The 65,675-nt window shown below is 47.5% G+C and overlaps 1 protein-coding gene across 2 annotated transcripts; it reads right to left on the bottom strand.

The window, feature by feature from the left end:
- Nucleotides 1-5,788: 5,788 nt before the first annotated feature.
- VASP (vasodilator stimulated phosphoprotein) lies at nucleotides 5,789-51,282 on the bottom strand. Of its 2 annotated transcripts, XM_029619392.1 has the most exons (14): nucleotides 50,846-51,282; nucleotides 32,598-32,769; nucleotides 31,417-31,585; nucleotides 30,701-30,764; nucleotides 29,483-29,565; nucleotides 26,548-26,771; nucleotides 25,910-26,052; nucleotides 25,545-25,605; nucleotides 24,657-24,702; nucleotides 24,086-24,131; nucleotides 18,970-19,026; nucleotides 16,044-16,116; nucleotides 15,745-15,802; nucleotides 5,789-9,845 (listed from the first exon to the last, which is right to left on the bottom strand). In XM_029619392.1, the coding sequence occupies exons 1-14, from the start codon at nucleotides 50,848-50,850 to the stop codon at nucleotides 9,808-9,810; spliced, it is 1,239 nt and encodes a 412-aa protein (XP_029475252.1). In that variant the 5' UTR covers nucleotides 50,851-51,282; the 3' UTR covers nucleotides 5,789-9,807. The 2 variants fall into 2 exon arrangements, with proteins under 2 accessions (XP_029475252.1, XP_029475253.1); XM_029619393.1 differs by lacking the exon at nucleotides 18,970-19,026.
- Between the last annotated feature and the right edge of the window lie 14,393 nt (nucleotides 51,283-65,675).

Genomic DNA, 65,675 nt, shown 5'->3' with positions numbered 1-65,675 from the left:
GGAGATCTAGTATCGCCCTCAATTGCGCCACACAAAAGTACCAGTATAAATTAGGCACGGCCATACCCCCCTGATTCTTAGGCAAATATAATATGGATCTGGCTATTCTGGCAGATTTTCTTCTCCAGATAAAGTCAGACTCTCTTCTGCCAATTTCAAAGGATAGTAGATGGAATAAATACCGGCAGAGACGAGAAAAAATAAAAAAGATTTTGGTAAAATGGTCATTTTTGTGATGGCGATCCTCCAAGCCAAGAGAAGGCAGATTTATTCCATCTACTAAGGTCTGTGGTAAATTTAGTAACCAATGGTTTATAATTAAGGGAGAACAATTCAGGTAATTTGGCCGAAATTAAGATACCTAGATATTTTATGTGAGCTTTAGCCCATTGGAAAGGGAACTGAAATTTAATGGATTGCGGTTCCTGTAGGGTTACGTTAAGGTTTAACAATTCTGATTTTTCTAAATTGTCTCGGAGTCCCGCCACTTGACTGAAATTGGTTAGTTCTCTCATCACTCCTTGTAGAGAACGCACTGGTTCAGTAAGGATCATAAGAACATCATCTGCAAATAGAGTTTATAATACCTGTCCCCCAGTGTGACTCTGGTAATATCAGTAGCTGTACGAATACGAGTGGTGAGAGGTTCAAGATATAGTGCAAATAGTAAGGGGGGATAGGGGCATCCCTGCCGGGTTCCCCTGCCTATATCAAAGGGATTTCCCTAGCCATTGTTCACTTTTACTCTAGCTTGAAGGTGGTCATAAAGGCGTTGTATCTAAGGAATTGGGGACCAAAATTCAGTTTTTTCAAGGTGTGAAAGAGAAAAGGCCAGTGAATTAGATTGAAAGCTTTTTCAGCATCGATGGATAACAAGACTGCTGGATCTCCCGCCTCTTGCACCCATCACATTAGATCTATAACTTTCCTGATGTTATCCTCAGCCATTCTCTATGGTACAAAGCCAACCTGATCTGAATGCATTAAATTGGGAAGAACTTTGTTAAGCCTAAGGGCAAGCAGTCATGCAAGTATCTTCAGGTCCACATTAATTAAGGATATGGGCCTATAGGAGCTACATTGTGTAGGGTTCTTGTCCAGTTTGGCAAGCACTGTTATTCCCGCTACATTAGCTTGTTGGGCTATGGTCCTGTCTTCCCGAAGACTTAAAGTAATTAGTTAAAGGCTCCACAACCGTGTTGATACATCTTTTTATAGTATCCCCCAGAGAGGCCGTCCAAACCAGGGGACTTGCCTAGTTTCAGAGATTTAATTACCTCCTCTACTTCAAGAGCAGTGAAAGGTGCATCCAACATCTATTGTGAGGCATGGAAGCTCCACTGTTTCTAAATAGGCTTCTATTTCAGTAGTTTATCGCCTTTATCGCTCCTCCCTGTCCTCCCCCGCCCCTTCCCACCACCCCTCCTGCCCACTTCCCTTGCAACCCCTCCCTGAAAGTACCCGTGCTTTAATGTACCCCTTTTTCACTCTACCCCACTCGCCCCTCTTTCCCCTTGTTCTCTCCCTCCTTACTCCCCCTCACTAGCATTTAACTATACATATGTACACTTGCCTCCTCATACTGTAAATAAGCCCTCATATGCTAATTCCTCAAGTGTACATGCCTCGTTTACTTTGTTTATAAGTTCTTTTGCATATTTAACCCTAACTTGAATGCAAAAAGTTGTAATTCTGCTCGTTGACTCTCCTCCTTTGTATTTCGCATATTACCCAGTTGGCCCTTCCCTTGTTCATTGTAATTTCCTTTCTCAGTTACTTGTAAACCGACATGATGTGTCCTACGAATGCCGGTATAAAAAAAGTGTTAAATAAATAAATAAATAGTAGGGATAGATTCCTCTGGGCTGTAGAGCTTTTTATAGAAGCAGGAAAAGGCTTCTCTAATCCCTGTGGAATCTGTTAATACTGAACCAGAGGAGTCTGTAATTTTGGATATATTGTTTTGAAATACTTTAGCTTTTAATTGTTGAGCTAGGAGCTTCCCCGCTTTGTCCCCTCCTTCATAGTAAATCTGTTTAGTGATATCCAGTGCATGAAGCAGTTATTTGTTATCCAGTTGATGAAGTTTTGATTTGAGGGCCAATAGTTTTTGATAACAGTTCTGGGATTGGGATTGCATGTGAACCCTGGTTCGTTGACAGATTTGTGCCAAGAGATCCTCCCTAGCTTGTAGCCTCTGTCTTTTTATATGCAGTGGATCTGGCTATAAAGATACCTCTGACTACCGCTTTGGAGTAGTCCCACAGAATACCAGGGGATGTGTCTGGGCGAGCATTGTTGGAGAAATACTCCTGCAGTTGGGAGTCCAGTGTCTGTGTAAATTTGTCATGTAACTGATTCATTCAACTTCCAGAATCGTGCCCCAGCATCCCTCTGACCCAGATTGACCTCTATACTGATGGGTGCATGGTCGGACCAGGTGATCGGTTCGATGTCCGTTCAGCGAACTTGATTACATAATAATTTATCAACCAGAAAATAATCAATTCGGGAGTAGCTGTCGTGAGGGGATGAATTAAAAAGTATATGAATGAGAGTGTGAGTGCCTGTTCCTCCATAAGTCATCCATAAGGCCCCTAAGCTGGTTCCTAAGAGCTTGTTGTGTGGCTACTTGCTTTGTAGAATTATCTAGGTCACGGCTTAAGGTTAGATTGAAATCCCCGCCTATGACAAGTGATGGAATTTAATAATGACGTCTCGGTGTTGATTTTCTTTCCTAAGGCCCAATGCCTTGTGAGCCCTCTCGAAATCGAGTGAGGGAACTCCGTTTTTACTTTCAAGTGAGTTGTTGGCAGTTAATATATGCTGACAAAGAGCTTTGGCGGTGGCCATGCAGTCCTGGAATGGTTCCGTTTCTGGGATCCCTCTAATGCGTAAGTTCGCTCGCCGCAAGCGGTTTTCCAGGTCTTCGACCTTTTCAGATAGCAATTCCATTTCTTTTGTCAGCTTAGAGTTTGGTTGGAGAGAGTGTCGGTGATGGTGCCCTGGCCCTTCACGTGGACATCCAAGTCGTCCACCCGGTGCTCTAGCGCATCTAGATCATCTCTCATATTAGTAATTGACGCCAGGATTTCAGCCTTATGAGATTTTAGATCTGCTCTCAATTCAATGAACCAATTTCTCATTTCCAATCGAGTCGGAAAATCTAAATGAGATGCTGCGAGGGATTGTTCATCTAGATTTGCAGGACCCATGCTGAGTACAACTGTTACATCCTCAGACCTCGCCGCCTTCTCGGCCTGTTCGTCGCTATCGATTAGCAGCTCCCCGTGAGAAAAAGCCTGCCACTCACTGAAGCAAAAACTAATAACTTTTTCAAGTACTGTCGAAGCACAAAGCCTGTGAAGGAGTCAGTTGGAACGCCAGATGACTGAGGGCCAAAATGAGAGGAAAAGGAAATAGCAGAACCACTGGATGAAGTCTTTACCTCTGTCTTTTTATGGAGGAATTTGTTAAGAACCTATCCACACCTAAAACATTCTTTAATGGTGGAGAATCTGAGCAACTCAACCAAATCTGTAACAATGGAGAATGCAATAGTTCAGGCTGGCAAGCTAAAGAGTAACATCAGCAGGACTGGATGGCATCCATCTTAGACTTCTAAAAGAATTAAAACATGAAATCTCTAATTAGTTACTATTAATCTGTAACCTATCATTTAAAACACCCATTGTTTCTGAAGCCTGGAAAATAGCCAATGTGATGCTGATTTTATTTTAAAAAATGGCTCCAGGGGTGATCTAGGAAACTATATCGGTGCTGATTAAAAAAAAAAAAAAAAGCAGAAGCCATTCTTAAAAACAAAATCACTAGCCATATTAACATAGTTTGGTAAGGCAAGACTTTCCCTTGCCTGATCTTTTAGAATTTTTTTGAAGGTGTAAATTAATATATGGATAAAGGTGAGCTGGGTGATGGGATGTATTTGGATTTTCAGAAGGCATTTGAAAAAACACCCATGAGTCTCCTCAGGAAAGTATAAAGTCATGGAATAATGGACTGATAATTAATTAAAAGGCTGGAAACAGAGGAGTAAATAGTTTTCCCAAACGGAAAAAGTTCATTAGCAGAGTATCATAGGCAGCAGTAGTGGGACCTGTGCTGTTTAATATATTCATAAGTAATCTGGAAAAGGGAATATTTGCAGATGACACAAAATTATTCATCAAAGTTCTTAAACAGCAGCAACCTGTGAGGAACTGCAGAAGGACCTTGTGAGACTAGGAAACTAAGCAATGGAATGGCAAATTTAATTTAGTGTGGAAAAATGCAAAGCAATGTACATAGGAAACCCCCCCCCCCCCCTCACAGGTACACAATGTTGTGTTCTATATTGAGTCACTACCCAGGGAAAAGATCTTGCAGTCCTTGATGACAATTCGTTGAAAGGCTGTGCTCAGTGCACTATGGTGGTGAAAAAAGCAAATAGAATATTAGTAATGATCTGGAAAGGAATGGAGAATAAAACAGAAAATCTCATATTGCTTCTAGATCGAGCCATGGTGTGACCGTTCTTTTAATTACTGTGTGTGCAGTCCTAGTCACCCCATCTCAAAAAAGCTAAAACTGAACTAGAAAAGGTGCAGAGGAGAGCAACAAAAAGGATAAAGAGGATAGAACGACTCCTATAATGAGAGGCTGAGCGGCAAGGGCTCTTCAGCTTGGAGAAGAGACGTCTGAGAGGGGATATGAGAAAAGTTCATAAAATTGAATGAGGTGGAACCGGTAAACAAAGGGCGCTTATTTACTCTTTCAAATAATACTAAAACAAGGGGACACTCCATGAAAGTAACAACCACCAGATTCAAAATAAGTAGTGCACAGAGTGTAAAAAGTACTATCAAACTGTGGACGCTGTTGCCAGAGGCCATGGTTAAGCCAACTAGCATAGCGGGGTTTAAGAGATTTGAGCAAGTTCCTGGAGGAAAAGTCCAGAACATGTTATGAGCCAAGCAGACTGAAAAAACCTAGTGCTGTTTCTGGGAGTGAGTAACAGGAATTGGATCTCCTTGTGCCTTGGATTGGCCACTGTTAGATATAGGATGCTGAACTCGATGGACCATTGGTCTGACCCAGCATGACAATTCTTCTATCTCTACAATTTTTAACCTCATGGTTAACTGCTAGACAGAGAATACACGTTAGGGTAGACAATGATATTTTTCGGTTGTTAGGTACAGCCCTATTTGAACTCCTTGGCTTTCTTGACAGCCATCATGGGGGGGTAAAATGGTTGCAAAATTAAATTAAAAAATGTTGGAAGTAATGAGGAAAAGGACCTCAACCCTCCCTGTGCTTTTCTAGCTCTAGCTAGTATATGTTCCGTCTGTGGTGCCAGTGGATCTTAACCACGCTGGCCTAATTTAGCCCTGCTTGTCCATGGAGAAGTGTTGTAATAACAAACTGCCTCAAGACTAGACTGTGATGGCAAAGCCGTTCTCAAGTGCCACAAACAGGCCAGGTTTTCAGGATATCCACACTGAATATGCATGAGATTTGCATACAGTGGAGGCAGTGCACACAAATTTTTCTCATATATATTCAGTGTAGATATCCTCAAAAACCAGCCTGTTTGTGGCACTTGAGGACTGCAGTTTGCCATCACTGGCATAGGTTAGGGAGGAGAGGCTGCAAGGGCCATCAGCCTGGAGAGTACTAGGTCTATTGATGGCAATTGGGAAAGGGTGATTAAGTGTGAAGAGGGCAGAGTAATCTAGTCATATCTATAGACATGGAGCACTCACAATAAGAACCACATAACACGTGCTTTAATTTAAAAAAGGAGCAAAAATGTTTATTTCTGAAAGGAAAAAGTGTGCATGGGCTGGATTACCTGTGTGTAACAGAATCTACTCATGGTTTATTGCAACTGATCCCTTCCACACGCTTCCAGCTGTGAAATGGACAAATGACATACCACAGTGTACTTTTAAATTTTAATTTAAAAAGTTACAGCTTTTTAATCCTATTATAAAAAAAAACCAAAACAAAAAAACCACCCCTCCAGAAAAAAAAATTATATAAACCAAGCAGCTTGTGCTGAAAAATTGATAATATTCCCTCCAGTGTAAGCTCTCCTCTCTTCTCAGAGGAGAGGAAGTCTGTGTATTGGCTCCCAAATCACTTTTATTTCCAATTAAGGGGAGGTCTCACAAACTACAACATAAGTAAATAAAATACTGTTAAGTATTTTGGTGGATTTTGCGATGATTTGTTTTAGTGAATTGGGAAATCAACTAAAGTTACAGAATAAGGCCAGCTTGGTCTGCAAGGGTCTCAGCCACGTATTGATGATGTCAGTGCACAGCAAAGCTGAGAAACACTGAGTTAAATTTTTATATCTATTTATTTATCTATAGAGAGAGGTATAAGTAAACAATTCCTTTCTGCTGCTGTTGCTGACAACAGCTGCTCTTCCTCCTGGTCTGGACCAATGAAATCTCCCTTGGTCCCATGACATCATCAAAGGCAGCCAATTGGCATTAGAGCACCCCAGACAACCTGAAACGGAGGCAAGCAGGAAATCAGGAATTTATCACAGTGAAGCAGCCAAATGGGGAACTTTCTGATAAAAATCCGGACTAATATTACACAGGGGGTGTAGAAAGGAACATGGAAGTGTAGCTTTGTGATACCTTCCCTTTAACAACCATGAAGCCTGACTTCTTACAAGTTAGATTGTCCTATAATCCCTTCACCAGATATTATAAAACTTACTTTAAAAATAAAAAAACTGGAAAAAAAAAGCAAAAAATTGTATCCCTTAAAATGTTTGAATTAAAAAAAACAATTAGAACAGGTAGAAATAAAGTGACTAGCATGTAAGAAAAATACAATATGGGAACACAATCAAATACAATTAAAAAAAAGTTTAGAGCCGTTGATTTTAATGTGCTGTAATGCAAGTTTAAAATGTCCCTCTAGAGCTGCCATATGGAAATAAAACATTGGCAAGTTTCTCTGCTCTCTCCCATTTCAGACCTGCTCGGTTTACTGGCTCAGACACCCTGTTTCTTAGGGATTCCCTGAAAGGAAGAACATGTCAAGGGCATATACTCAGCCTGTGTTCCTCCCTGAGGAAAACTGCTTGCTTTCTTTAGGGTTTTATACTCTGTCGTAAGGTCACTGTTGCCTCCCTATTAAGGACACTTTTCTATTATGGCTGGTCTATGCAAAGTCTTATTTGATTGTTTCTATAAAAGGGCCTGGCTGTTAAACTCTTGTGGATAAACTCTGCCACCTTGTGGTTTCTTGATAGACTGCAATGCTGTTTTGATCGAAATTTCGTTGGGAATTTTTATTTCTAGGCTTGCTTATAAAAAACCCCCAACTAACTAAAAAAAAAAAAAAAGAGGGGGGGGGGGGGGGCAAACACAGCCAACCCTAATTCAGCATCAAAGATGAAATGTCTGGCCTCAACTGTACTTACTGTAAACAGCAGAACTTGAATCACTGTAGCTAGTAAAGAGTGTTTCAGTAAAATTCCATTTGCTATGGGGGTTGTTGTTTTTTTGGTAATTGTATTCGGAAATCATTATAAAATAAGCATGTGGAAAAATGTGACTTCAAATTTTTTTATTCCTTTTTTAAAAATTGGGATATTTTCCACACATGGAAAAAAAAAAAAAGTAGCTGAAACCCTGTTGGCATCGTACGAGGGTTCTGAAATTGTGAATCAGCTCTTCATCAATTTTGTAAAAACTTTGTTTTGGAAACTTTGACTCTTATGATTCACTTACCATTCCAGATATAAGCACAAATTTTGCAACAACATTCACCCAACAGGGAACATTTACCACATGGCTTCTACTCCCAGGGCACTAGACAGAGCCAGTTCTGGTTTTGTCCCATGCCCCATTAGGATTTACAAGTCTACATGAGATGAGTCAAAACCAAGACTGGATCATTTTGTCCAATAGGGCCTGGTGTTATAACCCTAGCCGCACCTAGCTGTGGCGCATGGTCAGACCCCCCCCCCCCCCCCCCCCCGCATGAACAGTACCTAGTGACCTAGGGCACAAAGGCTGACCTACCCCATTTTAATGTGGGTCTCTGATGACCAGCATGCAGTGTGGTGGGCATCAGAAAACAAGGAATGGCCAAAAATCTATGGTCAGACTGACAGTGTGGTTGATTTGACTGGCACTGATGAGAATGAATTTTGAGGATGGGCAGTGACAACCTGCAGTAATCACCACTGTAAAACCGGTACAGAGTCAGTACATGGGATATCTATAAGCAGTGGCACTAGCTTATAACTAGATTTATCCCACCCTAGATCTTAAGCAGTACTTCTCTGGGCCATGTCAGCACTCAAGGCCCACTGCAAGCAGAAATCACAGAAGAAACATCAGGTTGTTCCCCAGTGTGTATTATGGGATTGGTTCTTTGTGGTCTAACAGGTGACATACCTGCTCCCTCACCTCCATTTTGCTTACCCCACCCCCAGCCTCTCGCCATCTCTCCCCCTTTGTTTATGTCTGGGGTAAAAAGGACTTTTTTTTCCCTTTCTGTCCTGCAAAGTAAGTTGAGCCAGGGTACAGAACTGGAGCTTCAGGACATGCCCTCTTCTTATACTTGTCCTAACTGACCCCTTAAAACAGTACTCCAAAGTTGGCTGTTCTTGTGACCTACTCCCCCACCCAGTCCCAAACCCACCCACTCTCTGGCCTGGTACAGGGCTCTATAAGTTAACAGGTGTGGTACAAAGGGGTCTCTTATGGCACTGCGTTCCAAACCTGGCCTAGTGACCCCACAGCTGCTCCCATTTTCAGGATAACCTCCATGAATCTGCATGAAATTTGTATCCATTGCAAACCCATCATAGGCAAGTTCCTTTTTGGTATGGCTATACTGAAGACCTGAGCTGCTGTGGAGGCACCAGAACAGGTGTGGTCAATGTGTGCCATTCCAGAAAGAGAAGCAAAAAGCTGGGCACTAACTCATGCTAACTCTCTCTTATGTTGTGCTTTAGGAAGAGGATTTGTTTGCCATGAAAGAAGGCAGGCACTGACTGCTGCTTTCTCCAGAGGGTGGGGAAATGTCTTACCCCATTCTCCTCCCTAAACATTTACACTGGAAGTCACCTCCAGCTCTCTCTTCCGAAGGCTCGGCTGAATAACCTCAGTGCCCATAGGCCATGGCATGTGCAGCCAAACCAAGCAATGGGATTGGCTGAAAGCTCCCACTCCTAGCCAGCCTGGACTTGGGCCCATGACTTGAGATCTCCCAATTGCTCAACAGCTAGAATTATATGTAGTTATTTCACTTTGGTTTCTGCAGTTCCCAGGAAAGCACAAAGCAAGATCCATGAAAACCCTAAGACTGCACCTATGTACGAAATTTAAGAACCAAATCATGTTTCCGAGCCTGCTGAGGAGTGCAGAAGGACCCAAGCCTGCGTGATTTCCTATTCTAGATCTATGTGCCTCTGTCTGTCTTTTTTGGATAGGGGAGGGGTGATTTTTACCAGCCAATCAGAAAGGGTTGTCAGTCAACCTGAGGTAAGAGTGCATATGACCCAAAAAGAAAATGTCTCCGCCCACCACAAACCAAACAGCTCTAAACTCTGCATCAGGAAAAAGAAAAATACAGAAGGGTTCGCCGCCTCCTTGTTTCCATCTCCCTTTGTTTCCTGCATTCAAACCTCATAGTCATAAAAATATTATTTTAGAGAGCATTTTAAAAAGTTCAGAGATTTTCCAGAGGGCAGTGGTCCTCTCTCCAACCCGTACAAGGACAGCAAGGAACGGGGAGCACTGGGATGGTGGCGTTGACTGGCCTCGATTAGGGAGATCCCCGCTTCCTCAGTTCCTGGACAAAGGCTGCAGAAATGAGAGAACAAAAGCATCAGGTTTGGGTCTCACATGAGAGTGTGTGTCATGTTGGTGTAGCGCTCTCCTCTTGTGTGAGACCTGCAGCTTCAGCAACCAGGCTGCTGTGGCCTATAAGAGAGACTCACTCTCCAACCAGTAACCGGGGGGTGCCCATGTAATAAGCCATGTGTTAAAGATGTTGTGTACCTATTTTCAGGGCATGGCTTCTTAATGTTAGTGCTAAAAACTAATTTAACTCCCAACACAGTAAGCTAAAGCATCAGAAGTTAAAAAACCAAAAAAAAAAACAAACAAACCCCCAAAACACACCAACCCAAAAACGTGTACAGAAAACATGCTTTTAATGCACAAAAAATGGAGAAATTACTTACCTGAATTTCATTTTCCTTAGTGTAAACAGACTCAGGACCAATGGGTACAAGTGTACTCCTGATCGCAGTTGGGATATGGAGTCAGATTTCAATCTGACATCAGCACTACATATACCCCTGCAGGAAGCTCTGCTCTTCAGTATTCTCCTCGAACAGCAATGGTGGATGTGTGTTTGGATAACTTGGTTAACTTGAACTGGTTGACGTGAATTCTAGCTGAAAACAGAGTGCACTCAGCCGACACCTGGCAATTATAGGTGTCTTAACTATGGGTAAAGTCCGGCTTACCCGTGCTTGTCTTGCTCTCGAGGTTTCTGAATTTTGGGGCAGCCATGGGCGGGATGCTGAGTCCATCTGTCTACACTAAGGAAAACAAAATTATCAGGTAAGTAATTTCTCCAGTTCCTTGCGTGTAGCAGATGGACTCGGGACCAATGGGATGTATAAAAGCTACTCCTGAACCGGGTGGGAGGCTGCTCGAGGCCCACTTAGTACTGCCCCTGCGAATGCTGTGACCTCCCTGGCCTGAACATCCAGGCAGTAGAACCTCGAGAAGGTGTGGATGGAGGGCCACGTCACTGCCTGACAGATCTCGGCGTCTGACAGCATCTTGGTTTCTGCCCAGGAGACTGCCTGGGCCCTTGTGGAATGGGCCTTGACTTGTAGAGGTGGAGGCTTGCCTGCCTCTACGTAGGCCGCCTTGATTACTTCTCTGATCCAGCGGGCTATGGTTGCCCGTGAGGCTGCTTCCCCTTGTTTCTTCCCGCTGTGAAGGACGAATAGGCGGTCCATCTTTCGTACTGATTCCAATCTTTCCAGGTATCGGACTAGGAGTCTGCCGCCATTAAGATGGTGAAGAAGGCGAGAGTCTTCAGCATCCTTATGCTTGTCTGGAGATGGCAGCGAGATGGTCTGGTTTAGGTGGAAATGCGAAACCACCTTTGGAAGGAAGGAGAGGACGGTGCGTAGCTGTATGGAGCCCGGTGTGAATCTGAGGAAAGGTTCCCAACAGGATAGTGCTTGAAGTTCAGAGATGTGACGGGCTGAACATATTGCCACTAGGAATGCAGTCTTCAAGGTCAGAAGTCGTAGGGACAGACCGCGGGTAGGTCTGAAGGAGGCTCCTGCTAATAAGTCTAGCACTAGATTGAGGTTCCCTAGGGGTACTGGCCACTTTAGTGGTGATTGGATTTGCTTGACCCCTCTCAGGAAGCGGGAAACGTGTGGATGGAAAGATAGACTGATGCCGTCCACTTTTGTCCTGAAGCAGGCCAGCGCGGCCACCTGAACCTTGATGGAGTTGAGGGACAACCCCTTCTGTAAACCATCCTGCAGAAATTCCAGGATCGTGGGGATTTTGACTGTCCCCGGAAGGATGTCGCGGTCTTCACACCAGGCTTCGAATATTCTCCATATTCGTATGTAGGTCAGAGATGTGGAAAACTTGCGTGCTCGGAGCAAGGTATCAATCACTGCCCCCGCGTATCTGCTCTTCTTCAGGCGAGTCCTCTCAATGGCCAGACCGTAAGAGAGAATAGAGTTGGGTCTTCATGGAGGATCGGTCCTTGCTGGAGCAGGTCCCTGTGTGGAGGTAGACACAGGGGGTTCCCCGCCAGCAGTTTTCGCATGTCTGCATACCACAGCCTTCTTGGCCAGTCCAGGGTCACTAGAAGTACTAGCCCCCTGTGGTGTTCTATCTTGCGGATGATCCCGCCCAGTAATGGCCATGGAGGAAAGGCATACAGCAGGTCTTCCTGTGGCCAGGTCTGGACGAGGGCGTCAATCCCCTGGGATTGTGGTTCTCATCTGCAACTGAAGAACTTGAACTTGGGCGTTGGACCAGGTTGCCAGAAGATCCATGGCTGGTGTATCCCAGTGGTCTACTATCAACTGGAAGGCTGTGATCGACAGCATCCATTCCCCTGAGTCTAGACTCTCTCTGCTGATGTAATCTGCACTGCGGCAGCTGACCACGCCCGGGGGGGGGGGGGGGGGGGGGGAGTCCCGTGAGGGGCCACAGGTCAGGCTCAGCTTAGGACACACAAACACAGAGATTGATCTTTTATTAGACGATGTGGTGAAGCCACCAGAGGTGGCAGTGGTGAGCAGTAGAAGAAGCCCGGCTGGGCTAGTATCCCTCAGGCGCTGGAACAGCGACTCCTCCGGTAGCAGTGCTGTAGTGGAAAGAACTGAGAATAATGAGTACAGTGGAATAAGCACAAAGCCCCAGTATGGAGAACCCCATGATAGGGAGAGCAGGCCCTCGAGGAGCGAGTACCTGATCCCTGAGAGGCTTGAAGGTAATGTACTCACACAGCGGTTCCATGTAGGAGATGGCACTAGGGCTGGAACGGAGGCAGGCCCTCGAGGAACAAGTACCTGGTTCCAGGGAAAGCTCTGAGGTGGAGATGGCAGTACTCACTGGTGTTGAAGATAGCAAATCTTTCCAGGCAGAAGAGAAGGTAGGAGCAGGCAGTAAGTAAATCCCATCCGTAAGAATCCCCTTGCTAACTCCAAGGCTAGCAAACATTTTAGACTTTAAATATCCGGGCAGCGTGACATCATCACAGGGTGACGCCCCTGAGGTTTGCGCCAAATAGGAAATAAGAGTGAGGCGCGCGCGCCCTAAGATACCAGCGGAGCATGACGACAGGCAGCGCCCAAGCTGGTCCGGGGACGCCGGAGAGGACGGCAGGCAGATGCCACAGCAGCCAGGCGTCCGTCCATAGTGAGAGAAGGTGCAAAGAAAAAGGTAGGCGGAGTGAAGCTGTCAGGAAGGGACGGTTGTAACAGTTCCTGACAGTGAGCTCCCCATCCCCAGAAGCTCAGGTCTGTTGTAAGGACCAGCCAGTTCAGAGAAGACGGGGGTAAAACCCCTGCTCAGATGAGCTTCCTGTAGCTACCACTAGAGCCAAGAGCATACTCCCGTCAGTAAAGTGAAGGTGAATCGAATAGTCTTGTCATGTTGGAACCCGCAGTCTCTGTAGTGAGCGTTGAAGTGGTCACATGTGTGCCCTCGCACACGGCACTATCGCCAGTGTTTGCCATCAAACGGAGAACTTGGAGATAGCTCCACACTGTCTAGCGTAACTGATAATAGCAACCCAGTACTGCAAAGTGTAGGAAACTGTATTCTTGATGAACTGGAATATGTAGTTAGGCCTCAGATAGGTCCAGGGAAGGTTAAGAACTCTCCCGATAGTACGGCCGTTATCACGAAGCATAGGGTTTCCATGCAGAAATGATTCATGCGTAGATGTCTGTTGGAGCTCTTGATGTCCAGGATGGGGTGAAAGGAACCTTCCTTCAGCTAAAAAGACGGTGGCAGGTTCCATACCCGCTCAGGAATTCACCCCCGAGTCATCCACCTCCTGAGAGAGGAGAAGGCACGAACGAGCTAACAGGGCACAACAAGAAGCAATCTGTAAGGTCATTGCTACTGTGTCAAAGGCCTGTTTAAGGATGGATTCCATCCGTCTATGCTGCTCATCATTTAAGGTCGCTCCTCCCTCCACTGGGAAAGTTGTTCACTTAGAGACTGCACAGACCAGCACATCCACTTTTGGGAAACGCAAACGCTCTCTCACTGCCGGATCCAGTGGGTATAGAGCTTCTAATGCTCATCCCCCTTTAAAACTTGCTTCTGGGGCATCCCATGCCAGGTCAATCAACTCCTGAATGGCTTCCAGTACTAGAAAGTAACTAGAGGCTTTCCATAGAGAAATCTGAATGGGATTCTTCTTTTGTTCCTTCATAGAGTCCTCCCCAGGAACTCCCAGCATCTTCAGGGTCTGGGAAACCAGGGCCAGCAATTCATCTCTATGGAAAAAGCGTAACATGGTCTGATATGGTTCTAAACTGAGGGAATTTCCCCATTTTCCAACAAATCTATATCCTCCTTTTCATCCATGCCGTCCGGATCCCTGCCAGGGACACCCTTGGTGAGGTGAGGCATGTCTCAACGTCTGCCAATAGGACTGGGAGAGGGAGGGCTTACCTGCTGAGGTGCCGTCCGGACAGGGGCAAGTGAGGTAGCAGACTGTGCCTGTACGAAAGCTTTGAAGGCCCTGGAAAACTTCCACCCAAGAGAAGGCAGCCAGGTCCATGCCTAGCCCAGGAGGAACTGGGGTAGATGCCGCTGAATTTCCCTCTCCCATGGATGACCCAGTCCTAGGGGTACTCAGATCCAGGGTACTTCCAGTTAAGGCTGTGGCTCACCCATCCTCTGAATGGGAGAAGCTGGGCTTAGCAAAGTCCGGGGAGGCATCCACTGTGAGGAACCTCCCTGAGGTTCCTCACAGTGCTGACATAAGTTGGAATCCAGGTCAGACTGTGAAGGCCTAATATGACAAGCAGCGCAGAGAGAAAGGCGCTTCTGTTTCTTGGCTGCCAGAGCCATTGGCAGCGATAACTGTGTGTTCTGTCAACTCGCGCTTAAAGTTTTATGTGCACAGATTTCAGGCTCCTAGGCAGGACATGGTGAGGTGTACGCACAGCCCGTGCCCCCAGCTTTATCTGTATTCTGTGCTTGGTAGGTTGTGCGTGTATGTACGGGTGCAACGTTATGCGCACAGGTGCAGAGCAGACATACTGCACGTACCGATGTTCTATGGAGGGCAATATGGCAAGCACAAAGATGTGCGCAAGATGGCACTACCGCGGCCTACCACGCGGTGTGCCAACCAAGCCTAAAGCAGGGCCTAGCCCACCGGAGGGGCTGCTCAACCTCCACTTCCCCTTACCCCAACAGGATCAGGAACGATGTTGGCACAGCGCACCGAGCAAGGAGACCAGAAAGTCTTACCGAAACCCCCTTCAAATGTCTCTGAATCGGGAGGCAAATATATATATATATTTTTTTTTTTTAACTTACCTGGGCTCAGCACTTACTGGCTGAGTACAGAGATGGCCTCCAGCTGCTGTGCTCGGCTTCCTGCACCCACTGCCGTTCAGCTGCTTAAACAGCAAAGTCCACGCCGGGAAGCGGCTACCGGACTAAGGCACACCTCTGAGGGATCTCGGAAATCGCCTTAGGAATTCTCAACTGGGGGAGAGACCTTTTTAGGTATCACCGCAGGAGATTTCTCCTTCCAAAAAGTACAGCAGTCCCCATAGGGAAAGGCCCGTCCACCATCTGCTGGAGACTGAGAAATACTGAAGGGCTGAGGTCACTGCAGGGTTGTTATCTATGGTGATGACAGCTTTGAAATCTGACTCAGTCTCCATCTCCTGGCAGGGGAGCATAAGCCATTGGTCCTGAGTCCATCTGGCTACACGCTAGGAAAGTTATCTTGCCTGAGTATTTGTGCCTTGACTAGACTGCAAATGCCACAGAGCAGGGTCTGTCTCTTGTGTGTATTCATATAGTGGTACTTCTGTTAGCATAGAATCAGGAGAAGAAAGTAGCATGCAGACACCTCTGGCACAGATGGACAGGCATTTTGCTCAAAAAGCAGCAGCCTTTAGATTTTGGAAGAGGGAAGAGATGGAGGATGTATCAAAGCTCAGCTTCTCACCTTCTATGATTTCTTCTTTCATTTTCTGCAGTTCTTTCCTGACTTCCTCTAGCATCTCCTGCAGATAGAGAAAGCAAAAGAGATAGGGGGTCATGTGAGGCCAGCACAGCTCTCCCGCCAGCAGCCAGGTCTCCTAACAGGGCACAGAGAGCAGATCCTGTGCCCTCTAGTTACCCTCATAGGTGCTCTAGGAGCCAGGAATAGAAACCTAGGGTACTGGAGGACAATACCCTAAGCCCCTTTCACAAAAGTTGCCACTGGCAACAAAAGCAGCCTGGTATTGGCCTCAGTCACATTACCTGTTTAATTCTTTCCAGGTCTGAGTCCTCTGTGCTAGGTGCTGCCTCACTCCCACTCAGAGCAGATTTCATCCTATAGGAGCAAGGGAAAAGTTATTGACATTGCATTTAGGGTTCATACATGATTACGCCAACAATTAAAATCTGCCACTTCTCTGCCACAGCAGAGGCAGCAGCAGTGCAAGCTTCTCTCACACACGCACACCGCCCCACCACCCACACTGTCCCACCACTCAGAAATGGGCAGCAGCAGTGCAAGCTTCTCAAACAGACACTGCTCCGCCACAACAGGTACAGCACAGGCAGCAGCAGTGCAAGCTTCTCTCACACACGCACACTGCCCCACCACACACACTGTCCCACCACTCAGAAATGGGCAGCAGCAGTGCAAGCTTCTCAAACACACACTGCTCCGCCACAACAGGTACAGCACAGGCAGCAGCAGTGCAAGCTTCTCTCACACACGCACACTGCCCCACCACAACATGGATGCAACACGGGCTGCAACAGTGCAAGCTTCCCACCCCCTGTCTCACTAGAGCCACAGGTTGAACAGGGGCAGTTATCAGTGCAAGCCTCACAGAGACAAAACGTGTGCAGCCGTGTAGAGAGAGCAGCAGAAATGTTCTGCATTGCAGTTTAGCACACATCTATCTTCCCACAGGCTTCCTTGCCCAACATCTGTTAGTGCCGTATGCGATTATAGGTAGGGTCTCCGGACACGTGTTACAGTTTCTTGCTGAAAACACAAGCTTAATTCCTTTATTGACTGAATGCATGTGAGACAGTGAAATAAAGAGAAAAAGATGCTGAACAGAGGCCCAGCTGTAATCCCTTCCCTGCAGCACACAAGGTGAACCACGTACATGTGGACAGCAGATGTATAAAAGCAGGGACTGGCCTTATACACCCTCGTCCAACACAGCCACAACCAAACCCTACACTGCTCCACCCCTGCCACAATCCCCCCTGAAAGAGCTGAGACCTGCATCCAAGGCCTATCTTCCCCAGCAGAACTGAAGTCTGCATCCCTTAGCCCGCCAGACTCTGACAGATCCAGTTCCCTGCCATGACACATTGAAAGCCAGTGTCCCTCCAGTGCATCACCTCACCCCACAGACAACAGATTTACAGCTTGGCCCACCCAATATGATCCATCCAAAGCCAGCAGGCCTTGCCACATACACAGACTAACAGAAATGCCTTTCCTTGGCAAGTCAATAATGCTGTATGTTTGTTTATTTGTTCTTTGCACCTGAACAGAGAAGTGGCCACTGAGTGAGCATATTCAGATGGCTTAACACACCTTACGGGGGCTATTTTCTTTTTTGTTAACATATTATCCTGCCCACTGTACCCCTGACAGACTATTAAGAAGGAGTAGGGCTATTAGCCAAGCCATACACCCAGATTCCTGGGTGCTCATTGACCAGCATGCCTCACCAGTATGAGGAGGCCAAAGCTGGGAGGGAAGGAGGAATAAGCTTTAAAAGGTAGCATACATATCGAACGTGTGAGCTACGGCACTACCCTGCCATGAAGCACCACAGTCCGAAGGGCACTGAGCCCATCACAATGCCATACTTAGTCAGTCCGCTGGCTGCATTTGTTGAAAGCTATATGTATGGCTGCCAGATTATGCTATGTCATTGGGAACAGACTGGACCAGGTTGGGTTTTGCCCCAAATGCAATCAGTGGACTTAAAATTCTAATGTCTCAGTAAGGTAGGGATGTGATTTTATATGGATTATGAACAAGATTTTGTATTTGCACTGAACGATGAAATTACTTCCTAGAATTTCCTTTCCTTCAGTCCAGTTGGTTATACTCATCAACCAGCAGTTGGAGACAGAGAGCAATAGGCTCGCTGATGTCACTCCTTATACACATCGCTGCTGACACCAGTCTGCCAATATTCTCTGGCTCCAGCAGAGAATACTGCTGGAGGCTGAAAAGGGAATAGAGTTTTTCCCCAGAGGCTCCTGAGGTGAAAGACCATCTCTCACTCCCTTGGTTGAGCAGTTCTTACTATTCATTGGAATAGAAAGGATTTGGAGGCTCCAGTTGTAAAAGCCTAGTGCGCCCACCTGCTGTTGAGTGGTTCTGGACTGAGGCTGGGGGGATTCCATGGGAGCCTTGGTGTTTTCTCTGGTCTGACTGGATGAAGATGAAACTTTTTGGAAACAGCAGGATTTAAGAACTTGTAATAAACAGAGGCACAGGGGTTAAAACGAGGACTACATCAGCCTGGCCCTCATCACCTGCATTGGTGGCAAATCTAATTTTGTGCATTTTAATTCTTCAGATAGGGCTACCTTGCCTTGATAATCAGAGGCAACAGGTTTAAACGGAAAATTTTGCCAAATCTGATTGATCGCCTATAGAAATCCATAGGCAAAACGGGCTATGTCATGTCTAGTTTTCTATATGGGATGGCCAGTAGGTCTTTTTGGCCTGCAATAGAGAGTTCTGTCCCAGCCGCCCTGTAAGATGGCCATGGCCCCTCTGAACATGCTCAACACAAGCAATCCTGTCACAGGCTGACTCTGCCTCACCAAGCAGAACAATGGGAAAAGTAAGAAAGCTTAGAGCCCAGCCTGGCAACAGCAGGTATAGCAGCAGCATAGGGGAGGATCCCAGGGAGGGAAGAAATGGAGGAAAGTTTGGCCAGGATTTAGGGACCACTGCACGGAGCTACAGCCCATGGGCATTAATTGTAGAAATCACCACCAGAATTCGGCCCCCCGGGACTTCCTACTCAGGAGCTTTCCTGCTGGGTAATGAAAACACAGGGACTCATTAGCCAGGGCCTCCTGCTTTGAGCTTCTCCCTGCAGCTCCGTCCAGGTCCCAGGTCCCATGTGCCTCCCACCTCCTGCCTCCCCTTGTGTCACTCCCTTTTATGCCCCTCAGCACTGGGGGATACCTCGGCAAACTCTGGACTGGACTCTGGGACTCGCTGCTCCTGTGCATGGTATTAGCCCTAGAGGAGATAAAGAGGCATGAATGGCTGGGTGAGGGGAGGCAAGAGGAAACTACCAAGGAAAAGGGGGAAAAACAAAATCTCAGATCCGGGTCAAAGGGAACCAAGGCAGCCTCCCGGCAAGGAGAAAACCAAATGCTTCCAGCACACCTCACCTTGTACCTAACTATTGCATTCCTGCACCCTCGAAAATATTTTCCATTGACAGGTTCTGTTAATATCAGATCCTCAGCAGCCATTCAACAAGCAAAAAAAATAAATAAATCTCCAAACAGCTACAACTAACAATCACTTAAGGAAAGGGTTTTTTTTTTTTTCTAACCAATACAAAAACGTCATCAAGCCTGAACCCAAACACCTTCCACCACTTCTGATGGCCCTTCAGCTGAAGACTTTGCTAAATTTTTCATGGAAACAATTCAAACCACATTCCCCTCCTTCTGCTCATTCTGGTCCCAAATGCCTTATTTACCTCAATCCCAGCCAGATCGATCCAACTCCCTCTTGCTAATATCCCACTATCTGAATTCAGAACAGTCTTCTCCAAAGTAGATGTAATCCTTCAACGTCCTCCTTACCCAAAGTCGATTCATCTGCCCATCATACCTAATACCTCTTAAGGCAAAAACCTAGCCCCCATGGCTCCCTGCCCCTCCCATTAATAAAGGCCACTATCACCCAGTCTCCAGCCTGCCTTTTCTATGCAAAACAGTGGGGAAAAATCATCTACTTCCAATTCCCAGACCTCCTAGGTGAGGGCAATATCTCCATTCTCACCAGTCCAGATTCAGGAAAGACTATGGAACAGAGTCCAACCCATTAGCCATAATAAACAGTATCCACAGGAACACCAACCAAGGTCCTATTAGGGCTCTCCACTACCTTTGACACTGGCTATCATCAACTCCTTTTAAAATGATTAAGTGACAGCCAGCCTGAAGGCCCAGTGCTCGGAAAGTTTGAATCTTTCCTGGTTAACATGACTCAGTCGGTATCATGGGCAAACAAGTCCTTCTTACCCAAAGACCTCACCTATGGAGTACCTCGGAGTTCAGTGCTTTCCCAGATCCTTTTCAACATTTACATTCATCCAGTCTGTGACCTCAGCCAGTCCTTCCACACCAATTGCCACCTTTTTTGTGAATGACATTGGACACTGCATCAAACGTCCATCATTGTCAACCTTGATCACTGTCGTACAGCAGTAGCCCAATGGCTCAACAAACACAAACTCAAGCCCTCCAAATCAGAACTCCTCTGGCTAAGCCAACAAGGGTACCCCTACTATCACTGCCCTCTCTATGATGCTTGATATACATACAGTGCTATTGTGTATATTGTACTCTGCTGAGATCTTCTTGGATCAGTGTGATATAAAAAATGATATATAATAAACAAACAAATTCAGTGCGAAGTTTGGGAGTTCAACTTGACCACAACCTTACAACAGAAATCCACATCTCAAAGGTGTTAAGGACTTCCTTTATGTGTCTGCGCCAGATTTGCCAGTTCTGAAACTATTTTGATAAACAGCCTTGCCACTAAGATCCACGCATTAATAGCCAGCCACATAGATTATTATAATTCTCAGAGGACAAGCAGGATGGCAGTCCTCACACATAGTGTGACATCATCCAAAGGAGCCCGACCCAGAACCTTTAGGTCAAAGTTCCTCGAGTTTTGTCTGTGCCCTAACGAGCCTGTGCAGGCTGGCGTGATATCACACGTCCATGGCGGGTGGGCTCAGTTTCTTCTCTCACGGAACCCACTGATTTTCACTCTCTTGCTATTTTCCTGGAGATTTTCTTCCAGAAGAGGCAGGGCCCCACACTCTTTGCAGAGCCCTGCAGTCTTTTTCTTCCCTTCAGTGCCCTCAGATAGGTTTCTCAGTCATTTTTTATAAGTTTTGATTTCGTCATTGCACCTGGTTGGTGCACAGAGGGGCATTGACCAAATGCAGTCATCAAGTTATAATTTTTCCGATTTAATTTTTCGTTCTGCCATGGTGCCAAGGTGTTGTCAATGCATGACCATGACCCCTATGGACACTGGTACCGCTTGAAGCTCATGGGGAAGTACTTCAAGCACCATAAATCCAGCCCATCAGCATTGAAGGAGCCAGAAGCTACAATGGATGCCAGTGATGCATTGTTATTGGGAGGGCATCAAACCCCCTCAACATCTAGGATCAGGACTGCAGTGACAGTCTGATGCTTCCTGCTCAAAGAAGGCCAAGGGTTTGGCCTCTTTGGCTCCGGCATGGAGAAGCTTCAATGCCAAGCAACAAGTGAATGCAAAGAAGCATTGGTATCAATCTCCATTAATGCATTATGCTGGGGCTGGAGACATTCTGGCTGCAGGTGTGAATCCCCTGAAGCCATCCTGAGCAGAGTTCATTTTCAATATATTCCCAGGAACTGCAACAATCCCCAGGGGTTCCAGGTGTCTGCTACTGATACACCTCTAGCTTTCCATGAAGACGTGGCCTCCCCACCTGTGTTGGCATGAACAATCTTTGAATAGCTGGACAGGAAAACCCAGCAGGCTTTGGACAGGCATAGTAGAGCATCGGTGTTGATGCAAGCCATTGTCTAACTGCTGCTGGAGTCCTTACAGCTCCCTGGCAGCCCAGTACCGGCATTGGTTCTAATATCTGTTCCCAGAGGAGAAGTGATGTCAATGTCAGCTGCATCAATGGTGATATCCAGGCCATTGGGGGAGGAAGCTTCACCAATGCACACGAGTCTCTCAGGTTCCAGGTCTCAAAGCCAAGTACTCCCCTCTCTGAGGCCTTGTATACTCCCCCAGGCCTTCCAGTCAGGTTCACACTCAGAGTATTCCTGATGGTATGGCTATAGATCTGGAGATGGCTCTGCAGAAGAGGAATCAGGTGTCTCCTCTGACTCCTCTCCTCTTCCAGAAAGCGGAAGGTCCCCACCGAAGAACCTCTCCTTCACCAAATTTCTATAGAGAACGGCAGAAGCCATTCCCTTTCCTTTGCTGAAGGACAATAAAACCAGAAACAAAATGCTGAACATATTCCAGTTCGTAGAGCCTCCTAAGGAGATTGCAGCAGTCCCAGTATACAAGATCCTTGAGGAAGTGCAGATGAGGATGTGAGAGAACTCCCTCTATGGCTCCCATGAATAAGAAGGTGGACCCGATTTCTGTGGTCAAAAAGGCTCCCTGAATAAAAAAAGAGGCAACTACTACACCAATCTGTGGTGGTCGAATCTGCTCTCAAGAGGTCTAGGACCCCCAGAACTCTGAAATCCTTTGGGAGGAAAATGTTTCCAGGGAGCAATGCTCATTGCCCACATTGCTTATTATCAGCTCTTCATGGGCCAGTACATGCGGGACCTGCTGAAGCAGATTCGAGAGGTAGCCGAACAGCTTCCTCAGAATCAGCATGACTACCTCCAGCACTGACAGATAAGTGAACAGAGTGTGGCAATCACAGTCAGGTAGACCATTGTTTTTGAAATGGCATCAAGAGTCTCTACTGTGGGAACTGGCACCCACTTGGCTGCGGACTTCAGACTTCCAACCTGAGGACCAGGAAAGATTTGTTGATGTTCTGGGCCCTGCAAGGAATCTCTTCAGAGATAGGGGGTCAAGAAAGCAGAGGTACAGATTAGAGAACACTGTGCAACACTTCAGCAACTCTCCACAGCTGCCAGGAGGTACCAAGTGGGGGGTCAAGATGACACTTCTTTCAAACCAAGGAAGCATTATCTTTCATTCCTTTGGTCCCTTACACAATAGGTCCTCCCTGCCCTCATCCAAGGCAGCAAGCAACAGCCACCACCCCAGTCGAAACTAGGGATGGGGTTTTCACTGGATCCGTCTCTGTGGAGAAGATACGCAAGGCTGCAACATGGAGTCCTCTCCACACATTCACATCGCACTACTGTTTGGACAGAGATTCCCACTGCAACAGTAGCTTCGGCCAGTCTTTCCTGTGGAATCTCTTTCAGATGTGGAACCCAACTCAACTCTCAACTAAGTGCATTTTGTTATTGTTTCAGGCTGCCCTATTTTGTCAATAAAAATAGGAGTTGTGCCCGTTGGCACTATGTTTTTGTTCAGGGCAATCCTTAGCTAGGAATTCTCCACTTGTGAGGTCTGCCATCCTGCTTGTCCTCGGAGAAACCCACTTGCCACTCCTTTGAGTTGGCTTCTCCAAGTATACGCTAAAACAGTAAACGGAGGAGAATGGGATGCCAGGCTGCATATGCCCAGTAGGGCACAGCCAGAGTTCTAGGAACTTTGACATAAAAGTTCCAAGCCAGGCTCTATTTGTGAAAAATGACATCCTGCTGTCCTCAAACACTCATTACAGAGAAGCAACTCTGCTTTCTCTATCCCATGGCATCTCACATTATAATCCCAAACACCTCCAACTCTTAAAGTACAGCCAGAGACTTCTGGTAGAGACCAAAGCAAGCAACCACATAAGGCCAATCTTAAGTCAACTACACCGGCGCCCAGTCGAATACAGGATCCAAGTCAAAACTCTCTGCCATACCTTCAGTTGTACAAGCAAGATGGCTCCCCAGTATCTCTCCCAAAGTCTGCTCTCCTATGCTCCCATAAGAGAACTTCACTCCTCCCCTCTCCTCCGCTGGCTTCCAACAGATTAACTTGTGCCAGACTCTGAGCATTCAGCTGCTTTGTCCCAAAACTATGGAACAAGATACCATATTCCTGTGTCTTGAGATATCCTACCTTACCTTCGGGAAGAGTTAAGACTTGGCTATTCAGCCAGGCCTTTCCTAAATTCCACTCAAAGAACTGACAAGTGTGATGAAGACAGCAAAGACTCCCTCCCATTGCTTGACTCCTAGAACTTGATCATGAAATTGCATCATCAACCCTGTCTGACTTCCTCTTATTGATTACTTCCTCTGCACTAAGTGCCTAACTTTTCCCAATGCATCTGTACTATTGTATCTTTCATTACCCTAGCCCTCTAATAGACCTGTATTGATACCATATTTTCTGCTACTCCCTTCCTTTATCCTGGAGGAGGGCAGGTACTTGAACAGCTCCCTAGTACCTGGGCAATGTGGTGCTGGCTTTCTCCCACGGTCTCCTAACTGAATCTGAGGAGAGAAAGAATAAACCAAGTTATGACCTCAGCCTGGTGTGCACATGCCAGCTGCGGCCACCAGAGGGCAGCTGAATGCACACAGTTTCTGCTTTGGCTGCATGTGAAGGCAATGAGCAGCTAGGCACACGGTCAGCACCTTCTGCATCCCCTCACTCACTCTCTATCTTCAGGTCCCACTTGGCTGGCAAAACCAGTCCAGAACTGATGACTTTCCTGCAGTTTTATGCATTTTCAGACCTTTGGAAGTACTGTGCTGGAACTTCCTGGTTTGGTTTTCTTTTCCAATTATGTGGGTTGTTTTATTATTATTACAAACTTCATACCATGGGTACTGGATCAGGCCCACAGGATGGCTGTGCTCCCTGAGACCAGACACTTGGGGGAAGGTGGGCGGGAGAAACACAGATAACCCCCACCTCTTCATTGGCTGTGAAGAGGCACACGCTAACCTTTTCTGCCAGCTCTCCTTGCCTTGGCATAGCACTGTCCCTGGGCATTCCCCCTGGCCGTCACTTACCACTTTGCTGGCTTGAGGTTCTAGTGCTCAAGGTCTCCGAATCATCCTGGCAAACAAAAATATGCAATTAGTTTCAGAAAGCCTAGAAGCTCAGTTAAAAAGAACAGATTTAGATGGGAGTCCATTTGCGCTGGCAGCTATGGAACCAGGAAAATTAAGGTGGTAAAGCTTGGCCAAGCCGGAGCTCCAAGAGATGGGCACAACTATTTTTTAGCATTTCTTTTATTCTGACTCTGCAGTTTCCTCCTGCTCCTTTGTACTTCCAGTGCAATCAGAACCAGGTCAGGGAGCCCACGAGCCCTCGTTTTCAACTAACTGAGAACGTTTCCCTTATTTTCTCTCCCCCCCCCCCCCTATACACCCAGTCTGCTCATGGCAGGGAGGGACCTAGGCCGGGTGGCCATGCACCAGGATGTCTTCCAAAAGCCTGCAATCATAGGTCCCAGAATACAGCTGCTAGGCGTCACCCTTAAGCAATAAAGCCACGACTCCCTGCCTCCGCAGCATACTCTGCTCCAGCCAAGCTGGGGAGCAGAAGGGCCCAACTTGGGGGGGGTAAACCAGGCACTTTCCGCACAAGATGGTGCACAGCACCGCCACCGAGCCAACCCTCAACTACTCGCTCACCATCCTGGATGAGGTTTCCTGGTCTCACTGCAGTGATCAATGTGCACTTCACACACACACACACACACACTGCAGGGGACCAGGTCATCTGCTGGTGCGGGGGAGGAAAGGTGGGTAGCCATGCTGGAAGGAGAGGGGCTGGGCATGGCGGTTTCCTGATGGGAGCCGGATGAGATAAGCTCACACATGGGCCAGCCTCCTTGAGGGTCCCTGAGCACAGCAGGGGGGAGAGCGAAAGGCCACGCACAGATCCCTACTCACACTGCTGGGTGTCTCTTCTCGCTTTGGTACGGGTTTCTCCCCCTGCTGTGTGACTTTCCTCCTGAAAAATCAGAAAAAGAAAAAGAGAAGAAAAAAAAAAAAATGACACACACACTGAAATGAATGAGAAATAATAAACCCAGCCAGTCACCAGAGCTTGCTGTGACTTTTGGAGGTCCAGCTCCTGGACATGGGACTCACTTTGACGCACATTCATCAGCAAGCCCTCCATCTCCATGTGGGCTGCCCTCTTACCACTGCTAGTTAAAGGGAGAGGCCCTTATTTTCTTGTCCTGTCGCCCTTCCGCCCACACCCAGCTCTCTTTCACCACAGGTCAGTCCCCTAAGCTCACAGGGTTCCTTACCGTCTGGCCAGCATGGCATTCATTTCCTCCATAAGCCCTCCTCCTCCTCCGCCAGCAGCACTGCCACCGCTGGTGCGGCTGGCATCGGTCTTTGCTGCTGCAGCAGAGCTCCCAGCATTCCCTGGGGCACCGTCATCCTGCGCCTGTAGGAGAAGAAGCAGAGGGTCACCTGGGACAGAACGTGACCGAGGAGATGAAACTTGTGCTGTGGGCCCGCTTTTGCTTCTCTTTCTTGCCCTCACCCGCAGAGGAGGTGGGGGAGGGCCTGGGTCAGGCCTACCTCAGGCCTAGCTCCTGGGAAACTTAGGGACAGCGATCGAGGCCTGCGCAGAGCTTGGCCGAGGAAATCGTGCGCGGAATCCTCTGGCCCAAGAAGAGCGGGTAAAGTGAATTCTGACAGGAGTACCACGCTGTGCCCGGCAGGGGCCATCGTGTCCTCCAGATTACCGGGAGTGCTGCCCGCACTTCCAGAATTCGCAACCCTCAAGGGAGGGACAGCTCCCTCTCCGTCGCCAGGGCTCACGGCCCTGAAGCAGCAGCGTAGTGCATGATTATTTAGGAGGGGGTGCTCCAGGAATAAAAGGCAACATCCAGAGAAAGCTGCAACATTAAAGTGGGGTCCTCACCCCAGGACTCACCTTACCAACTTTCCTGAGTTTTGCTCCTGCAAGAGCTGCAGCCAGGCCCACGGGGGCCCCTCCCCCTCCAGTGCTTTGGGGAGGAGGAAGAGGAGGTGGAGGTGGGGGCCCTCCACCGGAAGGTGGTGGTGGTGGGCCCCCGGAGATGGGTGGGGGCCCAGGTGGCGGGGGCGGAACTGGAGGAGGTGGGGGCCCAGGAGGAGCTCCAGGAGCGGCCGATATACCTGAAATGGATAAGAGGGGAAGAGCTTAAAAAAACGGAGAGACAGCTAGATTACAGATCCTAGAATGCTCTGGGATAGCAAAAAAAAAAAAAAAAAATAGGACTGGGATAAAATGGTCCACTATCGAGTTGTCTGGCTCCCCAGAGGGTAGGAAATTCAGAGCCAAAATCATTAAAAGAGGCACCATTCGGGCATTGTAGCTGACAGCTCCATCTAGGAGTCAACTCTGCAGTATTCAGAGCTGGCCATGGCTCTAAACCAGTGGTTCCCAAACCTGTCCTGGAGGACCCCCAGCTAGTCGAGTTTCAGGCTATCCCCAATGAATGTGCATGAGAATTTGCATGCACTGCCTCCAATGAAGGCACATTTACCTCATGCATATTCATTGTGGTTAGCCTGAGAACCCTACTGGTGGGGAGGGGGTCCTCCAGGACAGATTCAGGAACCTCCGCTCTAAACCATTTCTGTACAGTCAGACCGTCTGTCTGCACTCAGTCACCAGGGCTGAGTGGGGAGGAGCTCCCTCCCCACAGAAACCTTTATGCAGTCCACTAGTTAGTGGGTCAGGGGCTGTGCCGCCTTACTCTGTAGTCATATTATTTTTCCAATTAACTAACTAATCCTCATCCCTATCTAAGACTCCCTATCCAAGTCTCTCAAGACCTGGGAAAACTGCCTTAACGCCATAAACCACCTCCTCGCCAACCTCCATGTTGCTCTTAACACATCAAAAACCAAGCTCATCATCATCTCCACACACAATAATCCTGCACCCTCCCTCGACGGCAACCCCCTCCCCCGCGACTTTCTTCCAGCAAAATGTACGAGACCTCGGTGTCACTATTGATAACCATCTGAGCTTCAAAAATTTCATCAACGCAACCATCAAAGAGTGCTTTTTCAAACTCCACGTCCTCAAAAAACTGAAACCACCACTCCTCCACCTCAGTGACTTCCGCACAGTCCTTCAAGCCACAATTTAAAAAAAAAATAGACTACTGTAATTCACTATTACTAGGCCTCCCCCATCAAACCACTCCAAATGCTACAGAACGCCATCGCCGCTAACACCCACAAAACAGACCGTATCACCCCCGTACTCAAAGAGCTCCATTGGCTCCCAATATCTTCCCAAATCCTCTACAAGAATCTCTCTATCATACATAAAGCCCTACACAACTCTAACATACACTGGTTGGGCAATACCCTCCGCCTCCACACGTCCAACCGACCCACTAGAAGGGCATACAAAGGAACCCGACACACGCCCTCTCACAAGACCACCCACCTCAGCTCCACAAAAGAGCGAGCCCTCTCGATTGCTGGACCCACCCTGTGGAATACCCTGCCCCCTGACCTCCGTCGAGAGCCATGCACCCAGAAATTCAAGAAAAAACCTAAAGACCTGGCTCTTTAAACAAGCATTCCCTGAATAACGCAACTCCCTCCTCTCACTATCCCACCTAGCATCCCCCCTTCCTCCCATTCGCCTTTTTATCCCCACTACACCTCCAGTACAAAATTTGTATCATTGTATCTTTGAATGCATAACTTACTGCACGCCCCATTATTGCGTTCTATTATACCCCTATTCCTACCTAGTTGTTTCTGTATACCCCCTATACCTCCCTCGTTTCATATATATTTCCATGTCCCCCATCTTATATTTGCTATTATTATTAAGCCTGTATCCTACCCCACCCCCTCCTAGTTCCTTGACCTCCCCCTCCAAGATCTACTCACCCTGTTCCATGTACTACGTTTCTGTTCATTGTAAACAGATATGATGTTCCTACGAATACCGGTCTATAAAAGCGATTAAATAAATAAATAATTACTTAATCCCTCCTTCCCTGCCCCCCTCCCCCAGCCCTTGCTGCTTTGTCTGTCTGTCTCTCTATTCCTTGCAACACATGTGGTTTCCTCCCCACACCTTCTCTCCCACACTTAGTTTCTGCGCCCCTCTGTGGGTAACACACAACTCTTCTACCCCCTCCCCCAACCTCTCATTCCTTCCCTCTTTGAAATTCTGTCAATTGAGCGCATGCCAAAAAATGTGCCTGCCACCCAGAGGCAGCCCATCCGCAGGCTGCTGAAATATTCTGTGGTGGAGGGCACAGAGACCCTGCTTGTACAAACTCAAGTTACAATAGTAAAAGTAAATGTCTGTCCAGTTGAGCTCCATCCTCTTTTGGCAGATGTACATATAAAAATCCCAGATGCACACCAACACCAGCTCCCCTTGGGTCTTCCACCCGATCTCTCAACCCAAGCAATGCCATATATGCATGGCGGTCATCGCAGTGTTGGCCCCTTGATGCCCAGGCCATCCCAGGGTACTCCATTTCCATACTCTGGCCATTGGTGATCTTCTGGGTTTAGACCATGCTTTCTGGAATCCTGTGAGAGCTTTTATCTCCACCACCCTTTTTGTGAAAAAAATATTTCCTGAATGTTCATCCTGCGTCTTCCCCTTTGGAGCTTCACAGCATGACCCCTAGTTCTACAATTTCCCTCCCCTTCTTGTTACAGTGGACCCTGAGGCAGCACATTGTGTTGTACAGAGCATCTGAATCTGACTGCCAAGCGCAATGAGTTGGGTCCTCAGGCAGGTCTCTGCGTGGCTTCAATTTTGAATTCCAACTCTCCTGGCAAAATCTCCTCCCCCACCCTTTTTTTTTTCCCCCAACTTACTTCCTCTTCCACCCTACCTGCATTTGACACCCTACGCTCCCGTTCCAGCTGTTCCCGCTCCAGCTGTTCCCGCTCGGCCTGCTCCCGCTCCAGCTGCTGCCTGTAAGGAGATGGAATAAGATAAAAGGTGCATCAATGGCCAAGACAACAGGACAGAAAGGACCACCCAGAGCAACAGACAGACCAGCTAACGTTGGAGAGGGACAGGGAGAAGGGTGGTAGCCGCCTTTGATTGACAGTAATACCTGCCCTGCCTCTCCACTGACGTAGAAAGATTCCCTAACCCCTGCTTAAGCCAGAAGTGGCTCCAGGCTCCCTGCGGTATCAAGAGTCAGAAGGCCAGGCACCACAAAGCCACACAATCTGCCAGGGTACGGGGCCAATGCCATATCTTGTGCTCAGCCTAGCGCACAGTTGGACACGCGTTTTTGAACGCACTAGAATAACTCCCGAAGCAGTAATGGGATTAATGCGTCCAAAACGTGCGTCCAAACAAGCGCGTAGCTAATAGCGCTCATCGCTTGTAAATGCCACGTAGATGAGGCTATCGGCTATTACCCCCAATTTAAAAAAAATCGTTGTGCGCCCGACGCGTGCTTTTTAACACGGAAAATGTTACAGCTGCCCCGGAACAGGCGTAAAGTCTTGCCGTGCGTCAAGGGCTCAACTTAAAAACCACATTTTTACCGCAACTGTATTTCATCGGCCTCTATGTGTTGCAGTCGGCGGGCAATGGGCAGTTTGTGTTCTCTTGTAACGTCTCAGATCCTGCCTTTTGTTGGAGGGAGGTGGGGAGATTTTCTTCTCTCCTTCCCCAGAAGGCAAATGAAATTACAATGAATAATCCAAGACAATCCCTCATCAGAGCTTCCCAGAAGGAAGCCAGGGTCTCTTCTATCCATAGACTGATCTCTTTTAGGGGGCTCCCTGAGCCTAGGGCGGCGTGGGAAAAGGGGAGAATCAAAACAATGGACATAATGGAGTAATGGGCAGAAGAGAAAGGGGGGGAAAGCAGGAAAAAAAAAAAAAAAGGAGAGAGAGAGAGAGAGATCCGCCCCCCCCCCAAAAAAAAAAAGACTGAGAAGGAATTAGAGAACAAGGCTGGGACAACACATTCAGATTCAATTTGAATTATCCCCCCCCCCCCCCCCCCCATCCTGTGAATCGAGGAAAGTGGTGGAGGTCACACGCAATGACCCTCTCCTTTCCATCTCGCACCTTCCACATTCCAGTACCTTTTTTGCTGCTCCAGCTCCTCCGGAGATGGTCCGTTCTGGACTGGCCACGGTGCTGCAGGACCTGAGAAGGGGAGAAGCCAATAGCTCATGTTACCGAGCTCTCTGGACTCAGCCGATACCAGAGGCACTGGGATATGTGTACGACGACCCAGAGCACCTACAACAGACAAGGCATGCAGTGCCTGCGCTCCCCAGCATCTCACAAACTGCTCTCTATGTTATTCCACTGCTGCAACCATTATGCCCAGCAGTCTGCCAGCGGCCACCCCACTCTTTGATAATCATCAGCTGCATGCAGAACATATCCTGAGCTTCCTCCTCCAGTTTCCCTCTGCAGTGAACAAAGGCAGCATTCACCAGTAAATGGATTAGACCTGAGCAGGGAATTGCAAGCACACAGTTCTCAGCCAAAGGGTTCATGTGGCTTAATCAAAAAAGTCATTTCAATGCTGGAAGCACAAGTTAGAAAGTCTCTCACCCTGCATCAGAGAGAAAAGATAGCAGGCCTCATGGACCAAAATAGTCCAGACGTCCTAAGATTTAACCACATCCTGCTGTTTCTGAAGATGCAGTGACTCGGTATGACTATGGGCTATACTGGTGTCTATAGTCCCATTTACAGCAGAAGTGGGGGGGCCTGATGGAGGAGAGGGGGCAGGGGGCTACAACTCTGGGGAGGCAGAGGATGGATTGAGGAGAGAAGGAGGACTCACCGGTGTCCAGCATGTCCAGTGCTTGCTGCATACCACTGGCAAACAGGGCAGCATCCTCTTTGCTGCTGAAGTTCAGTCCCCAGACTTGCCGGGCATCACGCCACTGGTGGAAGTTGGGTGTAGCCTGGTTATATTTGAGGCCTTTGGGGATGGCACAGTTTATGACCACCTGGAATTGGAGAGGAAGATCAGCAGCGAGAGGCAACACAGGGCAGAAAGCGACCGGCTACTAGTCTGTAGCCCTCGGAGAAACAGAGGATCCTCCAACACGACGTGTGAAAGTGCTGCCAACCAAACTCCATGTCACCATGACATGCGGGTCCAGTCCTGGCTCCTATTAAAGTTCCTGACCGTACTGGGCAAGGAACTGGAAAACCGGACCTGTAAAAGGGATTATTTTCATAGAGCAGGACATGCCAGGGACTGTGAAAAGGTATTTTGAAAACAGGAATTACAGGGGCACCAACAATCTCTTCCCTTCTGGAAACTGCTGTGCAGTTTTGGCACCAAAAAATTCCACATCACAGGTGGCTGCATGTTTCTCTCAAGAGAAAAGCAAAGCACACTGGGATTGTGTTTGCAGGAAAGGTGCTGCTGCTTCGACCTAAAATGCACACTAGGAATTGTCTTTTCATGTTAGAAGTGAGCCACTCTAAGGTAACCACATGAAAGAGTCAGCTGGCGATAAAGTGCAACCCAACATGGCTGAAAGGTTAGGTTAAACCACAACCGTTCCAGGAAGAAGTCAACCAGTTTTAATTATGTTGATTCACAAGTATGTAGGTAGGAAATGGTGTGAAGGAAAAAAAAAAGGGCCAGAAAGCACAGGAAGGGAAGGGCGGCCATAGCCAGCAGAATGAGAACATCTCCGTGGCAACAAGATCCAATGCTCAGTAGGAGCTCAACAGCAGCAGAAGCTTGGCCAGGAAATGTATGGAGGGGGCATCAGGAGCTGCACAGCTGGGATGAAGCTCTTGTTCTGGCCACCTTCAAATTAATTCCTTCTGAGAGGTCAAAGACCGCTGACCATTGACCAAGGCCCATCCCATGCCACAAACAAACAAACATCTCAAGGCCAGAACTTGGGGGTTCTCATTTTTGCTTTTCACTTTGTAAATACGAAACCATCTCAGCTCCCACTGGTGGAGGGTCAATGGTTTACACAAGTACTGCCACCCTACCTGCTGGTCCTGCTGCAGCTTACGGCCCACGACTCTTAAGGAGTTGGTGGCTGGGTTGTGGAAGATTTGAACTCGGCTGGGGGCTGACGGCCCAGTGCCTGCTGGGATCCACTTCTTGCCAGCATCATCGTACACCATGACTGTGGCCCGGGAGGCACATATAACTATCTCACTGTGGAGAACAAGAAGATAAATTGAGTAGAACACCTGATGGCCCACATCACCACTGCACTGGAAATACAGCCCAAGAAATTCCTTCAGGCACATTTTCACTTCTTGTAGCAGGAACAAGGATCCTACTTGACCTCCGGCTTTACCCCTCATTTCCACGCAACAAAGTTTACCCCTGCTCCCCCACCACCGAGGATCCTCTGTGCCTTCCCCAGGCCAGACATCTCACTCCACCACTGTTGAGGATCCTGTGTACTCATCACCATCATAGGCCTTATCCCTTGGTCCCTCCTCCCCACCTTCAAAAGATCCTCTATGCCTGTGTCACGCTCTCTAACCCCTCGCTGCCCCACTGCTGAAAGACCTTTCTTGAATTCCAGTACTATTTTTGCTCCTTCTCCACCTGCCCTCAGAAAGTCTCCCTTATTTTACTCCCAAGACTATCCCCCTCCAGCCTCACATCATGCCCCCATGTTCTAGATCTTTCTTCCCACTTACTGAAGCTCTTCTCTCACACACTGTGTCTACTCTTTGAAGTATCTGAATAGCTGTACCCTATTCCCTTCTCCATTGTTTAAGGGTTGGATGCTGTTGACACACCTCCTCCAAGATGGCGTCTGAATTCCATGTTAGACGTGCAGCACTCAACTACCTTTGCCACAAGTTTGCCTACACTTATAAAATAAATGGGACATTTCTTTGACACAAACTGTAACAAGCCAGCAAGATTGGCTAAGCTGACAATTCAGTGGCAACTGACTTCTTTTAGTTATGGTTTTGCATCCTGATTGCATTTTCTATAGGGAATTCATGTCTGGCTGTTCCAGACCTGACAACTCGCCTCATCAAGATGCTGACTGCATGCACATAATGTACCTTACCCATTGTATTTCCATGCAACTTGTATTATACATCAAAGTCACAAGACATAAAATCTTAGATTATACACATCCCAGAAACAGTATCAAAATAATATTTTTAATATATATTACATTTAAGCAAATAAAACACCAAACTGCAGGCTCTAATTGTATTTATTTGGGTAGTTTTAAACTGAATTATAGTATTTGACAATATCTTTTGGAACGTTTTGTGCTTTAAAAGTAAATGTGCCTCTTTGATAGAACCAGCAGACATGGATCAAAACCTATCACTCTCATGGAAGGCAGGATACCAGATGAATCCAGGTCATCTGATACAGGATCAGCCCATTCTAGTTTTGCTCTCAGTGCATCTCTGGACTTGAGGTTCCAATTTCTCCAGGAAAAGCAGGAACTTCAAGTCCCAGCATGCCATGGGGTCCAGGCCTGGCTCAGCATGTCCCCTCCAAGGACCTGGCACTCATCTGCTACACCAGACATCAAAGCTAGTTCCCAAAGCAACCCCATTTCTTCAGGACAGGCTGACCCAGGGTTGGTTTTGCCCCATTCCATAAATGGAGATGTAGTCCCTGCTTTGTAAACAGCAGAACTACAAGTTCATCAATGCACTGGGGCAAACCCTGGACTGGACAACTTGGGGCAGATGACATGGTGGTATCCTTGATTACAGAGCATTCAGCCTTAAATAATAATGATAAAACAATTACACGTTACCCCTTTCACACTCAAGGAGAGGTACAGGGACTTAAACAGTCTTTTAAAAGAATATTCCCTATATTATTAAAACATCAGAGATGCACAACAATAACCTGATCACACAAAATGAAGCTACATGGCAACTAAAGCACTAACTGAGCACAGACAGACACAATGAGCAGACTAAAAGCAACCCAATCACATTAACTACATCAACACAATCAAAAGGTTGGACAACTGCAAGCACCACCCCAAATCAAGAACAAGGGGCAGTCTTGAGTCTATGTGGCTGCCAAGATGATGGTTGGCTTGGAATTGCCCAGCTGGCTAGAGCGGGATGGGAGATGGCAGATAGATTTTCCATGATGTGAGCCATTCCCCCACTAACGCCTGGCTTTTGTCAGCAGTCAGATTCAGCTGCTAAACATCCAGTTTTGGAGAGAAAGCCCACTCCTGGTACTTTGACCCTCTGTCCCAGTACACTGTGTGTGATCCCTGCTTTTTCCAAAAAAAAAAAAAAAAAAAAATCAGCACTACAAGTACCAGAATGCCCTGGGGAGGAGGGAAGGGTCAGAAAGTCAGGGCCAGCTCTGTTACTTATCATTCACAGTCTATGCAGAGCCATCCATGAACCAACTAAAGAGCTGGGTCATTGAAGGGAACCAGAACAGAGTCTGGGTCACCAACGGCTCAGAAAATCTGGCTAAGAGGAAATAAACCAAAGAAAAACAGTACTCCCGCTCATTAATTTTAAACCCAGTATCAAATGAAAAAAATACTCAGTGTATAAATATATCTATGTAGGGCCGCTATGTAAACCAGCCTCGAAGGCTGAAACAACCTTAGTGGTTTAAAATATTTATATGGACCCTTAATACTATTTTTGGTTTTTCATTTTCTAATATTTTTTTTATTTTTCATTTTGCAATTAAAATCCAATGACCAGCGATTCTCAAAAGTGTGAGGAATTTTTCTCATTTGATACTGGGTTTAAAATTAATGACCGGAAGTACTGTATTTCTTTGGTTAATTATAGTGTTTCCTGGTTGTCTGGGATTAGACAGGGCGTGGTTTTTTTAGTACTTTAAGAGGAAATAAAGCCAGGGCTGGTCTGGTGGCTCCGTGATAGTGCTATGCACTGGCACGCGCAAGACCAGGATTCGAGTTCCAGGCGAGGACTTGCACTCGGACTGCTATGGAGGCAGCACTCACGGCCCCCTGTGGGAGCGAGTCCCACTCATCGTGTACCGGTGAAGCCTAGCTGCCAGACTAAGGATCTACTTGTCATAGACTGTCCCTACAATGATTGGGGAGTTATAAAATAAGAGAAACACCCCAGGTGGTGGCAAATGAAGGCCATAGTCCAATATAAGCCGGTTCTGACTGAGCTGGAAGTCCAAAGCAGTTGGGCCAAAAGAAAGAAATCCCCGCTAGTCGAGCTAGCCTTACCTGCAGCTATGGAGAGGGGCAAAGCAAGAGTCGTTGTGCCTCAACGAGTGGCACCTACTGCTCGCAAGTTTAAACTTCTGCTAATTCAATCTCTTTTTGTGTAGGTGGGCACAAGTTCTCATTCTCCTGGCACGATGCCACTGGGGCCCAATGCCTGAGGTTCCCTTCCCCACATTAGAGACACTTTAACTCCAGTCTCAGAGAGATCTGGCACAACTTGGGAGAGCAAAGACTGCTGGAGCCAATGCAACTGTTTCCAACTAACCGAGTAGCGTCTCTCTGCGTAGATGTCAGATCTCCAGGGGGTGCGCCCAACTGCTTCTCCAGTCATCTTCTCAACCCTCCCCCCCCCCTCATCTGTCCCAGCCAGCAGAAGTCACATTCAAGACACACAAACTGGTTAATGGCTAACAGAGGAAAAGGAGGTGGAGGGGAAAGGAAAGGAGATGACCTCAGCTTCAACCATGCCAACAGGAAGCACCAGCAAGAGGCGGCAGTGTGTGTTCTCAGCTGAGCCGACCTCCCACCCGAGGTGCGTCACATACTCAGGAGAAGCACAGGGAACCAGACACGCGTAGCACGGGCTCATCAGTCCTGGACTGGAGAGGAGAAGAAAGATTGCACAGTGACAAATGATCAGAACTTGTCCTATCTCATTAGGCCTCTTCCAGTTGTCATCGGGAAGCCATTACGCATGGCTTCTCTCTTTACTCCTTCCCATCCATCTCTCATCAAGAACTCCTCACCCATTGTCTCTCTCCTTACTCCTCCTCATCCAGCTCTCATCAGAGCTGAAGCCATCGTGCACAGCCTTTTCTGCTGTGTCCTTCCAGTCTGGCTCTCGCCGGGCTTCAGACTATCACAAACTGGAGAGAGATGTGGCGTAATCCTTCAGGAAATGTTTGCGCTGTGTGATTGTTCAGACAGATGTGGACTAGCCATGCAGAGTCACATCAAATCCTCCCTCCCTCTTGCCCCCAAAAATATTTCTAGCCGCAGACTCCAGCTCCCTCCTCGTTTACTCGTCCGATTTCCAACATGGAAAACTGGCATCAGCCCAGAATCTAAAAAGCAGAAGAAATGCAGATCCTAAAGGTTTTACAGAGGAGACAGTAATTTTGTCCCTTGTCCAAGGATAAACATCCGCACATTCTGTCCTCGCCTCCCCTCTCCCTCCAGGGGAACAGTTTCTAAATGCATCTTTCCCACTTTATACCCATCCCACGCATCTTCCAGCCAGTCATCTCCAATACATAGAAAAGGGGATGAGATCCAAAGCTGGGATGAGATCAGTTTGTGGTTCTCCAGGAAGAGGCAGAGTCTCAGTAGGATAGGGCATCCGGTGCTAGGCTGGGTATTTAGCAGGAATCTAGCTTTGGAGGCTTACCACACTCCAGAATCAGAAACTTCTAGTGTGCGACAGGGGACCTTTCACACCTCCCAAATACCCAGCCTAGTTAAATGCCTTTATGTCACCGGCCTGCTTTCTGCAGGGTAGTACTGCCTCAGGATATGACCCGGGTCTTTCAGGACTTGCAAAATCATTAGCCAGTTACATCACGGCTCCTGCATGAATGCTCCTTTTCCACTCTGCAGGGTCATTCAGGGTCATTTCACGGGTTCCCTCCATGGGTCATAATTAGACCCAATTTCCATTTGCTGTCAGGAGGAGGTAGTGTTACAGGCGTATCGTTTCACCTGACTCCAGGGCAGGTTCCCCACTTTGAAATCTCCTCCAAACAGGTGTATAACATCCAAATTCTAATCTTACCAGATGAAAGGCCCACAACGATGATGAGATTTAACTGTATAAATATACAGGGAGAGCCCTGGGGGGGGGGGGGAGGGGGCGCTCCTCAACTGCTCACTCCACCCCAGCCCCATAGCCCCTCACACAGACTCTACTGCTGCCGCCAACCTGGCTGCTCAACACCAAGCAAGCGGAGCATCCCTGCAGCCTGGCAGAGGGAGGCAGGAAGCAAGAGGAGGAGGAGGGTCTGCCGCCACTCTCCACAGGCCGCCGTCATGCTTCCCGGGGCTGTCTGTAGCCAGCTCCGCAGCAAACCGTCCATGACACCATTCAACAGCTCAAAGGGTGAGGCACATCACCTCCTCCCAGCCAACAGTGACTCGAGGGACGGGGGACACTTCTTTTCCAGAATTTTATTATACAAGGACTGAGGAACGCGCCACGGCTCACGTCACTCGCCAACCCCACCGGTGGACTCTCCACTCTGGACTACATTCGTGCCTGGGTGGGGCAGGGAGAGAGCTAGAACATTCTCAGCCCCTGACCAAGTCCACGTGGATGGGAAGGGAACCTCCGAAAAAAAGAGAAAGCGATAATAATTGCACGGCAACATCCAAAGGAATGTTCCCCGCCTGCATGAGCGGGATGGGCGCATTTTAGAAGATGTCTTGTACTTGCTCTGTTGGGGGTAGGTGCCTGTGTGAGTTCAGCAGAGAAAGATGTGGCTCAGAAGGCTCGCACAGCTGTGAGAGGATGGGAGGGGGTGGTGTAGATGTTGCTAGTTTAGGTGGTATGTGTTGTCAGATTGGCGAAGGAACGTGAGTGGTGTGAACCTTTACCCCCTTGCATGCCCCACATTCTCCCTCTACCTCTCTCCTCCCCACCCAAGGGGAGATCGTGTGTACATGTTGTGTCATGATGAGTGGGGAGAGGATGTGTATGTGTGTGACCCTCCCCCGAGAATGTGAAGGGGGGGTAAGTGAGTATGAAGGGGGGGGGGGCAAGTTTGTTTGTGCACCCTTTGCCCTCCACCCCATTGCAATGGACTCCCACCCCCACCTAGCTGGGCACTTCCCTGTCCCTTAACCCTTTCCCTCCCACCTCAGGCTCAGGCCTCTTTTCCTGCCGTTAGTGGAGCCCAGAACTCCCCATCTGCCCCTTCTGAGGCCAGCTCTGCCACTCCTTTTTCTCTCTTGCGTTAGGGGGGGGCCTGGAAAACCCCACCAGCCTTGCTTCTGTTGGTGCCACTGCCATCACCACCCTGTGGTGCAGATGCTGCTGCTCCTCCCTTGCTGCCTGCAGGCCTCCCACTGCTCTGGCGGAGCACCGGGATGCCTGCACAGACCCAGCTCAGTGATCACCCAGAGCCCCTAATAGTTTTATAATATAGCGAGACACAGCCCCCATGAAAGGAGAAAACTCCTCACACAGGCTCAGCAGGGCAGGTAAGGAGCTGCCCGCCACACCAATCCTGCCCGGCCTGTACGAGAGCTGCAGAGTAAGCACACAGCTCACCGATCATCTCGGGAGGGCACAGCCCTTAGCACATATGAAGCCCTGAAAGTGTCAAGAAAATAACTTTAGGGTTAATATTCAGCCTCGGAGAGTCCAACTAAGTTAGCCAGAAAAACTTATCCAGTTAACTTGTATTGGACATTCAGTGGCCCGGGTGCACTTTTGAATATACCTGGCTATCCAAGAGTTAAGCCGGACAACTCTGCTCCACCCAAAATGCCTCCAAACCACTCCTGACTTAGTTGGCTATCTACTTAATCAGGCCAGGGGTGGTAAGAACGGCAGGATTTTCAAAACTCGCGGTTAGCCCAGCTGAGTCCGGAATTAGCCCGATAAACCATTTCAACACGGACCTCTTTCTATTTAAAAATTACTTTTTTCCTTTCAAGAGATATGGGCATAGCAAGAAAAGGCACTTAAACAGTCAAAGTGCCTCCTTAAATAATCCCATAATCAGCCAGGGCACTGGAGAACAGTCAAAAAAAATTAGCCACAAGGGGGCACCATAGGGAAAGGGACGATATTTTTGGCAAATGGAGGGTAATTTTTATTTTCTGATTGGTTCAGGAAAAAAAATAGGACAAAACAGAATATTTATAGCTTTCCTTGGATGCTGAAACTGTAATTCAGAGAAGCTATCTGCTTTCTAATCTTTTTTTTACAAAAATGATACCAGGTCTCTGCTGTACTGTTAATCATCTGAAAGTAGGGCCAGGGCAATGCCAATAGACCCCTTAAGCAAACCATCAGCCATAGGCTCCCAATCCTCCACCCAGCCCCAGGAGCATTCCTCTTCCTCTCCCACATCCCAACCATCACCAGCCCCAGGAGCATTCCTCCTCCCCCTCAACCACCACCAGTCCCAGGAGCATTCCTCCTCCTCTTCTTCATCCCCCCTCCCCCTCAACCACCACCAGTCCCAGGAGCATTCCTCCTCCCCCTCAACCACCACCAGTCCCAGGAGCATTCCTCCTCCCCCTCAACCACCACCAGTCCCAGGAGCATTCCTCCTCCTCTTCTTCATCCCCCCTCCCCCTCAACCACCACCAGTCCCAGGCACCTTCCTTTTCCTCTCTCCCACTCTCCCCCAAACCGCAGCCCTAGGAATATTCTTTTTTACTCTTTCCCTCACAGTCCCAGGACTCTGCGTGCCGAGAAAGCTGCTGGGAGTATTTTTCATCAGCTCCTACCACTATTTTGTCTCTGCTGCGCATTTCCTATGCGCATCTTAAAGCAGATGTCTCAACTCGATCTTTGCTTGTGGACAGAGGAGTCTTCTTCTTCAATTCCAAACTTTATTAACAGGTAAAACAAATAACGTTTTACTGTCCATAAACGAGATAACAGTGACCAGAGCAGTCCGGGCCACAGAAATAAAGGCAAGGAAATGGAGGATTATTCTACAGGGTTGGCTGGAATTGCTGCTGATTCACAAAGGCCAGACAGACATGGCCAGAGTTGACAGAAAACACATGTGGAAAAGCACCTAGGAACCCTCTGCTTCCAAGTCACAGGTTAACCCTTTCGAGACAGCTACACTGAAATCAGCAGAAACAGCGAATACAGAATAAAGGCATGAACAATAGCATTAGCAAACAGAAACAGACAAGCTGCTGTGGATAAACAGAGAAACAGCTGTGGAGAAAGCACAGCTGCTCTAGGTGACGCCCAGGGAGCCCAGCCGGCAGTTTTAGTGCTGCCATGAACCTAGAAGTGAAGCCGGGTCACGGCCCCTCTGAAAGCCCCTGCCATGGGAGAGTGCTGGGGGAGCCAGGGAGCTAGAGGAAGCGGCAGGGAATACATTGATAAGCTCCTGCCACTACAGCAGGGATCGGGGCCTGATTGAAGTAAGCCCTGCTATACTGCTGCTGCCACCCCCAAAACTGTGATGCTCTAGGCAGCTGCCTAATTCGGCTAGTGTTTCTGCCAGCCCTGTCACAAATGCACTCCTCCGCGCCCCCCCCCCCCCCCCAGGTAAACAAATAACCAACATCAGGAAATATTTTCTTCATGGAGAGGGTGGTGGTGGCCTGGAATGCCCTTCCGGAAGAGGTGGCGAGGAGGAAAATAGAAAACAAATTCAAAAGGGCACGGGATAAACACTGTGGATCCCTAAAGTCTAGAAGCTGGAAACGAAGGAAAGGGTGCATGGAGGTAACCTGCACGGAGAGGCACTTACTACCCTTAACAGAAGGCATAGGATTACTTGAGGCTTTTGATGCAACTGCAACATTGCTCTCTGCTTTGGTGGAGGGGAAAAAAGGGGGAACTGGATTCAGACGATAGCCAATGCTGGGCCCTGACTTTTAGTCTAGGGTACAGCTACCCAGACATTAGGGGAAAAGCCCAGGACTCCTCCAGCCCCCCCAATCTTCTCACTCTCCCTTCCTTCTATCCCCCCACCTCCTCTGCCCATCCTGTCAGTCCTCTCACTCTTCCCCCTGACCCCTGCGCTTCTTCTCCCTGTCCTCAGGTCTTGACTGGGGCCAGCTCTGCTGACTTCCTCACTCTTGGATTTTTAAGAATGCTTCTGCCACCTCCTGCTCCCTAGGCTATCTTGTCAGCCCAGAAGATGCATGCACCTTCGGTATGTGGGCAAGTACATTTTTCATACTTTAGGGATCTGTGAAGATATATTTTTCAAGTAGTTAGACATTCCTAAAATAAAAAGTGCAGGCCTAGTAATACCTAATACATGTTGCTAGTGTTCTGTGGGATCTCTTTGGGAGGCTACAGAAACAGCCACACAGCTGTAAAACAAAGAACCGAGGGGGCTAGAGGGGGAGGGGTACAGGCGGTAATTTGAATGCTTTCTGTAAATAATTCAGGAAGGAAGCACAGCAACTAAAAATGCTCCCTCCCAGAGGTGGCTGTGGCCCCAGGGCCTGGGAGGCACCAAACAGTAATTCATTTTGCTGGAAGTGAACTCGGCTCAATACTAGCAAGGTGCCACCATGCCCGCTGAAGAATCACACACCCCACCTCTTTTCTCATACACGCCTACAGAACTGATATCATTCCCCGTACCCTGCGAGGTGCCACACTATCAAGTAGGGTGCCAGCTCATGCCACTGTGGTGGTAGCTTTAGTGCAAACAGGCCCGACATAATCCAGTCTTAGAGGTGACAGGCTCTGCACCAACCCCTCGAGCCAGTACCAGCTGAAATGCCAGTAGAGTAAGCTTCCTCCAGGCAGTGCCCCATTAATGCTTGCTAGCAGCCAGAATTTCTTCCTCGTCCCTCCCCCACTTTAGTTCTGCTTCCCCATTTGCAAAATTATTGGTATAAGCATGTAGACCACAAAAAGGAAGAAATGCAGATTAACCGCTCATACACCTATTCAGCTGGAAACTACTCATCAACTACTCCCCCTCCCCCATTCAAAGGCCTATAGTGACTGAGGGACAGAAAGCTGGTTCATCCCTGCGTTGCCTGTTGGTCTAAGTCTGCATGAGAGCATTGACCTGTGCCTTTCTGAAAGAAGGAAGTGAAATTCTCTTTGTTTTCTTTCTGCTTCCTCTGAATATGATAAAAGCCTGAGAGGGTGATTACTGGGGCTGAGAATGCCTTTGCACAAGGGGAGGGGCGGGGGGGGGGGAGAAAGGTTTACAAGCTGAGAAGGGAGTGCATGGAGGGGTGAGTGCAATATTACCACCCATCCTTAGTCTCTTACAAACACTCCTCAAGGACTGAGGTTCTGATACCACCATTGCTGGTGCACAGCTCAGCCCTATCACCACAGTAGGCCCATGCATCCCAACATGCACTGGGAGCAGACAATGAGTTTTGTATAGTGCTGTGTACCCAGATGACCAAATGTAAAAAATTAAATTCAAATAGAAACATGCAGACTTGCGCAGTCGTTCAGGTGCCAAGTGCTGTGCACAGACAGGTGGAAGGTCCCTAGTTTAATCCCCCATCCCTCCTTTCCAGGTGGACTGGAGCGGAGGATACTGCAGCATCAGCACTCACACGTCCGGGAAGAAGAGTCATCATCACTCAAGGATCTAGTGGCCAGAACTGGACCTATGACTGCAGGTTTCCAGAAGCCACTCTAGTGTATGGCCCCCAGCCCAGGACCATCACTGCAATCCCCAGGAAAATCCCCAGAGTGCCAGATCCCAACATTAGTGCAGACTGAGTAGGAGGCAACTGCAAGTTTAAAATATATATATTTTTTTTAATTTATTTCATGCTTTTCATCCAGAGTGCTCAAAGCATGTTACAACAGATAAAAAAAAACCCCATAGCATTCAAGATATAGAGTAATAAAAATTCAGACTTGAAGAAAAGCACATAAAAGTGATCATAGCTCACAGACATACTGGTTCAGTTATATTAGTGGCTTTCTGGAGGTAAGAGGTATACATTCAGTAAGGTGTGTGGTAGCAACAGAGTATTTTAAGGTGCCTTTTATAGTACCCTATTATTTGAGTATTTAAGGTTCAGAAAGCAGCAATGTCACAGACTCACATCTTATGCTGTGTTTTGAACTGGGAAGGCAGCTTCAAAAAGTAATTTTTCTAGTAATTTTCTGAAGACTGAACAAATCCCTTGCAAGCATGATGTTGATGGGAAGGGAATTACAGAGATATGTATGTGTGTACAACATTATTTATAATATTTTGGGGTTTTTTGTTATCTATAAATATACACACACACGAGCTACCCAGGCCATGCTGTAGAGTTTTTGTAAATTCCTGCCCGGCCATGAAATAGTTAAGAGGAAACAGCGGGCTCTTCGGCCTCAGCCCGTGTGACGTCAGCGGCGCGGAGCATGCCCGGTCTGGGTGAATTCCTGACCCCCCCCCCCCCCGCGAGCAGACAAGCCGCCACAAGAGCCAGCGAGAAGTGACAGCGCCAACCTCAGCCCCGGGATCCTGCGAGAGAAAGGGGGCTCATGCTTTACCCTCATCCCGAGCTGTCTCGGGCCGCTGCCTGGCGCCTCCTACTCCCTTCCCTGCAACTGAACCGGCAGCGACCCAAACCAAAGCACTTTATACAGAGAGAAAGGCACAAACGTACACGCGGCGCCTTTCATCCAAACTGTATTCCAAGGCACTTTATAGCGCACACGAAGTCGCATGTCTCACACACATCCAAGCCTATAGGCGCTCCTGGGGGGAGGGGACGGTAGATTACGAAATGCACCAGTCTGGCAAAAAAATCTAACAGAAAATGTTAAATGTATTAACTTTAACGTGACACAGTAGGGTTTGAGAGGAGAAATTGTCGCAAAATCCTGCTACTAATTATCCAGTAAGTTTGTCTTGCTTTTTTTGCTTTTCTTTGATTTACACATTAAAAGGTCTGTGCTATATTAAACACGGACTGAGCTTTGGCCTCCATTTTTTCCCAGCAATATTCAGGTGCTCAGCAATATACAGCAGATCTGGCCCGGGAGTCATGGAGCAGGGACGCACATGGAGGCACGAAAGGGGGGGGTATATTTTTAAAAATCGGTTTTTGGAGTCAGCAATTTCTTCCTGCGCCTTTGCAGCTCAACCAGAGCTGGCCTTTATTTGTAACTATCCAGAGATATTTCACTCTTTTTAAATCCACTCCCACCTCACTTAGCCCAGTCCTCACTCAGCGGTCACGCCCCAGGGCTCCTTCCCTAATCCTGCTATCAGGGGCCCTATAAAAGCAGCCATCCGAGCGTCACCCTTGCATGATAACTTGGCCAGGTTTAGGGTTCCTAATCTACATTGTGGATCTTGGGGACTCTGCTGCCCGAAGTGTAGCCCCGATTTCCAGAGTTCATGCTCTTGCCTGGCATTTGCCATTTCTTGGGGGTGTGGAGGTGTTCCTGGAGGGGGGGGGGATTTGGGGGGGCCATAGGTGACCTCGCTAAACGATGGGGAGGATTCAGCCCTGTCTCGCTCCCATCCTCTGCCCGCCTTCGGTTCTCGCTTTCCCCCCACCCCCCTCAGTCATGCTGTGTCACCGCGGTTTCCCTTTTCAACATTTTTCTGTGGGATGTCCAAACCCCTTCCTGCAGATACTTTTCTGAAAGTGAGCCTTATATGGGAAAGGCATCTGAGAGCGCTCTGACCCGTGCTGGAATGGCTCTTTCCACCCCCCTCCCCCTACCGAGCTCCGGGTATACACATAGCACCTTGGAGGGGCCAGCGGTCCTGCCACCTCCCCGACTCGGTCCTGGAGGGCGTGTGTCGTCGTCGTCGTCCCCCCCCCAAAAAAAAGACAAAACACAACATCAGGTACTGGGCTATATAGGCGGGTTTTCGCGTGGGTATTCACTTCTCTTATTACGCGCCCCCTCCCCTACCACGGTTCTCCCTCCACCTCGCGCATTCTGCCCTTTCCCTGCAAAGACTATCAGGAAGCGAAACTAAAATTTCTTGCAAACCCGGTTCCAGTACTTCTGGAGCGTTAAGCAAAACGTGCACAGGGTCTGGGGAAGCTGCAACTAGCAGCCCTGAGCCAGACCCGACCCAGCTCGGCGCTTTATAGGGTGTCCCCAGGAAGCCCCCAAAACACCTTACCAAGCTCTATAATTCATATCTAGAGAGCTTTAAGGATCTCAAGTACACGCCGCAACTTAAAAAAAAATCCATCCCCAAACTCTTTAAAAGTCAGAGATAGCCATCACGTTCTGCTACAGTAAAGTTGTTTTTCTGTTTTGTTTTTATTTTTTTAATGACCATAATATGCCCCGTTGGTAGGATCGAAGTGTCATCAGGTCAAAGTTGCACACACGGTACATGAGGCTTACTAATGTTCTAGCCTAAAGGTTTCCGAAAACAATAATCCGCCACCAAAGCAAGCTTCCTGTGTGTCACCTTTTCTTTCAAACTGGACAGTTTCCTCCCCTGCTGCTCCTTTGGGCTCTAGCTCACTTGGGACTGGGAGGGATCTGAGCCTTCATTCGCAACTACAGGAAGATTATTTTTTTTTTTTATCCCCTTCCAAAGTACTTTAATCCAGTCTTTGCAGTGACTCTCGTCAACTAGCGGTCACGCCCTCCTTTCTCTTCTGGAATTTTGCAGTTATTTTATCTGCTTAGATTAAAAAAAAAAAAAAAAAGTATCAAATGCAAAACGACATCTGCCCTCCAGAGAAAGGATTCTATTCCTTTGGCCTCCAAACTTCTCCCTTCTCTCAACTCCTGCACATTCACCAGTCCTAACGTCCTTTTCCAGTTTTCTACCTGTGCTGGGCCTCCAGATTACCAGCAGCAGGGATGGCCCCTGTGCAAATGAGAAATAGAGAGAAGAAGCAGGTAACAGAGGATGTAGAGGTTCAGGGTGGGGACAATGACAACACCAGGGAACACCAATGCCCTACCCATAGCATCTAGATCAGCCCTGGGGAGGAAGAAAATAGGCCCCTGACATATTATCCAGAAATCCATAAGCATTATCTATGAATAATTTAGCCTTTACTGTGCATGACAGCAGGAAGCAAAAAGGCTAAAGACAGCAAGAAAAGCATAACTGGACAGAGAAAATAACCTATCCTGGTGTCAGTATTTCAGACAGTGGGTTCATGGCAGTGTAAGTGCTTTCTAATCCTTTCCAAATCCTCAGGCTCCCAAACACTCTCCTAAATTCAAGGGTTAATAATCCCAACTCCGCCTCTCAGGCACCTCCCTAACCTCTGGGATTAGTGATCCATCTCAAGGTCTCGGACACATCTATATCCTCGAGCATGACTAATCATCTCAGGCCCTAACCTCGGGGATTAATAATCCATCTCATAGTCTCTGGCATCTCCCAACCTCAGGGATTAACACAATTCACTATCTTTGCTCAGCAATAGCTCAATATGGAATAGCAGGGGCTGCTGCAGGGCAAGAATGAGGTGCATTGGCAGCGCTGTACGTAGGGGGAGGGGGTCATCTCAATACTGGAAAAGCAGGGGGTACTGCAGGGCAGAAGGGAGGTGCAGAAGCAGAGCTGTGTTTAGGGTCTCAATAATGGAACAGTAGCAGGTGTCCCTTCTCTCATCTGTATGGAGGAGGAGAGAAATCCCGGATTAGAACTGAGGCACAAGGAGGGAACACAATTTGCCAAGGCTACACAATCAATGGCAAAATCGGGATTAGCACTCAAGAATCTAAGGAGATTCCTGACTCCTTGCCCTGCTTCTCTCCTGTCACTGCAGTCATCTCTAATTCTTGAACACAAAAAACAGGGACCTGCATTTTCAACTAACCAAAGCATATGAAAATGACCCACCTTCGCAGAAAGAGAAACCTTACCATATGCAAATCCCTCTGGTGCACAGCCACGAGGGACACTAACCAGCTAACTGATCTGTGACCTGAGGTCTGCAAGCCATCTAATCCCTGCCACAGAGTCTCTCACATGGGGCTTAATACCAGGGAAGAATGAGCAGTAGACTCAGTCTGCTCTCTCGAAGGTTCTTTAGCAAAATTGGGGATGCCAGATGTGCTGTTTCACCCTGTTGTAACGCTGGACTGGCAGACCCTACTCTTTTAGGGCCTGATGCAATAAAAGCGTGCAGAAAACAGGCGCTCAATGTGAGTGCCCGTTTCCCTAACACGCACCCATTCACCTCTCCTGGGTGCACGATGCAGTATGTTAAAGAGGTGCCATGCTAAAAACGGACGTGCTAGGGATAAACCGTGCAACTCCCAACGCATCCTTGGCATCAGGTGCCCAGGAGACTTGGCTTTGCAGATTAGGAAAATGGACGCTGGTAAATTGGGTGTCCGTTTCCCTAACCTGACCACCATCAGGACTTTTTTTTTTTTTTCATGCTGCTGCTGCTTTCTGTGGTTCCTCCCTACTTAGTTTCGCGATGATATTAAATCGGAGGAACCATAGGAAAGCAGTATTTTTTGCTTTTCGGTTGAGGCTTGGGGTGTGTCGAGACTTAACGTTAGCTCCAGTACCGGCGGTAATCTTTGCATGTTAAAACATGCGCGTCGGGCGCTCAGTGATTTTTTTTTGCATCGGGGGTACTAGCTAATAGCTTCATTTACATGGCATTTACACGCTGGTTTGGATGTGCATTTTGGATGCGCTAATCCCATTATTACATCGAGAGTTTTTCTAGTGCGTCCAAAACGCGCATTCAACCACACATCACGCTGTGCGCTAGGCTGAGCACCCGATATCGCATCTATATATTAAGGAGAAACTGGAAAGTATAGGTCCAGGGATGCAACAGCGTATGCCAGGCCCTTCCTGGCTGATCTGGTGCCAGCTGATGGCCCTTTCCAGTTTCAGTTACTGGAAACCAAAGCGCATTGGCCCAGGCCAGCGCAAATCCAAACATGAACTCAGATTTAAAGATAAGTAATTATTCACCTTTTTGAAATTTACAGGGGACTTAAAGTGACCAGCTCCAGGAAGAAGAATAGTAATTAAAACAGCGGGAGGGTAGCGGATAAAAAACAGGGCACACACCCAGGAGGGGATGGTGACAGCTGGTTCGCTCCATTATCCTGCCGAGTGCTCTGTGGCGGCAGCGTGCGACAGCCAATAGAGGGCCCTAGAACTCTGCCCAGGGGCCCTAAGAGAGCCAATCAAAAGCCTCTTTATCCAGTAAGCGCCATCAGAGGGGGGAGGCTGGCCCAGAGCTGAGGCATGGGCAGGAAAAGTGATTCCCAGTCTCTGATGAGGGGACCAGGCAACGCTGTAACACCTCATTTGTGCGCTGCAGAGTTTGAGTGTGCACATGGTGCGGTCGCATAGTGCTATACAGCTGCTTTCCCTTCCAAATAGTGGCCGGCTCTCTCACCAGGACTGTAGCTTTGAAATCCAGATAGAGAATGGACTTGCCCAAACCCAGCAGCAGCAGCAGCAGCATGGAAGCAGGACCCATCCTGAAAATATTCCAGCACCGCAGCTGCAGGGCAGGGCCACATGAACAGGTGTGACAGGAGGGGGGGTAAATGCAGACAAGAAGCCTGTCAATCCGGCATCTGTGGCTACCGAAGAATGGGGGTGCGTGGGGTGGAGGCATCTTCCAATCGGACCCCTTCTCCTGCAGCGAGTGCTAAAGCTAGGCAGCAGCTGTACAGAGAGGAGAGAGAAGGGCATATCCTAAACTGAACCAAAGCCAGAAGAGAAATGGACAAGTCCTGCACCAAGGCAACTGTCCTGTCTTACCCCTGGGAAATATTTTGAGATTCCTCTGGTTACCAGTTCCAGCCTTTATGGTTTGTACTGGTGAGTAGTGTGAGTTGTACTTTGCACTGCAGCAGGGACCTCTCTCCAGTAGTGAAATCACTGGTAAGCAGCACCTCAAAAGCTGGATACCTGCCTGGGACTCTGTATTTCAACAGATGCACGACACAAGCTCAACAAATCCCCAGGCTTGTGTGAATGTTGTATACAAGGCAGCAGTGGGGTCACACCCAGGTAACAAAAGCAATTGCTTAGGGTGGCAAATACCATGGCAGAAGAGCAGAAGAGGAACCCGTTTCACAGAAGGACTGCCAGCATGGCACTTCATTCACTCTGGCGCTCTGGTCCTGCCTATGGGCAACAAAATCTTAAATCCAGCCCTGGACACCCCCCTCAAAAGCAAGGTCAGGCAATATAGGATGGGAAGGGGGACTCTCTTGATGAAAAGGTCAGTATTTGAAGTGAGGAGAGGGGTCAGTCACCACAGGGATTAGGGTTATTTGGGGGGGGGGGGGGGGGGTTACTCCACTAGGGATCCAGCATTACCACTGCAGAACTGCTACATTTCTGGTTCTAGGACAGAGAATTTTTTATTTTTTTTTTGCAGGTCCTGGTTTTGAACTTACATCCCCGTGCACTGTAGGATTTTTAGTGCCCTATTTTATCCACTGAAATCGGCACGGCAAGTAGCAGAATGCATCAGGATGGCACGGTCTTAAATCCAGGACTGGTCTGAAATCTCCCTCCTGGAACTGGAGAGCTTAACAGCACTGCCACTGTGATGGCTGGGGGGAGGGGAGGAGGTCAGAGATCAGCTGTCCCTGAGCAGTTACTCTCGGACAAATACACTGTGAAAAAGAATCGTTTCCCAGTCTTATACAGTTATCTATACCAGCCCACGCCATTGCAACACCAGACAGTACAAGACTGTGCCTGGAAGATAACTCAGCTCGCAGTTCAAGTCAGTAAGATCCTGTTTTTCGGTAGGAATTTGATTCCTTATCTAAACAGATTCTTGCGTTCAAAGCTTCAGGCAGCTCTGCATATATCCTTGCCTCGCTCAAGTAACCTGTGGGCGCAACTGTACTGTTCGTCATCATTATACCATGCGGGTATTACAGTGCAGGCAAGACCAACGGTACACAGACAACTGACGAGACGATAGAACAAATAATAATGAGACCCATGAAGAATGCCAAAAGATACCGCAAGGCTGCTACGAAAGAGGCAAGCAGATGTTCTTGAAGGACCACTGTCACTCCCTCGGGAATGAATCATAAACATGTACAGATATGATCAGAATCCCATTTGTAAAATAAAACGTCTCGTTGCTCCTCAAAACACAAGCAGACACAAGTAAAGCGCTGTCAGACAAGGGACTTGGTCTGAATAAAGTTGGCATGAAAACCTATTGAACAGATGGGGGTAAGAAGTTTATTGGGCAATGACTAAGCCACCCAACTTGTAAGGGCCTGGAGAGCCAAGAGATTTCTAGCCACGGGGGGGAGGAAGCAGACTTCGGGTGGCTGTTTGCAAACAGAAACCGGATTCTTTGGGATCTCAAAAAAAAAAAGCCCTCCCGAGCCACTTTCCTTTGTAACAATAAACTCCCAGTGCCCGTCCCCGTCCAGAGCCGACCAGGAAACTCTCTCAGCCCGGCACTTACCTCATCTCCAAAGCTCAGATTTGACACAATCACCTTTATTCCGGGGTGGGAGGGGGCGGACCCCTCTCTTCGGCTTCAGCTTTATAGATCTAATTCTTTTTTTTTTTTTTAATCCTTTTTATGGAGTGAGGAGGGGGGCTTGTGCTGGATCCGTTTCAGCCGGACGGCGGAGGTGAGGACCAAGCCCAGCTCAGTTTCCTGCTTTCTCAGCCGATCCTGCACGGGGGGGAATCAGGTGCTTCTCTTGCCGCTCTCGCACGCTCGGCTCTTCTGCTCTCTTTGGGTCCCGATTTCCGGCCTCCTCTCCTCGTTTAATAAAATAAAACCGGGCTTCTTTCTTTTGTTGGTTACAGTGTTGCTGCTACTTTGCTACATTTCTTTCCAAAATTACACTCCCCGATTCCACACAATGCATTGCACTATTTCCTCCCGGGGCAAAGCCCTGCCCTTAAAATGGCCATGCCAGCCCTACCTTCTTAAAAGGGCCACGCCGCGCTCCTCTCCTCCCACACAGCTCTCAAGAGGTCCAGACAGTAAAATCAATCCTGGCCTGCTCTTCCTGCTTCTTAAAAGCTTTTATTAATGTCTGAACAGGGCTCTTCTATAAAAGGGTTTTGTGCAGTACCTTTCCCCTCTGGGAGATGGCTGAACAGTGTGCACAGCAGGGAAGATGCACCCACTCCAGAGAGTTGATGATCTGAGTTTGGGCACAAGGTGGACAGTTTCCGAAAATATCAGATTCCACCTTCCTTTCCTCTTTTTCTTACTCCTAATCTTCTTTCTCTTTATTGGTCATAACATGTTATCTATGTTACATTTCCAACAGATTCCCCTTCCCCATACCTTCTGTTTCTAAAAATGTTCCTTTCTTCAGTTCTTCCTGCTTTACATGCACCAGAGCTTGTATGGAGGGAAAGCTGAAGCAAAGCCTCTAATGACAAACAGCACAGTGCCCCACAATTAGAGACAGGCCAAGCAGGAATAATTTTCAAAAGCTTTTTAAACAGTAATGAAATAAGATATAAAGTAAGCATCAGAACCACAAAGGAGAGCCCTAATCAGTTTGGGGTAGGTTTAAAAAAAAAAAAAAAATACGCATGCACATCCAGGTGTGCTCGCTTCCCGGCATGCGCACATGAATGCAGCTATTTTATAACACGCGCGTGTTATAAAATACGATATCCGTGCACTCATGCAAGGCAGATTTTAACATCCATGCGCACATGTGCAGGGGGGGGGGGGATTTTAAAAGACAATGCACAGCAATGCAAGTAGGGCTTCCCCAGTTCCCTCCCAGTCCACTCCAGACTGGGCAGGAACTTCCCTATACCCCTAACTAACCTTCCTACCCTCTCCCCTCTCCTCCCTGACCTCCTAACCCTTTCCTAGATATAATAATTTTTGGTTTTTACCTTGCTGCACTTCCCCAGGACAGCAGCTAATGGCACTGTCCCAGCCCACCCTCCCTCCCAGACCCCGCCCCCTCGGCCCGCACCTTCTGAGGGGCCCAGCTGGGCTCTTTGTAAAATGCGTGCAGCGTGCACAAGGCCTGGCCACATGTGCAAACTCTGAAATTTACGCACATAGCCCTTTGAAAATGTACTTTTTAAAAAACTTTTTATTTATGCAGTAAATATAGAAAGCATCAAGGGCGACCAAAATGATAAAGGGGATGGAACCGCTCAAGAGGTTATGGCTGTTCAGCTGAAGGGGGATATGATAGAGGTCTACAAAATCATAAAAAGTCTTGAACAGGTAAATCAGTTATTTACTTTCTCAGACAATAAAAGGACTAAGGGGCACTCCATGAAGTTAGCAAATTTAAAACAAATCAGGGAAAATTCTTTTTCACTCAATGCATAATTAAGCTCAAGAATTCATTGCCAGAGGATGTGGTTATGGCAGTTAGTGTAACTGGGTTTAAAAAAGGTTTGGTTAAGTTCTGCTATTAATCAATAAGGAAAGGTAGCTTGGGATTTATTCATTTAATGTTTGGGTACTTGTGATTTGGATTGGCCACTATTGGAAACAAGATGCTGGGCTGACCCAGTATGGCAATTCTTATGTTCTTGTCCTACTGGTTCTGCCATGACCTAATCAATGCATCCTTTTTACCGATGGTAACACATCAGCATTCTCTTCCACAAAACACATCTGCTGTTAAAGGCAATGTTTTCTGGCAGATAATGCCCACATTAAAACCACCTCTTAATGTGCATTAACAGAGGTTATTTACGTATCTTAATACATTGACCCCCTAAGTAACCCTTGTTCAAGCAAGCATAGTGAGTGGTAGATAGGGGGCTGGATCTGATGCTTCCAGGAGCACCTTTCAGTTAGGTAAAATACAAAACTATTTCAAAAAGGCACTGCTGAAGAAGGGTGGCCAGGGACATGCTTTATACAGGACAGTTCTGTTTTTAAACAAACTGTCCCATGTCCCACTCAACCAAGAACAGGACAAGCGGTTACGCTGTTTTTCAATTTGAGCATACACCGAAAAATTAATTTCTCTGAATTTCACACACCGCACAGGGGTAAATCTGGGACGTGAAAAACGAGTGTAAAGTGAAGTATTCTCAGCCTTCTATCCTTTACACAAGAATATGCCATACTGGGTCAGACCAAGGGTCCATCAAGCCGAGCATCCTGTTTCCAACAGTGGTCAATCCAGACCATAAGAACCTGGCAAGTAGCCAAAAACTAAGTGTATTCCATGTTACTGTCGCTAGTAATAGCAGTGGCTATTTTCTAAGTCAACTTAATTAATAGCAGGTAATGGACTTCTCCTCCAAGAACTTATCCAATCCTTTTTTAAACACAGCTATACTAACTGCACTAAACACATCCTCCGGCAACAAATTCCAGAGTTTAATTGTGCGTTGAGTGAAAAAGAACTTTCTCCGATTAGTTTTAAATGTGCCACATGCTAACTTCATGGAGTGCCCCCTAGTCTTTCTATTATCTGAAAGAGTAAATAACTGATTGACATCTACCTGTTCTAGACCTCTCATGATTTTAAACACCTCTATCATATCCCCCCTCAGCCGTCTCTTCTCCAAGCTGAAAAGTCCTAACCTCTTTAGTCTTTCCTCATAGGGGAGCTGTTCCATTCCCTTTATCATTTTGGTCGCTCTTCTCTGTACCTTCGCCATCGCAATTATATCTTTTTTGAGATGCGGCGACCAGAATTGTACACAGTATTCAAGGCAGGGTCTCATCATGGAGCGATACAGAGGCATTATGACATTTTCCATTTTATTCACCATTCCCTTTCTAATAATTCCCAACATTCTGTTTGCTTTTTTGACTGCCGCAGCACACTGAACCGATGATTTCAATGTGTTATCCACTATGATGCCTAGATCTCTTTCTTTGGTAGTAGCACCTAAAATGGAACCTAACATTGTGTAACTATAGCATGGGTTATTTTTCCCTATATGCATCACCTTGCACTTATCCACATTAAATTTCATCTGCCATTTTGATGCCCAATTTTCCAGTCTCACAAGGTCTTCCTGCAATTTATCACAATCTGCTTGTGATTTAACTACTCTGAACAATTTTGTATTATCTGCAAATTTGATTACCTCACTCATATTCCTTTCCAGATCATTTATAAATATATTGAAAAGTAAGGGTCCCAATACAGATCCCTGAGGCACTCCACTGCCCACTCCCTTCCACTGAGAAAATTGTCCATTTAATCCTACTCTCTGTTTCCTGTCTTTTAGCCAGTTTGTAATCCACGAAAGGACATCGCCACCTATCCCATGACTTTTTACTTTTCCTAGAAGCCTCTCATGAGGAACTTTGTCAAACGCCTTCTGAAAATCCAAGTATACTACATCTACCGGTTCACCTTTATCCATATGTTTATTAACCCCTTCAAAAAAGTGAAGCAGATTTGTGAGGCAAGACTTGCCTTGGGTAAAGCCATGCTGACTTTGTTCCATTAAATCATGTCTTTCTATATGTTCTGTGATTTTGATGTTTAGAACACTTTCCACTATTTTTCCTGGCACTGAAGTCAGGCTAACCGGTCTGTAGTTTCCCGGATCGCCCCTGGAGCCCTTTTTAAATATTGGGGTTACATTACAAAGAAAGCTCCTCCTCCCCTTCTTTCTCCTTCCAGGTTCCTCTCCATCTCTCCTCGCACATTTCCTCCCCATTTTCCGCGCTCTCTCCATTCCCCCAGATTCTTCTCCATCTTTTTTTCTTTTCTCTCATGTGCCTCTCCATCTCCCATCCCTCCTAAATTCATCTCCATCTTCCCTTTTCTCCATTCCCCCATCTCCTCCTCTCCTCTCCATCTCTTCCACCCCTACCAAGCTTCCCTTCATTATCCCGTGACCTTGGATTCCTCTCTGTCTCTACCCTCCTTTCCCTTATGTTTGTCTCCATCTCTTCTCTCCCCCATTGCCTCAGATTCCTCTCCATCTCCCCATCCTCTCCTTCTGGTTCTTCTTGGTTATAATACTGGGGGCAGAGCGTGTGCTCCCTGTCCCCTCAGCTTTCTTTGTAATCAGGACAGTTTCAGAGCCCCCGGGGTAGTCAGTTCCAGTCATCAAGCAACAGTGACGCCTAAGGCCCCTGACTGCCGGGTTCTAGCGGGCGCTCTATTATATGGCCTCCAGTCGAGGCTCATCACTGCAATGACTGAACTATTTCAGTTGCGAGGAGGATAGAAAACAGGAAACATTTCCAGATAGTTTTGAATGAAGGCTCAAGGTGCTAGAGTCCAAGAAAGGTGAATTCCAATTGAGGTGGAAGACACAAAAAGCAGGAAGAAAGTGCCAGGCCAAATACAGAAGGGTGCTACTGTGCTGATCATCTGTAACCTGACCAGGTAACATGCCACATATGGAGCCAGTATAAACCACATAGCAGCAACTTGGGGGTGGGGGGCATGGGAAAAATATTTTAAAAACACAAGAAGTTGGGACAAGAATTAACCCTTTAATTGTTATGAAGACCCCTATGAATTTTGAGGCCAAGATGCTGTGGTTCTCAAGAGATTTAACCTGCTTGTTTCTTCGATCAGTTATACCCTTTTTGGGTCTTATTCTTAGCTCACCTTTCCTTTCGCTGGCCTAGCTCTCCATCTCCCATTACAGACAATGTTCCTCTTGTTTCCTGCTGAACAGCGGGCATGTTTCTGATCACTGCCTGCTCCAAGGTCAGGTTTAATGATTGAGTTTCTGCTGACTGCGAGCCTTCCCTGTTCCATCCCAAGCAGAATCCAGACCCAGTACATAAGCCTATGTAGTGCCGGGTACATTATGCATTAATGTAGTCACTTATTTAAAGCTGATATCCTTTCTTGCTGAAAAGATTACTGGCATAATGCTCTCCTTAATGTGATTACCTATAGACTAGACTAATGGTGTCCATTTAAGTAATGGTGCCACGTCACTGCTTGTCAGAGATGCCAACTGGCTGCATTTTTTCAGGATAGCTTAATCCAGTCCTGGTTTTACTCCCAGCAAGTGCACAGAGATGTGGTTCCTGCTTTTCTTAACAAACTCAGAATTGTAAGTCCATGCATGCAGAACCAAGACTGGATTAATCTGTCCTGTAAAAATGGAGGCAGTTGGCAAGCCTATGATTGGGGGTGGGGGGAGGGGGGAATAGTTATTTTGCTTCTGGGTTACTCTGAGGATAATCATTAAAAACAGTAAGCCAGAGGGCAGAGTCTGTGTGAACCATGACTGACTCCCACTGTGATGCTCTTTCATCAGTACCTAATGCAACTCTTTGCCCAAGGTTTCCTGAAAGTTATTTGCATGATGTTATTTTGAATGCAAAGTTGGATTTTAATCTGTGGCATTATTCACAGTGGTCGCTCTGTGGGCTCCTTGCTGCAGAGGCTGGTGCTTCCAGACTCTGGTCTGACACTGCCATCTACTGGCCGGCTCGGAAAAGCGAGCAGTTTCAGCCAAGACTGCTTTCCTGCTCGGTCGGGCTTCCAACTCAGTCATATCTGGGACTGGGATTCGGCCTTCACTCACGGCTACCCAAGGACTCCCTCCCCCACCCCTTTACTTATTTTAAAAGATTTATATTCCGCACACCTCTACCGTTGGTGCCGGATCACGTAATAAAACATTTCCTTTTCAGTTTATATCTTTAGTCTTGCTGTGGGAGAATTAGCGTCTGAAGAATGTGGAATCTGGAACAAGTTCAGCTTCACTATGCTGACAAAAAAAAAAAAAGATGTCCCAGACTAATCGGATAAATATATAAAGGCAGCCTGGAAAGTTCAGCCAGCCCAGTAAATGTCTGGCTAGCCAGCCGCTAACATTGCCCGTGAAAATACGTAGTGTGTGCCCTGTCATTATCTGGTCAGTGGCGATTCAGTAGTAGTAACGTTGTGAATCATGTCTGAAAATCAGAGGCTGACATGACGCCATCCAAGGTAGATAAAAAACAAAAAAAACCAAAACACACTACTCTTATTTTATATCCCTTTCCTGCAGGGACAGTGCAAAGGTGACTGGCACCCCAGTCCTCCCCTCCCCTCCCCCTGAGGACTTCCCTGCTGGCCTTCGGTGGAATGGGAGAGGCCTCTTCATTCTCTCTGGCCACCTGTCAGATGGGCTGAGTCAGTGGCCCTGGGCCAAGTCTCTTCTTTTTCTTTGGCTGCCGGTGGGATTTTGCCATCCTTCCCCCCCCCCCCCTCCCCCCCCGGACGTGTGCCGCTCTAGGCAACTGCCTAGTTTGCCTACCAGAAGCATCAGCCCTGCCTTCCTGACTCACTTCTCAATCATGACAGCAACAGTCCTCAGCCGGGCGCCGCCATGGACCAGAGTTTCTTCCAAAACCCTGCAATCCCGGGCGAGCCAGGCCCCCTGTTTTACTAGGGGGTTGAGGTGGTGGTGTTGTTGGGATGTTGGAGGTGACACCAGGCAGACAGCGAATAAAGAGGCTGACAGGATCTCACCGCCACGTGGACCACTCGGCAGCAACAGTGTTAGCTGAGGAGGGGGGTGAAGCAGTCCTAGGGGGAAAGCTGCCTAGAACGGGGAGAATAAGGCCCCTGACAGTAGGAGATCAAAGCAGGTGCAATGCATGGAGAAAAAGCATACTAAATAAGAATATAAACATTAAAGTGTGAATCCAGAAAAGTGTGAGAGAAATTGGTCAGAAGCTGGAGAGCAGTGGGCGTCACATCTCATTATCTCGATCAGAAGCAGAACGAGAGCCTCACTCTCAGTCAGTTCAGGCAGATCCTCGCTCCAAAGGGCTTACAATTAAAATCTGAGCACAGCAGGTCAAAAGTCCGGGAGCTGCTGGGATTAGGACCTCAGGTCTAAGGCTCTGCGTTGCAACTGCCAGCACTCACATCTGATCTTAAGCAGTCTCTGCCTGCTGTGGCACGTTTCAGAACCAGCGCCTGCCGAGCTCTCAGCGCCACCTCCCCTAGCTTCACCGCCCCTTGCCGGCCCAAGCTCACAGCAGAGGCCCTGGGGAGGAGGCCACCTGGATGCAAGGTGATCACTGGCCCCTGGCTTCCAAGGTTGGCAGCCATCGAGCAGGCAGGCGAGGATGCCCCAGGCATTGGTGAGGATATGCAGGCTGCCCAGCTGAAATGCTGTCTTTCTTCATTTCATTCGCTTCAGAAACTTCTCCCTCCGCAGCTCCTGCAATGTGGAGGACACAAAGGCCTGTGATCAGGAAAGGTCTCATCTTCAGCTCAGGGCTAGCTAAACTCTGCTACTGGGCAGGTGGTGTTAGTTAAAACACTTGCCCACGGTCATAGCTGGAGATGGAAAGTATTAGATAGTCTTGAGCCTTGCTGTTTAACCATTTAACATATTTGCTCTCTCTTGCAGCAGGAGTCGCCCCCAAGGGATCCATGTGATGGAGGCTGGGGTTACCTGCAGCAGGGACAGGTGGGGATAAGCTCTGCTGCTTCCTAGCTGAGACCTCAATGGGGGGGATCCAGGGTCAGGGCTGCTGCTGGCAACATTGCCAGGCCAGACAAGCTCCAACAGTTGTTGCTTCGTAATGCTTTACGCCTGCCATTTTGTCACCAGGTTCTGGTGCTGTTCCAGCACTGCACCCCCGGTCTCTCTGTGTGTTAACGATTTACCATTCTCATTTAAAAAAAATACCCCATAGATTTCAGATACTTTGAAAAGCATGTTGTATTTAAACTTACTTTAACTTGATATCTGGGGTTTGAAAATAATAAGCTCAAAGCTGGTTACAATATCATGTATGCCTATATATAGGGTATGATAATAAACATACAATAAATAAACCCAGCAAATCACATTCTGAAACAAAATCAGAACAAACAATCCAATGTTGACAGTAAGCAAGAACATAAGAACATAAGAAATTGCCAGACTGGGTCAGACTAAGGGTCCATCAAGCCCAGTATCCTGTTCCAACAGTGGCCAAGCCAGGATCCCAAGGGATAGATAAATTCCAAGCTGCTTATCTCAAGAATACCTTAATAATGGTTAATCAATTTTTCCTAAAAGGTAAACTTAATATGGGTGAAATTAGAAATGACTCATAAAAAAAACGTGAATCACAAATGAAATCAATGAGAGTAGTTAATTGTGGCATTATTAGACCTTTATGTTCTACCTGTTTCTAATCATTGATGGTATGATGTATAAGATTAATGTTTTATTTTTTGTAGCAATGGATGTTTTTAAGGTATGAATGTGGAACGAATGTGAAGTGTGGTGCATATAGTGTTTGGTATTTGTACATTATTGATGTTGCTATTTGGATTGTATTGTTTTGGTAAATTTGTAATCATTTGTAATCAACTTTTCCAACAGGAACTTGTCCAAACCTTTTTAAAATGCAGCTACACTAATAGCTTTCATCACATCCTCTGGCAATGAATTCCAGAGCTTAATTTCATTGTCTTGGTGATTTAGGCAAGCATTTACCATATTACAGGACAATGATCATTACATTGAGGCTTTTAAATGGTTTTAATATGCTGTTTTATATTTTTAACAGAATTTGGCTGTGAATATATTTTATTAGTAGTACTTGGTCTGCTTTACTTTCCGGTAGGCATTTTTGGCTTGTGTCCTGCTGCCATGTGTGAATGCTCCTTTATATCACAAACCTAGAGGAAGCATTCCCACTGTGTCCCCACGGGAAATATTAATCATTGCCCAGACTCCGGGTCTTGCACTCTGGCACCTGGCCAAGGACTGTCCCTGGAACGGAGAGACAGGAGCAGGGAGAGGGTTAAAAATTAGCAAGTCCCCAGGACTGCAGTGCATGAGGGTTCATGGTGCTACAGCCCCAGCAGTGGTCAGATCCGACTAAGCTAGAAGTCCAGTAGAGCTGGAAAAGAACTGACAGATAAGAAAAACAAACAAAAAAAATCATTACTCTCTAAATTCCATGGCAGCTGCATGGTGCAATTAGCAAGGGAATGTGGCTGCACAGAACAGTGAATGTCCTATAAATAAATCTGATGCATTTTCATTGCTCTTTTCTGCTGTTTCCTACATGCTGCTGCTGTTGCAGATTCTCCAAGGATCTTCGGCACCCAGCTGGAAGGATGCCCAGGAAAAAATGGCCAGAGATGCTATCAAAACACTAGGGAGCAGGAGATGGGGGGGGGGGGGGGGGAGAGAGGAGTGCAGAAATCCTGAAGGCTCTCCAATTTCATTCTTAGCTGCCATCAGTCCAGAGCCACAGGGCTGATCAACCTTTGTGTGGCGAGGGCTGGAATAGGGTTAATAATAAGTTCCGTGTATGGTGAGCACCATCTAGTGGCTGAAGCCTAGAACAGGCGCATCAGCTTGAGTTGGAGGACAGGAACACAGCAGCAACATCGCCCTCTGCTGGCTGATGCTGTGAACAGCCTCCTCATCTTTTGTCTCTAATTAAATACATAAAGGCCGATACAGTAAAGCGTGCTCAGCCGAGCGCACTGTTTAACATGCAGTTGGATACACGTTTTCGACACGCGTCCAATACCCCTTATACTGTAAGGGGTTTAGCATGTGGAAAACGTGCATCCAATCTCCCCCCCCCCCCAAAACTAATATAGTGCGCGTCACATGCAAATGCATTTTGATGAGGCTCTTAGTTTCAAACCCAGGATATTGAAAAAAAAAAGTGAGGCCAAACCCTTGGGCAGACGTTAATTTCCAAGCAGCCCAAAAACGTGTACAGAAAAGCAGAAAATACTGCTTTTCTGTACACCTCCGACTTAATATCCTAGCGAAGAACCAAAAATGTTAAAAAAAAACAAACCCCCAAACATTTAAAAAAAAAAAAAAATGTGCCAGCCTGTCAGCTTAGGAGAATGGGTGCTCAATTTTACCAGTGTCCGTTTTCCTAACCTATGGCTGTCAGCGAGTTCATAAAACCAATGCTCGTAAAATTGAGCGTTGGTTTCCTGAACCCGCTGACAGCCACCTCTCCTGGGTTTCTGCTAATAAGGAAGTGCTAGGGGTGTGTGCTATCATCCCTAGCGCCTCCATTTTAGTGCGACCCCTCATTTAAATACAGGGGAGGTGGCTGGGCGCGCGTTGGGAGAGTGGGCGCTCATCACTGAGCACCTGTTTCCCCGCAACTCTTATTGTATCGGCCAGGTAGTAAATAACCAGGTAGGCCATCCTTGCGTTCGGGCATCTTGAATTCTCACAAAAGACCCTGGACCTGCTGGTGGGGTGATCCAACACTAATGTACTGCAACCAAGTATATCTTCAATCCAATTAGGAAGAAAAATTCTACAATTGTTCCTCACAAAATTTCAAAAGTGCTGCTTGTCTCAGACCTGCACAGCTGAGTTAATGTCCCTTCAGGTGGAAGGCACTAGAAAAAGATCCAATACGTCTGAGTGTGGGCTGTTACGAGGGACTGAGATCGCCTGTCTCTTTCTCTGATGTTTTTCTTGGACCTCTTGAATTAGAAGGTCCCGAAACGGAAAATAGAAACAAAATCTTTTCTCCTTCTCATGGGTGGCAAAATCTTTTCTCCTTCTCACTGGTGGTAAAAATTCCTCCCAGCAAAACAGGAATAGAACTCCTTCTTAAAAACTGCAGCTCGCTTCTCCACTGGCAAGACACTGCTGTCCCTCCTTCGTATGGCAAGCAGGGGAGCGCAGCTCTTCATCCTGACCCCCTCCAGGCAGGGGAGAAAATCCTGCTCAGGCAAGACCAGGCTGCACACGGAAACATAACTCTTCCAAAATCCTCTTCCACTCATACCGACAACCCCTGTCAGACCGGTTTGGTGCTGGGTCAGGAATCTGTCTCTCCCCCAGGTATCAGGCTGTGGGGCCTAAGAAGAGGAGCCCTGCACCTCCTCCCAACAAAGTCCTGCCACGCACTGCTCCTGAGGCTCTGCCTGCTTCCATGCAAGGTGCTGCCCAGTCCAGGCAGCCTCCCAGGAGGTGCTTGTCAGGGATGCTCTGCCTCCTCACTAAATGCTAACCCTCCCTGCCTGAGCCGGGACAAATGCACGGTGCAGAACCAGGCGGTCTTTACAGGAATAAATGCATAGGTGCAAAGCCAGGACCTGGCCTGAGAGCACTGACCTGTGTCCAGTAACAACTCTAGTCCAGTTCAAGCAGCAGTGGGGATGGAAGCCAGAGTGGCACAAAGAGGGAACAGGAAGGCTGCTGCTGGGGTTTCCAGTTCACCCAGCTGAATCCAAGGGGACTAATCCAAGTCTGGTTTTAGCCTAGGGGGATGGGCAATTCCAGTCCTCGGGGGCCGCAAACCAGTTGGGTTTTCAGGATATCGTTAATGATTATGCATGGAAATAAATTTGCATATAACTGAGGCAGAGTGCAAGCAAATCTCTCTCATTTATTTATTTATTTATTTATTTATTTATAGGTTTTTATATACCGATAGCCGTTTGCACATCGTATCGGTTTACAGATAACTAAAACTTTTTGACAGTGTCATTATACAGAACTTTTGGCACTGCCATTACATAGAACAGTAAACTTTGCATACAAGAAATAAACATCAACAAACAGTAACTGGGTAACTATTTACAGGGAACGAAGGTTCCTCAATTGGAAGCAGATGAGGGAAAATTAACAAGAGCACATAGTGACGGTAGTACGTGGAAAGCATTGTAATCAAATCAAGAGGTCATAGGGGAGAAGGTAATTGAGAGATAAAGACAGCAGAAGCACATTGTAAAAGGTGATACAGGGAATGCATTATACACAGCTTAGGGGGTTATCAGGAGGATGATTGCTGAGGGAGGGGTAGGCCTGTAAGAATAGCAAGGTCTTTAGGTTTTTTTTTAATTTGGGTGTGGATGTTTCAGTGCGCAAGTCTGGGGGCATAGAGTTCCACAGGGTGGGGCCGGCAAGGGAAAAGGCTCTGTTCATTGTGGAAATAAGATTGGTGGATTTGATAGAGGGGGTACGGAGTGTCCCTTGGAGGGCAGTGCGAGTCGGTCTAGTGGATGTGCGAGAAAGCAGTGGGGGGTTGATCCAGTCAGTATTTTCATTGGTGATGCTTTTATGAATGAGGGAGAGAACTTTGAACAGGATGCGAGACTGTATTGGGAGCCAGTGGAGATCGATAAGGGTAGGAGTAATGTGGTCACGTTTCCTGGAATTGGTGAGGATGCGTGCTGAGGCGTTCTGTAGGAGTTGTAATGGCTTAGTATGTGTTGCAGGGAGACCAAGGAAGAGTGCATTACAGTAGTCTATTTTGGAAAAGATAATAGACTGTAGTACTGTGCGAAAGTCAGTGAAGAATAAGAGGGGCCGGAGTTTTTTGATAGTTTGAAGTTTGAAGTAGCAGTCAGTTAGGATAGATTTAATGAAGGGTTTGAAAGAGAGCTGGTTGTCAATGAGGACGCCCAGGCTACGGGTGTGGGAGGGGAAGAGCGTGGAGGAGTACGCAGTGGGAATGGAGAGAGAGGAATGTTTGTTGGAGATGATGAGGAGTTCAGTTTTTTGCGGGTTAATGGCAAGGTGCATGTCAGTGAGTAGCTGGTTGATAACCGTCAGGCAGGATTCCCATTTTTGAAGAGCAGTTTGGAGGGAGTCAGTGAAGGGGAAAAGGATTTGGACATCATCTGCGTAGATAAAGTGTTTGATGCCAAGATTAGTAAGGAGGGTGGTGAGGGGGAGCATATAAATGTTAAATAGAGTAGAGGAGAGAGAGGAACCCTGGGGGACGCCTTGGTTAAGGCTAACTGGGTCGGATTCATTGTTGCCAGTGGATACTGTATAATGACGATCTTGTAAGTATGATTTGATCCAAGAGAGGGCAGTGCCGGAGATTCCTATGTTACTGAGAATGTTGATTAATATGATGTGGTTAACAGTATCAAAAGCTGCAGATATGTCTAACATAGCAAGGAGAAATGAGTTCCCAGTGTCGAATCCTTTAGTGATGGTATCCGTCAGGGATAGCAGCAGTTTTTCAGTGCTCAGGTTTTTCCGGAAGCCGTATTGTGTGGGAGGAAGGATGTTGTGTTGTTCTAGGTGATCAGATAGGCGAGAGTTGACTAATTTTTCCAAGACTTTAGATAGGAAAGGGAGATTAGAGATAGGTCTGAAGTTAGCTAGAGTAGAAGGGTCAAGGCTGGGTTTTTTAAGGATTGGTTTCACCACTGCCTGTTTTAGGAGTGTAGGGACTATACCTTGCTCCAGGGAACAGTTGCAGATGGATGAGAGAGGTTTGGCAATAGCTTTGGGAATAGATAGGAGAAGTTTAGTAGGAATGGTTTCAGAGGGGTGAGAGGAGGGTCTCATTTTTTTTAAGATGTTTTCAATTTCAAGGGAAGAGGATAGGTCGAAAGATGAGAGGGTAGAGGTAAGGTTGAAAGAAGGCAGTTTCACGGTGTTAGGGTTGGCTGCAAAGCGTGCAGTGAGAGAGGACACTTTGGTTTGGAAGAAGTGAGCAAGTTCATTGCAATGTTTTTTTGTGGTGGGAGTAGGAGGTTGAGTGGGGTTTGAGCTGGTCAGATTGGAGATCATGGTGAAGAGTGCTTTCGGATTGTATTGGAAACTGTGAATCTTTTTGGCATAGTATTCACGTTTAGTTGAGAGAGTAGTATTCCTGTATTGGTGCATAAGCTGGTAATAGGCAGTTTTGGATGTTGCAGAGGGGTGTTTGCGCCATTGCCTTTCTAAGGTTCTGAGACGAGTTTTGAGGTTCTTGAGCTCTGCGGAATACCATGGTTTCCTGTTTGGATGGGCAGGTTTAATGGTTTTTGTAGTAATGGGGCAGAGCTTGTTTGCTATGTTGAGGGTGATGTCGTGCCATGAGGTGAAGGCCTTGTCGGCTGAGGAAATATCAAGTTGGTTGGAAACGTCCGAGCAGGCCATAGTGAGGGTGTCGAGGGAGCATGATTTACGGTATTTGAAGGATTGCGCCTGGGTGGGGGCAGGGGGGGAGGACTGTTGGATAGCCAGGGTGGTTTGGATGATAGAGTGGTCGGACCATGGGATGGGGGTGCAGTATGGTGAGTTGATGACAGTGAGGGGGCTATTGACGAAGATAAGGTCTAGAGTGTGGCCGGCCTTATGAGTAGGGGAGTGTATGAGTTGTTTAAAACCCATGGCTTCAAGGGAGGAGAGGAAAGCATCACAGGCAGGGGAAAGAGGAGTGGCATCGACATGAAGATTAAAATCACCAAGAATTATGGTAGGAAGGTCTGGGGAGAGAGAGTCTGCAAAGAATTCGATGAGAGGGGAGGAGTCATTTTCTAGCAGTCCTGGGGGGGTGTAAATGAGACAGATTTGGAGGACGCTGGATCTGAGAAATCCAATTTCATATTGTTTGGGGAGGTTACATTTTATGGAGGAGAGTTTATATTCTTTCTTTACAGCCAGGAGTAGACCCCCACCTCTCT

The sequence above is a fragment of the Rhinatrema bivittatum genome, chromosome 11 (assembly GCF_901001135.1).
Source record: "Rhinatrema bivittatum chromosome 11, aRhiBiv1.1, whole genome shotgun sequence".
In the NCBI taxonomy this organism is placed as follows: Eukaryota; Metazoa; Chordata; class Amphibia; order Gymnophiona; family Rhinatrematidae; genus Rhinatrema; species Rhinatrema bivittatum.
This window is presented reverse-complemented; position numbering and strand designations above follow the sequence as displayed.

Excerpts from the sequence above, each read along its gene's own strand:
- VASP (XM_029619392.1), bottom strand. Across the intron at positions 31,586-32,597 it reads AGCTGCAGCAGGACCAGCAG|GTGGTCATAAACTGTGCCAT; the intron begins GTAGGGTGGCAG and ends CTCCAATTCCAG. Across the intron at positions 24,132-24,656 it reads AACCTCAAGCCAGCAAAGTG|ATTCAGTTAGGAGACCGTGG; the intron begins GTAAGTGACGGC and ends TTCTCTCCTCAG.